General features: G+C 36.6%; 5 protein-coding genes across 6 annotated transcripts in view; 3 read left to right on the top strand and 2 right to left on the bottom strand.

Moving 5' to 3' along the window:
- Positions 1 to 21,608, top strand: part of LOC306849971 (uncharacterized protein) — a 23,661-nt gene extending 2,053 nt beyond the window's left edge. The window contains exons 2-13 of the mRNA XM_079385369.1: positions 9,357 to 9,418; positions 11,077 to 11,172; positions 11,264 to 11,347; positions 11,444 to 11,536; positions 12,362 to 12,555; positions 12,660 to 12,853; positions 13,402 to 13,484; positions 13,579 to 15,534; positions 17,039 to 17,202; positions 17,617 to 17,695; positions 18,656 to 18,714; positions 19,984 to 21,608. Coding sequence (XP_079241495.1) covers positions 9,357 to 9,418; positions 11,077 to 11,172; positions 11,264 to 11,347; positions 11,444 to 11,536; positions 12,362 to 12,555; positions 12,660 to 12,853; positions 13,402 to 13,484; positions 13,579 to 15,534; positions 17,039 to 17,202; positions 17,617 to 17,695; positions 18,656 to 18,714; positions 19,984 to 20,149 — 3,230 coding nt within the window. The 3' untranslated portion in view covers positions 20,150 to 21,608. The remainder of the gene's footprint in view (positions 1 to 9,356; positions 9,419 to 11,076; positions 11,173 to 11,263; positions 11,348 to 11,443; positions 11,537 to 12,361; positions 12,556 to 12,659; positions 12,854 to 13,401; positions 13,485 to 13,578; positions 15,535 to 17,038; positions 17,203 to 17,616; positions 17,696 to 18,655; positions 18,715 to 19,983) is intronic.
- A 6,160-nt stretch (positions 21,609 to 27,768) lies between these two features.
- LOC306849990 (uncharacterized protein) lies at positions 27,769 to 32,694 on the bottom strand. The gene is made up of 9 exons (XM_079385395.1): positions 32,555 to 32,694; positions 32,331 to 32,452; positions 31,770 to 31,954; positions 31,163 to 31,319; positions 30,717 to 30,888; positions 30,259 to 30,360; positions 29,692 to 29,742; positions 29,427 to 29,619; positions 27,769 to 29,196 (listed from the first exon to the last, which is right to left on the bottom strand). Exons 1-9 carry the CDS (start codon positions 32,663 to 32,665, stop codon positions 29,186 to 29,188), a joined length of 1,104 nt encoding a protein of 367 aa, XP_079241521.1. The 5' UTR covers positions 32,666 to 32,694; the 3' UTR covers positions 27,769 to 29,185.
- Positions 32,695 to 41,099: 8,405 nt separating this feature from the next.
- LOC306849991 (uncharacterized protein) lies at positions 41,100 to 47,893 on the top strand. The gene is made up of 8 exons (XM_079385396.1): positions 41,100 to 41,191; positions 41,550 to 41,648; positions 43,242 to 43,380; positions 44,361 to 44,430; positions 45,858 to 45,927; positions 46,040 to 46,093; positions 46,220 to 46,284; positions 46,394 to 47,893. Exons 3-7 carry the CDS (start codon positions 43,253 to 43,255, stop codon positions 46,276 to 46,278), a joined length of 381 nt encoding a protein of 126 aa, XP_079241522.1. The 5' UTR covers positions 41,100 to 41,191; positions 41,550 to 41,648; positions 43,242 to 43,252; the 3' UTR covers positions 46,279 to 46,284; positions 46,394 to 47,893.
- A 3,038-nt stretch (positions 47,894 to 50,931) lies between these two features.
- Positions 50,932 to 58,979, top strand: LOC306850071 (zinc finger protein 395-like). 2 transcript variants are annotated; one of them, XM_079385500.1, is made up of 10 exons: positions 50,932 to 51,241; positions 53,670 to 53,903; positions 54,008 to 54,195; positions 54,282 to 54,388; positions 55,252 to 55,445; positions 55,543 to 55,643; positions 55,749 to 55,980; positions 56,143 to 56,241; positions 56,796 to 56,914; positions 57,561 to 58,979. In XM_079385500.1, exons 2-10 carry the CDS (start codon positions 53,760 to 53,762, stop codon positions 57,670 to 57,672), a joined length of 1,296 nt encoding a protein of 431 aa, XP_079241626.1. In that variant the 5' UTR covers positions 50,932 to 51,241; positions 53,670 to 53,759; the 3' UTR covers positions 57,673 to 58,979. The 2 variants fall into 2 exon arrangements, with proteins under 2 accessions (XP_079241626.1, XP_079241627.1); XM_079385501.1 differs by having other exon boundaries at positions 51,223 to 51,350.
- A 167-nt stretch (positions 58,980 to 59,146) lies between these two features.
- On the bottom strand, positions 59,147 to 71,422 carry LOC306850099 (prepronociceptin-like). Its single transcript, XM_079385540.1, has 3 exons — positions 71,329 to 71,422; positions 65,707 to 65,859; positions 59,147 to 61,227 (listed from the first exon to the last, which is right to left on the bottom strand). The coding sequence occupies exons 2-3, from the start codon at positions 65,827 to 65,829 to the stop codon at positions 60,637 to 60,639; spliced, it is 714 nt and encodes a 237-aa protein (XP_079241666.1). The 5' UTR covers positions 65,830 to 65,859; positions 71,329 to 71,422; the 3' UTR covers positions 59,147 to 60,636.
- Positions 71,423 to 71,647: the final 225 nt, after the last annotated feature.

Below are 71,647 nucleotides of genomic sequence, written 5' to 3'. Positions count from 1 at the left end.
ATTGCTTAAACTAAATCTAAATCGGACACCTAAATATTATGTTTTGACAGTTTTTTTTAATCATGATTATAGTCATCATATTTTGCAAATTATGAAATTCAAAATTTCTAATTTGTCAGCAATTTAAAAAAATAGGTTTTGAGAGTTGGTTAAATAACATATATGCATTATAATGTCCTTAATTTAACATTTTTAATGTTTAAAAAAATTCTAATGAATAAATCAGTTACCAATTAGCAGTTGCTCCATCTTAAAATGTAAAAAGTAAACTTTTTGTTGTCATATTGGCAATAACAAACTTATTATCGGTTGTCATTAGTGGACAATAAATTCCATATCACCATATTCCTCCTAAATAATGCTTGAATATTTTAGACTCTTGTATGCTTTATCTCTTATTTATTTACACTGTAAAAATGAAATATGAATTATTGTAATATGTTTTATAAGAAAATACTATTTCAGTCTTTCTACTACAAAATTTAGCATTTAATGTGTTACTTGCTTTTTCTGTGCGCTTTTCTGTATTTATGAAATTGTGTAACAATTTCTGAGTGTAAGTTCTTTATACACCGTCATTTTAATTTAGTGTAGACCGAATAAAACAGGAAAAACCAAAGTGTATGCTTCTAGAAAAGCATCTGTTTGTATTCAGTGTTCGGATTTGGTCTGTAAGTGCTTTTTATCATAAGGTAAAGTCTATGAATCTTCTAAAACGGTGATAAAACAAAACCACTTGCCACGAAGCAGAGCGCCGCTGATGAAGGCAGTATTTAGTACCTATAAGAGTCCCACATCTGCTGAAGCGTTCTGAAGTGCTGAACCAGAGCCAGTGTGCACTAGAGTAGAAAAAGTGCAATAAAGTAGAGATCAGTGCGACTATATTGGGCTCTCTCTGGATGAAATTGTTTTAGAGTTGTCGAGCAGGACAGATTTCATATGAAGTGTTGAATGAGAAATGGCTGAAGTGCCCCTTCCCTCCCTGCTTCACATGAACACTTGCAGGCACTTTTAGTTTTTTGGAAAGCGCTGTTCTACATTAGAAGGATTTTCAAGAAGAGTTGACTGTAGGGTAGAAGTCTTCGGTATGAGTTTGCAGAAACGTCTGGAAATCAGGACAGTATCCCCTGTCTTTTCCGTTATTCTCCTGTTTTTATCTGTAATTTTCTTCAGGCAGCTGCAGCAGTTCTGATAACTCACTTTAAAGTCCTCCCTTCTGTTCCCTGTTTATATATGAAATGTGATGAAATCTAAGTAGTTTATCCTCGTTGTGTGGCATGTTGTATGGTTCAAGTGATAGTTCACTCCAAAATTAAAATTCAGTCATCATTAACTCAGTATTTGTTGTCCAAATATCTCCTTTTTGTGTCCCACAGAAGAAAGTCATACAGCTTTGGAATGACTTGAGGGTGAGTAAATGATGACAGACGTTTCATTTTTGGATGAACTAAAATACTCTTGTATTTTCTAAAGTGGGAATCCATACAAAGCAATGTAGCATTCACTAAAATGTAATATAGTTTTTGAACGTGCTTTCCCTAATGTTTTGCTTCAAGCATAGTTCAATACTTTCTTGGAATTACCTGAAGAGTCTCAGATAAAGTTATTACAGTGTCTAAAGGACTTCGGAAACCACGGAATATCACTGCCATTTCCCACAATCCTCTTTATGTAGATCTTGGGGATTCTGTTTGGCACTAGACATCTAGAGCTGTGTCATCACTGAAGGAGAGCCATACAGTAGGTGTACCGTTATCTATATTTAGCCGGCACTTTCTCCAGCACGCATGAGCGAATCCCCTGTCTGACATGGGCTACAAGTAAGGAGGATGCAGCTCAGTGCTAGAAACCTCTGCAGCTGAGAAATTATGTAAGGCTTTTTAACTCTATAGTTTCCAAGCCAGTTACTGGCGAATCTGAAAATGGATAGTTGTGGTATTGCTTTAATCATGCTTTGCTTATTGGATGTTATATAGTCTGCTATGCAGCATTAGTTTAGGCTTTCATATTGATTGTGTCATGGAGACAGTGGCCTGGCAAACTGTGTATTTCATTAGTGATGCTTGCCAAGGAAATCTATGAAGCATACTTCAAAATTATGCCGCTTAAATTATTATACTTTGATGATTTTTAGATGATAAGACATTTTAGCAACTGTATAGCATTGTGTAGGTGAGATTTGGATGAGAAAGCAATATATTTTATTAATGTTTATTACATTTATTATTATACTTGGTCAAAAAATAAATAGACTGGAAGTGTATAATGAAATTGTCTCATAAATCCTTCAAGCTGTCAGTATTCCATAACTCACTTGTACTAAACAGGAAGACTTTTTACTATGTACCGTTTTGATTTTTTTTGATAGTTGCCAAACTTTTTTTTTAGCTATATTATTAGTTGCAGGTGTTTCTGATGGCTGGCACAGCCCAGTAGTGATGAATAGTATCAGTGTTGTAAAACCTGTGCTGGCTCTGTCAGTTTGATAAGTAGTCTCATTGTCTAAAAGAGCCTAGTTTTCCCGATTGGCTGGTCGTCATGATAGAAAGATGATAGAAGTCTTATTCAAAAACGAATATATGGTGTAATGTCTTGGACTTAAATGAATAGCATTGTTCATCATGATAACATATCCATGCTTTGTCTCTTAAACAGAATATTGTTGGATAATCAATGCGTTGCATAAAAGCTCAGGGCCTCTGCTTTGGTTTTATTCTCATGATACATAAATCGTCAAGAGTCAAAGGTTTCTTTTCCATGGCAGTTTTGCAAAACTGTCAGTTTTACATTGTTCACTGCAGCTTGCTTAGGGAGAGAAACAGGCTCTAATTGCTCTTGCATAAGAGTCTCTTGGTGTCAAGTAGAGTTTGGCTTTTGTGAAAGGATTAATTAAACTCTTTTGGCTGACAGATAACAGCCATTGTCCAACAATAGCACCTCTTCTGATGATACTCGGAGCTAAATGCTAACATTTTGTGTTATAAACATATATGCTGTCAGACTGATTTTTCAAAATGTTTTGTACATTCATTCACCCACCAATGTTAAATATTTCTTTCTCTTTGTCTGTTTATACATTCTGCACATCTGTGATCGGAGGTAAGCTGTTTTCTCTTGACATTGCACAGCCTGACTAGTTATCTCATTCCCAGTCTAGGGACAGATGTACGATTCGTTTGATGTTTGAAAAGTGCAGTTTACACTGTGAAGTCCTTAAGCCTCTGAAACAAATGTAATTGTGACATTTAATCCCATTTTTAAGCATGTAAATGCTTCAGTATTCACTTCTTTTATCTGGGAGTAAATGCAGAGAAATGCTTCATATTTCATTGGATTTATTTTTATGGGTGAATTTCACAAAACTTAAAAAAAAAAAAAAATTGCGACATTTTCATTGCAATTACAGACGTATTAGTTATCATTATCATAATGCAATAAATAAATAAAACTTCTATTTACATTTATGCATTTGGCAGGCATTGTGATCCAAAGCAACTTGCATTAAATTCATTTTTATTTATTTTGTTTACTGTTTTTATTTTTTAACATTAAAAAATTGCTGCTACAGTGAAGATAATCTAACAAGAATAATGTTTTCTAACGCGAAACGCTTGTTTTATGAGCATTTTAATGAGTATTTGGGAGAAAAATCTGTTTAATTGGCACTAGAAGAATGTTACAATGCAAAAACTCTTCAACCGTTCTGAAAATAATCTTTGTTTTCTTTATGCAAAATATGTCTTATTGGTATGAATGTGACCTGAACACATGGTATGTAGTGCGGCATGTAAAGTACACAAGCAGCAGCTCTCTATGTAGCACTTGTAGCCCAAAGAGGATTGAGACCGAATAACTGAGCGTGTCTAAATGTATTTATTTAGACCAAGGAAAACATTGACATGCTCACAATGGCTGCTTTCAGAGTTTCAGAAAAACTGAAGCATGACTCGGTGACTTTATCCTGTGTGCCATCTTTTAAACGAACACAGAACCATTTAACTTGTATATGGAAAGCCCTAAATACATTTCAAAAGACATTTCTTACGTGTAGTATAATGATATAATGCCCACCCAATTGGCACTCAAGCCCAGCTAATCATAATGCCATCACATTTTTTGTGAAATTAAATATTACGTAGCTGCCAATATGGGGACAATAACGATTTAGCCAGTGAATTTATATTTTGTTTTTGCAAAAAAACTAATTCTTATTGCACTTTTTTTGTAACATGCCTATAGGCTCAGCATTAAATTGGCAGCCTACCCAAATAAGCAAATTCAAGCAAACACTATCTATGTAAGTAGCTGGCAAAATGTGATACAGTAGCATTTATAACCATGCTATTTGGCTTGTTTTTCTGACAGTGTTTCATTGTTACCCAAGATACAGAATTTGTAACTTCTGACTCTTCAACAGCTTTTAAAGAACAGATTTCTGTTGTATACTTCTGGGGATCCTGCACCAGCCAATCAACTTCCATTGAGATGAATGGCAAGGGTAATGGATTATATAGACCTCCTTGCTTACAGCATAAATCAAACTCTTATGTTGTGCTTTTGGGAACCCTTTCATGAGAAGACTACATAATTGACTGGTGGTTTCTATTTTATGCCCCTCTCGTACCATATATGGGAAACTTTCCTGTTTAAAATTCACAATGTCTCCTGATGGCAAGAATGGTTGGTTTCCTTCTGGATGATATCTCACTTGGCAAACCCATTCTTTGCATGTTAAGCAAATAAGAGTCACATGATTCTGAGTCTCTGTGTATTTATCAGGTGAAAGCAGACTCTGGCTGAAAGTAAAGAGTCCTGAACGATAATGAATCTGGTAACTTAGACTTAAGTGATTTTGTTAGTTACTTTATCTGAATTGCATTTGATTCTTATCATATTTGATAAATCTGAGGATTTTGAGAGATGATTATATATCAGAGAGATGGTTCTCAGACAGCATTTGCATTTCACACAAAAAAATGACGTCATCCTGTTTGGACAAAGCATTGTTTTCATGGACACATTCGCTTATTGGAAGGATTTTAGTTTTTAGCTTTGTTGTTTCTTGATTGATTTACTGTGAACTGTTATTTTGAAGAGCATGGACGGTCATTGTAACACAAAGCTACTTATCCTATGAAGTGAACATCTGTGGATCTCACAGGCAAAATAAAAATGTGTCTGCGTCATGTAATATTAAGTGATATGTGGGAACATGTAGGAGCCGTTCACTGGGAACTGAAAATAGAGCAGAGTTTGCTTTGTTAAGCAAAATGATTGCAAATCAGCTAACACTTAGCATATGAAAAAACTCAAAGCATATTTCTAAAGCCATGTTGTGATAAATTCATTCAGCCTTGACATAATTCAATAACATTAATTTGGGTTGCAACAACTAAATGATTAAATAGTTTATAAAATACGATAATGAAAACGACTGTTTCATTATTGATTAGTCAGTTTATTCATTACATTTACATTTATGCATTTAGCAGACGCTTTTATCCAAAGCGACTTACATTGCATTCAAGTTACAGTTTTTACATTTTATCAGCTCTTGCTTTCCCTGGGAATCGAACCCATGACCTTGGCGTTGCTAGCGCCACGCTCTACTATTTGAGCTGTCATTAATGGTTTCATTATTGATTAGATGTAGAGAACCTCCATTAGTGATAAAATGCATTTCTATATATATATATATATAAAAAAGCAAATTTACAGAATTTTTTTCCAGTAACTTTATGCATTTCAGTTGTAATTTTTCACATAATATAAAGAAAGAAATGAAGAGTTTAGATGCAAAAGCCACTAAGTGCCATCTGAAATTTTCATCTAAAATGAGCATTGTTTATCAGGCTGCTATGTTTAGGTTCAGTAATTTTACTCTAATGGCAATGTATAGGTCCTTTTCTAAGCAATTAAAGTGAAATAACTGAACAAATATAGAGGCCTGATAAAAATGCTAATTTTAGAAGAAGTTTTCAGAGTCTTTTGCATCTGAACTCCTCAAATATAGAATAATTTTTGCACAAAGGATAAATAATTTGCATTGTGACATTATTTTATGACACTTAAGAACATATTATTTGTCATTACCTTAATGCAAATATCTCTTATTTTTAGATTTTAACACTAAAACTTGCAGCTACAGTAATGATAATTGCTAAAAATAAATAAATAAAGACAGGCCCATTGTAATCTCTGATGGAATATTCAGTCAAAGAAAAAATCTTCAGATTAATAAGCAGTGTTCATAAATTTGGTATGTGAACAGAGTCACAAACAGAACTGCTGATCACAGCAGAACAATCTTAACTGTCCTAACAAAGACATTTTGATGAAAGGTTCCAGCTTTGCTCATGTTGAACCTTCAGACAGCCAGAGTTCAGGTCCGTCTGTCACACTTGAGAGCTCAAAGCTGTCCTGCGCAGCCAGGCAGTGGCCTTTTGTGTTTATGAGCGCTGGCTCTTTGGAGCTGGAAGACAGCCCCTTCATTAAACAGACATGGTCTGTGCAGAAATATGGAGAGGACTGTTCTTGGCTGGGGCCCCTGGCCTGAAATGCTTTATAGTTCCTTTGGCAGGAAAAAAGAAATGAAGGCTGGTGTGTTAATGTTCTTTGTGATTTCTACAAAGGGATTGCTTTTGTAGTTCTGTAAAACTGATATTGCTTCACTGAACAAAGTTATCATCTAGTTTCAAATCTCTTTTATGATTTAATGTAGTTCACCTTCTAATATCACAAGAAACACTCACACAGTACATCTTTTTGTGTTCAACTTCAAGGAATATTGGTACCATATCAATAATTTGGGATTTATAATTTTTTTTTACATTTATATTCACTTTACAATCATCAAGCACTTAAATTAACCTGTAAAAACACTAATTTAATAACGCTGCTACATTTAATATTTAGCTAATTTCAGAATTAATATCTATTTTTCATACTGTACATTTAGCTTTTAAACTATTGATTTTAGCTTTTGAGTGTTTTTTTTATTTAGTCATAATAGTGCAGCATTTTAATATCTACTATTTAGCAATTAGCAACTCATGATTTGGTACATAAACTCAAATATACATTAAAAGATGTTTGGATGATGCATATGTAGCATATTGTAGTATGAACAGACTTGATTTGTTTTTGTGCTTCAGCTATCTTAACCAGTCGCCGGTATGTCATACTGGGGCTGGTAATGCAAGAGCAGCCATTAGTAACCAGAATCCTTTGCAAGGATTAACTGTTATTAGGGCCGACCAGAAAGAACCAGTTCTTGGAAGCCAGGAAATTGCAGAACACTGTGTTGTTTCAATAAACTTTGCATTATTTAGCACCTATGTTTTTTGTCAATATGGAAGGATATGAAGTAGATAAACGTAAAAAAACAGCGCTGTAGTTGATGTAATTTAGCACTAGTTCAATTCAAGGAGACGTTTAACAGGGGTCACATTATCCAAACACTGGCTTGTATTCTGAATAATGAATTATCTGCAAAAATTACTTCTACTAAGAAAGAGCTCAACTGTGAAGCATTTATGGTGTTATTAAATGTGTTGTCACAAAAAATGGTTTCAACTTGGACAGTCTCTGAATGTGCACTATTGTGCTGTTGAGTTCAGTGTATGTGGCGACATGCCTAGACTTCCTGTTAGACTGTTCGGTCATTATTCCATCATGGCATTTGGACCACAGTTATTGATTCTAGCAAATGGAGCCTTTATGTTTTGGCAGTGAATAATGAATGAGGAAAGCCATGCCTCCAGTGATATCCCCATCAGGATCTTCCCGTTTCTTGTGTGTGTACACCTATAGAATCCAAATGAGCTGCTGGCGGAGGAAGAGAAAACTTGAGAAGAAGCCATTCAGAGAAACAAAAGCCAAAACTTGGACATTTTATGCAATTTAGAAATCCCGGCCAGGATATGTCTGGGAAAAAGACGATGTATGATCACCCTATGCACAGTTAGGTGGTTTATGAGGCTAACTACATTTCCCATCATTCTCTGTGGCAACATGAGAAGGATCAATTATAGATAAATCATCAGTTACAGAACTAATCTGAATCCAATTCTTTCAATATTGTTTTGTATAAGCTTAAGTATGTGTCACAAATTAAGATATAAGCTATTAAGATATAAATATATATTATTTATGTTAACATTGTTTCTTAAGTATTGTGTAATTGACATTGCCTGAATATTTCTAAATGTTAACTTGTGCAAGGTAAATCGATAAGTAAACTATATTTGGGGAATTAATTTGCATGTATTTATATAACATTTGGAGCAAGTCAGACTCAGTGTAAACGTTATATTTGAATTGATTGTCAATTTACAAATCAGTTCTGTTTGTGTTTCACAAATGTGACCCTGGACCACAAAACCAGTCATAAGCTGAGTAAATAAGCTTTCCATTGATGTATGGTTTGTTATGATAGGACAATATTTGGCCGAGATACAACTATTTGAAAATCTGGAATCTAAGGATGCAAAAAATATTGAGAAAATCACCTTTAAAGTTGTCCAAATGAAGTTCTTAGCAATGCATATTACTAATCAAAAATTAAGTTTTAATATATTTGCACTAGGAAATTTACAAAATATCTTCATGGAGCATGATCTTTACTTAATATCCTAATGATTTTTGGCATAAAAGAAAAATCTATAATTTTGACCCATACAATGTATTTTTGGCTATTGCTACAAATATACCCCGGCGACTTAAGACTGCTTTTGTGGTCCAGGGTCACAAATAAGCAGACAGAATAGCAATAAAGCAGTTTACATATAAATCGTAATTGAGGTGAGAGACAAAAATGTAGGTGTTTCAATCTGTGATTTGCATAAACAGTTTCTGATTTTTACCAAAAAAAAAAAAAAAATTAAGGTATTTTCATGATGTTGTGAGCATATTAAGTATAACTGTTGTGTGAAACTGCATATTATAACGCTCTCACTGATTTATTGTATACTTGCTATACATGCTGGGCTAGAGTGCGTTAATGTTTATTCTTCATGTCAGCACTACACTTACAGCACAGTGTAAAGCATTTGGTTTTAATGATGTTTCTACAAGTGTCAGTGAATTCTTAGTGTAATAATGCAAAGACAAGCACAAGTTGCCGTTGGTTGCTCATTAAATAAAACGGCTCAGTGGAGGTTTGCTGTTTATGGGCACTGGTCATTCCACTTTGGCCTTTGTTGCCATGGCGTGCTCACAAGTGAGCGATTGCTTCAGGCCACGTGTGATTAATGACATGGAGCTGCTGTTTTAGATGAAGCAACTTCTTGCCGTTGCATCTCTGTGCATCATTTACCTCCACTGACGTGACGCTGTTGTTTTTGTTTCTGTTCCAGTTGAGAGGGAGGTGGTGCAGAAGAGAACATTCACCAGATGGATGAATCTGCATCTAGAGAAGGTCAGTAAAAATTCATTTGGATCCTATGAACCTAGTAGATGGAGTTTATAGACTTCAGATGTTCAGATTTGCCTCGTTGTGCACAGATCAAGTCATCTTTGTGCTGGTAACACGTAGCTTACTGCAAACAGGAAATGAATACCCTTGTCTCTCTTCTGAATTATTAATGAATGAAATTGAAATTGTAATTTCTTAGTATTAATTATGCATGAGGTAGAAACATTAACCTGAATTGTAGGAAGAATATTAGGCCTGAGGAAATGTTTTTTGGGGAAGTGGTGGTTTAAATGTATTGTACTTTCTTTTTTTTTTTCTTTTTTTATATATATATATATATATATATATATATATATATATATATATATATATATATATATATATATATGTATATGTATGTGTATATGTATGTATATGTATATATAAAATTGGAGCAAAATACAGTTTTATGAACACAAATTTAATTAAAATAAAAGTAAGAATTAATACTAAGTATAATAAAAAATGTACGTACTTAATTGTCACAAAAAATGAAGACAGATTTTGACCAATATATAAACTTTACATTATAAATTACATTTTGTAATATTTAAATTATATACTAAATTATTCATGTATAATATTTTATTTTATATGCGCACACACACACATACACACACACACACACACACACATAGCTTACCTATTGGTTTTTCAAATTAATCCAGAATGCTTCTTAAATTTATTTTCACTTACAATGATAAAAATATTATTTTAAATTTTCCAAAAATATATATATTTTTTTTTTACCCTCTGAGACTCTCTTCTTTTACTTTCACTCTCAGATTTTTCCTCCTCCTTTCATTAGTTACCAGAAATGGCGAGACATACACAAAACACATATATACACACACACACACACACACACATGCATTTGCATGAGGCATTAGTCATTGAACACAACAGTAGGGCGACTCGTTTAAGCCTGCTCTTTTGTTTTCTCTGGCAGCCCTCCACTGGTCGTCTTGTGTTGTAGACAGCTTATAGATTGTAGTGCTGTCATTCTTCAGAGTCTCATAACACTGACTGAAAACACAGCGATGAATCCTTTGTTTTCATACACAATGTCGCTCTATTCTGTGACCCCGAATTTGGCTACTTCTCAAAACTTCCACCCACTATTGGACAATTAAACTTTGTCTGTTCTGTTTTGGTGGAAAATTTCACCCTTAACCCTCCAGTTTCCACTGTTGTCCCATCATATCCTTTTTATTCTTCTAGGAAATATTATTATTAAAGAAGAGTGGGATTTTTCTCAGCACACATACATGTGTCGGCTTGTTTTAAATCACATTCTGTAAATGAAATCACTCAGAATGAAATTTAACTGCTCAGAGTTCTCAGTTTTGTTTTAAGTATCAACTTTTCACTTCTGTGTCTTAAAAATAAAGCAGTTTTGACCTAGTTTAGGAATATATTTGAATATTTTAGTTAATATTGAAATCTCTGACTTTCAGAACAACATTTTTTATATTATTATTTGATATTTAGATTTTAAAAAATATTATTTCATTTTAAAAATGCATAATTAGCATTTTTCTCACCTTTTATATTTATAGATTATGACAGAAATATAATCTTTCTTGATTTTGCACAAATTGCATGTGTTTTTCGGTGTGCAGTGCAACCCTCGTATGGAGGTGCGGGATCTGTTTCGCGATATCCAGGATGGGAAGATTCTGATGGCTCTACTTGAAGAACTCTCGGGATGTAAACTGGTGAGAATCATTTCAGCAGATTTTTTCTGAATCATATTACTTCATCTGTTCCCATGAATGACTAAGCAAATGCTGACCTTTGCCCTTTCAGCTGCATGGATTTAAGCCATCCTCACATCGCATTTTTAGGCTCAATAACATCGCCAAGGTATTGACATTTCTGGAAGAAAGAAACGTAAGTACCGTTTGAGGTCAAACACCCTCACAAAAAGCAAATACAACAGCCTGAATGCTTTTCCTGAAAGTGTGATAAATGTGTTTCTGGTTATAGGTGAAATTAGTCAGCATTGATGCAGCAGATATTGCAGATGGCAATCCATCCATAGTGCTTGGGCTTATCTGGAACATCATACTGTTTTTCCAGGTACCGAAATCATGTTTTCTACTTGTGTGTGTGTTTCTTTATTTCTAAATCTTGATTGCATTTGGATTAGACTACATTTAACTGGATTTAGTGGGGTGAATAGTTAAACAATGGATTAATTGCCACTCAAGAGGCTTTTCTTTGTGGGTTTAAGTGGCTGTGGGAAACTCTAATTCGACCAAAGGCTGCATATACAGCACCTTTTGAATTTCTTGGCAATACATGCGATGCAGTTTATTTTCAGGGTTCTTTGAATAGACGTTTAATTTTAGTATTTCTTTGAAATAAAATTTTTTTGTAACAATGAAAAAAAAAAAAACATTTTACTGTCACTTTTGATAAATTCTATGCATCCTTGGGTAAACAATTATAATAAAAATATTACAAATTTAATGCATTATACATATTTAAATAATAATATATTTGTAATATTTAAAAAACACCTTTACTAAATTGAACTGCACATTTAATTGGATTTAGTGGGATAACTAGTTAAACATTGGATAAATTGCAACTCAAAAAACATTCCTATGTGGTTTTAAGTGCATCGCTGTGGGAAACAATAGGGTTTAATTGGACCATTGATTGAATATGCACATTCTGAATCTCTTGGAAATCGCATAATGTTGTTTTAAGGTCCAAATGTGCAGTAATTTTATCTAGTCTTATCTAGAAGAGACCGAGCAACTCTCTTATCACTTAAGAGATCAGAGTCAGTGTTTAGATGGGACCGGAGAGTTTACTTAGCAGCTAGATAGGAAATGCCACCACGCTGAGTAAATGATTGTCGTCTACTTGTTCAGTAATGGCCTGTTTGTATTACAGATCAAAGAACTCACGGGGAACATTAAGAGTCAGTTCCCTTCTTCCTCCAGCCTGTCATCCATACCCACCAGCTCTGATTCAGACACTTCCCACTCCAGCACGCCCTCAGATGAGCGAAAACCCACCATTGCTCCAAGAGGTCATGGAAGGGTGATCAAGACCCTCCTGCAATGGGTCCAGAGACGTACTAGAAAGTAAGAGATTTTAGTGGCCACTGGGAATTTTTTTAAAATTGGGACTGGCCATATTTAGGGCTGGACATTTATTCAAAGCATTGCTTGATACTGTTGTGTTCTAGATATGGAGTTGCTGTGCAGGACTTTGGAAAGAGCTGGACAAGTGGTCTGGCTTTCCTTGCTGTGATTAAGTCCATTGACCCTAGTTTGGTGGATATGAGAAGGGCTCTGCTCCGAACACCCAGAGAGAATATTGAGGAAGCCTTCAGGACAGCACACTACAGTCTTGGGATCCCAAGACTCCTAGAACCTGAGAGTAAATATCAGTGTTGGTTGCTATATAGTGGCCCCAAAATGTATTTGTACACTGAAGTCACACTTAAAAATGTACGAATGTAATTACATTAGGTATCAAAATCAAGTGGCATCTGCAAAGAAATAATGCTAGAAAGTTTTTCCAAAAAAATGTTTCACTTAAAAAATAATTTAATATAGCTAATTATATATACTGTAGTTAATATAGTTAATAGTCGCATAAAATACATTTAAATAACTCCTGGTTATTCTTAAATAACTCTTCTTGTCTGTTACTTAAACTCTTAAACTCATATATTTGGATGAAAGTGTCTGCTAAATTATTACATTTAAATGTTAAATTAATGGCACTTTTGTTATTTTGTTATTTTATTATGTTATGTAAAGCAAAATGTATTCAAGTGAGGCTGTGTCCAAATACCTTTTGAGGCCATTGTATTACTTATGCAACAAAATGTATCTCCGCTACCTTCCATTTGCTATAGCTGTGATTTGTTTTGAAATACATTTGCACAGTTTAACTAAAATTGATGTGATGTAACTCCTCAGATGTGATGTTGAATCCCCCTGATGAACAGTCCATTATGACTTATGTGTCCCAGTTTTTGGAGCACTTTCCTGGAATCGAGGAGGTAGGAATATTTCATCGAATTACCACATCACATCGATATAGCACAAGTTTTGTACGTCTTAACGAAATGTGCTTTGTTTTATTGTTTTCTCCAGGATGACACATCAGATATTCTGGAGCGAAACAAAGCTGGCACGCGAATGAATGAACCTCCTGTTCGTAATGGAGTACAGAGGAAACGGGAGTCTTATATGGTCAAGAAAGATGTGGTTCAGCCACCACCCAAGATCTTCATCTCCTCAGTGTCTGAAGATCGAGAGCAGATCACCTCCCCGGTCCTTCCACAGACCCCTGAGGACAAACCTTGGATGAGTGAAGGGCCATCGGTGGGTTCAAGTCCCAGTCCTTCAATTGACAAGCCCGTCTTGGACTTGAACACAGACGTGTCCACCACTAGCTCTCCGCAACCTGCGTTCTCAGATTCTGCTGTCAACTCGCCCGACTCGTGGAGCGAGGTACTTAGCGAGACTACTAACTCTCACCAGATCAATGAGGATCCGGTAAGCGAGAGCAGTAATGCTGATACCATTGAAGTGACCTCAGATTTAGGGTCACCATTTTCACCAGAGAGCACGCCGGAGAATAATTTGGACCGTGAGCTTTTCATAGATGAGGGCAACTATTCCCTCGGCTCCATGGATAGTTTACATGCCAAATCCACTGTGCCATCTGAGGAGGACAATGCTTACAAATACATCTTGGATCTGAAAGAAGAACAATCTGCTAATCATTTGCCCAGTGACAACATGAGGAATAAATCAGAATGTTTAGAACAAATCGAAACCAATCCTTTGGAACACCAGGAGCAAGTCAAGCCATCATCTGATGATTCCTCATGTTTGGAAAGTGACTCAGGATACTTTCAGGATAATAAGGAAGCCATGACAGCTCAACCTGAAGATGAGAGTCTACTCACTTCCACTGTTGATGAAGAAGTTAGTGGAATTCTGGAATCCGAAGCTTTTCAGGACAATGTTGAGTCTTCCAATACAGAAGCCATGCGGACGGACCCTCTCGATTTGACGGATGTACCTGAGGAGAAGCCTTTCATATTTGAGGATGACAGTGAGTCTGAATGTCCAGTTCTGCAGTACGAGAGGGTTTCTATATCAGGAAGTGAGGAGGATATTAAACTGTGTGCTGATCTGGCTAAAGAACCGACAGAGGAACCGGGCAAAAACCTTCCAAATGGTCATTCTGAAACCAATGAGAACAGTGACCTCCGCGATGAGGAACTAGAAGTTGTCTTGGAAAGTGAGGTGAAGGATGTGGTATTTGAGGAGCCAGAAGAACCAATCTCAGATAGGAGCCAAACAGAAGTTGAGGTTCCTGATGAAGATCCAGTGTGTTATATGTGTGGAGGTCCCGTGGCAAAAAGCTCCGCTGAATCAAGCGAACAGGGTGACGATTGTCTGTCCCATTTAAACTCAACTGAGAAGAACTGTTATTCAGAGTCGAGACATTTCATTGAATCAGAAGCAGGTGGAAACTTTGAGGACAATCCAAGGGAAAAGAACAATGAATTAAACGGAATTGTAAGTGATCTCAAGAATGAGCCAAGAGAGAGTAAAGGTATTCATGAAGATCTCCTTATTATAGGTAAGAGCGACTTGGAAATTCGGTCAGACGGCATAAGGAGGACAGAGTTTTCCCACAATACAAACGGTGAAAGCCAAGCTCAGGTTTCAGACAATACGGAGCCTGAAGGGGCCAAGGATAACAGACCTGTATCAGTAGTGGACTCCCACTATAGCGTTCTGAATACTGAGACCTTTGTGGAGCCTCTCTCTGACACCAGCATCCATGATGGAGAAAACAACTCTACACCGTCCCAAAGCCCGCACAGACTACGTCCTAAAGTGTCCACCTTTGAGGACTCCAAGTTAATTATTGGTGTCCGTGGGTACCCTGAAAAACACCCTGCAGAGCTACGCCTGTCCCTCAGCATGACTCCGCTTCAGCCGGCACCTCCTAAGCGTTCACTTACTGAATCAGATACGGACACCGAAGACACTTCAGAGGACCACAGCAAGGGATTTAAGTCGAGAAAGGTTATTTTTCATTCTAACTTTCCTTTGGCCTAGAAAACAAGGCACAGTTTAATGCAAGGACTGACCTACAAACAGAAGCAGTGGTATCAGCATATGAGTTCTTTCAGGGTCACAGCCTCCTTTTCCAAATGTAGTTCACTTCAGCACATTACTCAAAGTGATCTTTTCCTTTAATGATCTGTTACAGTTGCTATCAAGTCCTTTGAGTATAGCCCAAATATTCAGAGCCAAAAGTATGAATACTGTATTCATTCTCCTCTCTAGCATGCTTTCTGTTCCTGATTAAAGATTGATAGTTGAAACGAACTATAAAAGACAAGTTCAATTGGTAACACTTTAGTATAGGGACCAATTCTCACTATTAACTAGTTGCTTATTAGCATGCCTATTATTAACATATTGGCTGTCTATTTGTACTAATAAAGCACATATTCTGCATGACCATATTCTACATCCCTAATCCTACCCAATACCTTAACAAAAACCTTACTAACTATTAGTAAGCCGCAAATTAGGAGTTTATTGATGTAAAAGTCGTAGTTAATGGTTTGGTAATGGCAAGAATTGGATCTTAATAATAAAGTGTAACTGTTCAATTCCCTCATAACGAGTATGTGGATCAGCTCTCTGTAGAGTTGGGTTCAGTTGCAGTGTGTGGCTTTCTATGTATATACTTTTACTGTACACATACAGTGGTGCTCATATGGGCAGTGTCAGATTGAGTATGGTTCATGTAATTTGTATATTCTCTCTCCTTTTTCTCTAGTTGACCTTTTAATAAGATTGTAAAATAGCCAAAATAATAAATTATAGTGGTTGAGATTCTGATATAATTCATATTGAAAATGTAAATCCATTTATTGGTATAAATAGTATATATTTTTCATAGTTCATCTAAACTATCACTCGCTATATATATATATATATATATATATATATATATATATATATATATATTACTGTTAAAAAGGAGTTGGTAAGATTTTTAAATGTTTTTGCTTCATTTATTTAATCACAAAATACTGTAAAATAATGTTATATGGTGAAATATTATTACAATTTAAAATAATTCTGTTCTATTTTAATATATTTTAAAATACAACTTTAGTTTTCAGTGTCACATGATCCTTCAAAATCATTTGTATATGCTGATTTGGTGTCAAGGAAACTGCTTGATATTTTTATGGAAAACATGATATTTTCCTTTTGAATTTTCTATTTATCAAAAATCCTGAAAAATGTATTTGTGCAATAGAACTCTGTGACATTATAAATGTCTTAACTGTCATTTTTGATCAAATTAATGTGTCCTTGCTAGATAAAATATAAATGATTTAGCTTTTCAGTACTTGATCAAGTTATTGAAATACTTCAGTACTTGTTGCAGGGACAGTCAGTTGATAATATTACTAAAGTGGAAAGTCATTATCTTAGGCCTGTATTCTGGATATTAAAGTTCAGTCTTGCATTATAGATTCACTCTATTCTACATTTGTCCATCTAGGATAGAGCGGGATCCATGCATATCCAGGAGCAAAGCCCGTTTGACAGGCACCCAGGAGAATGGGGCGTGGTGGAGCCTGATTCACCAGCTGAGCATTGTGAGCTGATTAAGACAGATGACGACCTGACCCGCGCTGCTGCCAGAGAAAACACTGGGGCTCTGAGGTACAGCTCTATTAATAGAGTCTGCTACAGATACTCAGCCCGTGACACAGGGGAGCATTCTGTTTTCTGAAGGATGTGACATCATAAGCCTCTTAGATCCATTGCAAATTGCCTTAAATGTACTTAATGTTTTAGTTTGAAAACTTTGGTGGATGGTGAACAGGTCATATCCATTATAGATGAATGATGCAAACGTTTTAATCTCTCAGCATGTTGTTAATGTAAAAAAACGCGTGTTTTCCATTACAGCCGATTGAAGTCATGAAATTTACTCTCTGCTTTTGGCCGGGATTCAATCTGTCATGAATAAATTAGCTTAATTGTAAATTAGCTCCATATATGGTTTCTTAAAGTTCAGTGAGACATATGAAACGTGTTTTGTCAGCTATAACAAATTTGTCATTCTCTTAAAAGGGAAGGAGCTGTGACGGATGCAAGCCAACCTTTGACTACTATACACTTGAGAAAGGTCTTTGACATCACTGAATCAAAGGTTTGTTAATGCAAAAGGTATTATTAGTGATAATAAAATGCATAGACTTTAAAGGATCCAAGCTGTATCTAGGGACAAGAGAATTGTAGAGACTCCTGGGTGGGCTCTTTTGACTTCTGCCTGTAAATAAGACCCAGAAAACACTAGAAACCACATAGCAATCCGCTAAACAATAGTCAGAACACCTTAGCAACAACATTGGAACAAACTGGCAACCTAAAATCAGTCAAATGTCAAAATCTCAGAATTATTTTAATGCACATCATCAGGGTCATCTCTATAGCCACATGTTTTGTGACAATATTCCTGTTTGTGCCCCTAGTTTTACAGACTTGTTAATGATATCAAAAGTTTTTTTGTTTTGTTTTTTGGATGAAATTATTTTTATTTGGCAAGAATGCATTAAATTGAATAAAAGAGGCAATAAAGAGATATATAATGTTACAAAAAATGTTTTTGTAACATTTTGCTGCTCTTTTCAAGTCATCAAAGTGTCCTGAAAAAATTAATTTCAGTTTCCACAAAACAACATTTCAACATGGATAATAAGAAATGCTTTTGAGCTTCAAATCAGTATATTAGAATGATTTCTGAAGGATCATAAGGACACTAAAAACATCCATTTAAGATCCATTTTGGCTGCTGAAAATTCAGCTTTGGCATTACATAAATTACATTTGAAAAATATTAAAGTTATTTTAAATTGTAATAATATTTCTCTGTATTTTTGAAACTGTATTTTTTCAAATAAATGCTGCCTTGGTGTGCATAAGACACTTTCAAAAAAATAAAAAAATCACTGAATTCAAACTTTTGAACAATATTGTTATATAATGATCTCAGCTTGCAGTGTAGGTTTCACAAAATCTAAAGAAGTTGACAGCCTTTTTTCTGGTACTATATTAATTTACTATGTTAATTTACTTTGATTTCACCAATCTTTTGTTTTCTCTTTACTAGGGACAAAATGGGAAGGCCTTAGACCGCAGCAAAGTGGACAGTACCATCATAAATAAAAGGTAACTAAAACTATATATTTGAACTAAAACTGAATATCTTCAAGACGGATTTAGATAAAGCTAATCTTTTGCTTAGTTATCAAAAAATAAAAGCTGTAATGCAATACAAAGACTTGTATCTATGATTCAGCCTGTGGTGTGGTATTATTGTTATTATCTTGTTTTACAGAAACAGTTAATCCCAAATTTCCACCCTTACCTCATGCAATGTAGCAATTGTAGATTTAAATGACTCAGTGCACTTAAAACCTGTTCGGGCAAACACTTCCATCCCTGTATTATTAGACCTACTATCAATGAATCAGGAGTGTTTGTATTTCTTCAGACTGGGTGTCCTCTTTGGTACCTGTGATAGGAGTGTGTTTGAGGGTGTGGCATGGGTTGTGTTTACGCCCCTAAGGTATTTTTAATCCTCAAATGTACAATGCTTTATGTTGTCAGTGGTATTCCTGCAGTAATGTAATTGAGTAAACTGCTTGCAGCAACAGAAATCTAGGAAAGATGGAAGCACAATGTATTGAGACACACCCATGCTTGCCCGAAACTGTGTTTGCACAGTAATTTTACATGACAAGGTGCTTTCTTGACTTTTACTTAAGTTTCATTCGGACAAGTCACTTGACAAGTGTTTGGCTCCAGTGTTGACATATTTTTATTGAAACCACCATGCAAGATTCATCAATATTTTTGGTTTGTTTTCTTGGAAGAGAAAGACTGTACATTTTAAATGTGTATATCTGCTAAAGATTTAGTCAGCTGTTATGAGGATACAAGCATATAAATTAGGCTCAAAACTAACAGACACAGACTAAATGTAGTTGATTTCATAGGGGATTTAAAGGTATAGTCACCCAGAAATAAAAATGCTTAACATTTACTCATCCTCAGGCCATCTGAAATGTAGATGAGTTTGTTTCTTTATCACAACAGATTTGGAGAAATTTAGCAGTACATTACTTGCTCACCAGTGGACCCTCTGCAGTGAATGGGTGGAAAATTGTGGATTATTGTGATGTTTTTATCAGCTGTTTGGGCTCTCATTCTTGCGGCACCCATTCACTGCAGAGGATACATTGCTGGGCAAGTGATGCTAAATTTCACCAAATCTGTTCTGATAAAGAAACAAACTCGTCAACATCTTGAATTACTTTTTTGGGTGAACTATTCCTATAAATTTATTTAGAGCAGCAGGGTGTTTTTTTAATCTGCTTGGTAAACAAAAAAAATGACTTGATTTATAGTTTGTGCTCTCTTTTTGTTTCATTACAGCTCGGAGAGCAAGACTGCTGCGAGTCCAGAAATCACATATGACACAACCTTGTCTGACCTTGTCTACATCATTTTGGCAGCTTGGCTGTTTGTGTACTGCCTTCTTGTCCTGCCTCAGATTGACTTAAGGACGCTTCCTAAAATTCTCTTTAACACAGATGAATGATTGCAATATTAACATACAAGACAATTAATGCTCACACCTACAACTCTGATCACGTCCTTCTAGTTAAGTTCACCCCAAAATTAAAGTACAGTCATTCTGATAAAGATTTTCTTTTGTGTTCAGTGGAACATGAGGGGGAGTAAATGATGACAGAATTTATTTGTTGAGTGAACTATCCCTTTAACATGAACCAGGACCGCTGACCCAGGTCTTTAAGGAATAAATAAAAAAGAAAATTGGCCATATTGATCAGCTTAGTTGCCTTTCGTATTTCCTTTCACATCTGCACACAAAGAAAAAGTGTTTTTTCTCTATTGGTTGGAGGGTTTTTGTTTTCAGTCAACTTTTAACTGGGTAATGTTTGGATGCATAAAGTGCACATGCATCACAATTACATAAGATTATTTATAATGCTTCTGAAGAACATGCTTTTTGGCCTCTTATGTTGTTTGTGCATACACTATATGAAGAAAAAAACATCTTTAAGACTGTGCAACTGTTTGTATAAAGTAAGTGAAGGTTTTTGGTATGCTTTAAAGCTATTATGCTATGAGGTTTTGAATGTATCTTTTTTTTAAAAAGTGATCACATTAGAAACATCCCTTTTATTTTTTGCATTATATAATAAAAATGAAGGTTTTTCAGCACAAATACATGTTTAGATTATATTCTGCTAACATTTTTTAAATAAGGCCAGGGTATTATGTTATAGATATATATATATTAAGAAATATCATATAGGGCTCTCTAAGCTTAGAGACACTTTTATGGTGTCAACAGCACTTTTTTTTTAAAACTCGAGAAGAACTGCCAAAGATTCAGTTAAAGATACTGAAACCTATCCCCAAAACAATGAACAAATTATGAATTTGCCTATGATTTTAATAATAAATCCTGCACTTACAGTATATATTGTATGCATTTTACAAAATGCAAGAGCACACAAAAATCTAATACATTTATTGGTCATTTTACGCATTTATAAATGCAATCTATTCACTGAATTTGTAATATTTTGGACACTGAAGGTGTTAATGGTGGTTTTTAGGTCTCTGGACTGGTATACATCTCAAAACCGAAGGATTTAATTTGAGCCTGTGGGGCCTGTAATATGTTGTAAAAAGTTTTTCTTATATTTTCCTAAATTGTAAACTGAAATATCCACAGTACAGAACAAGCACACTGGCTGCTGAGTACTAGTCGCATGATCATAGCAAATTAAAGAGAACTCTGGCCAAAACTAGAATGTTAATGCATCCTCATACATTTATAAGCCTACAAAATGTCCAAAATTGCAAACAAGCCAACTGTCTGCATGAGAATGTGTATGGGAAGTAACTTGTGTCTTTAACATTTTTAAAAGTCACTAAGTGAATCCAGGTTCTGCTTTTGTAATGAAAAATGTTACATTTTCATGTTTAAATGCACTGGAGTGCAATAAATGATATATCCTTTGGATGCCGTGTCTGTTGTGTGCTTTATTATTTTAATTGCTAAAAGGCAAGAATGAAATCTTGAATTTAATATTTAGACTACTTTAGGTTAAGTGTCTATTATTTTGCATAAAACCCAAGTCAACAAAGGATTATTTAAAATAATTTTAGTTCTAAAACACGTTTTTTTAAATATGCATTTATTTAATTTACCTAGTATATCCAAAGCATAACTGTTTGTATTAAAATTTTAATGTTTTAGTAAGTTTACCTAAAGTATTGTGAAAGGAAATATCGCATGCAGCGTAAAAATCGTATTAACACAAATAATGCTTTTAATGATTAAATGCTGGAAATTTGATGCAGATAAATTCAGAGCGAATCTCTTTTATTTGCTAGTAGCGCCATCTGCTGGTCGACTCGAACATCTACGCTTGTTAATATCTGTCCAAATCGAGCTAATCAGGCTGTCGACACGCCTCAGTTTATTATATCTGGAAATAAACACATAAAACTGCTGGATAAGCACAGAGAGATTAATTTGCCATACATGTTCATCTTAAACCAATATGAGGTGACGTGTCGCCTCACAGACAGTCAAGCAGCAGCTGTGGACAGGTGATGCAATTAGCCTAAATTTAGTTGAGAATTCCACTGTTGTATTCAAACAGCGATGCTTTTGTGTCATCTGATGAGCTTTTACTGGGATGATCCAACCAAATGTGGTTCAAACTCCTTTTAATCACACAAAATCAGGTAAGTGCTGCAAATTTAATCCCTCGAGGTGCAATGTCTGTTATGGCTGCTTGTGGCACTTTCCATGAATAGGGTACAATTTGTTGTCCTATTTATTTATTTTAAAGCATTATAGGCACAAATCCCATGTTTTTGAACGATTAGATATGTTAGATAAATTATTCCTTTTTATATTTCTTTAATTTACTGCGGTCAGGCCAGCCTCCGCTTTGAAAAACACGGTCATATTCTAGCCGCCACGTTATTTTTGTGGAGCGCGCATATAGGTTTGCGGTAATATCGTGTAAAAACTCAGATCAAAGGAAAAGCTATCTCTGGCATTCATTTATTAAGCCAGTTTCTCTGTCAATAATGAATAAATAAATGAATGAATGAACGAATAAATAAATTCATTTTAAATAATACAAATGTTTAAACGGTCTGATATAATGAAAACGACTTCAAATGTTCAAATTTCCAAATAATATGAAAATAACTGATGAGAAATAACAAAATAAAAGCCTTTAACTTGCATATAACCATATTTATCTCTAAATTCACATAGTTATAAAAAGAAAACTCCCTGTTTCCACAAAAAATGTTTCACTTTTGATTAACCGTACACCACTCCAGAATGTCATTTGCCCAATGTCAGGACTGTCTGATTTTCTATTTTCAGCCCCTCTTATCACCCCGCTTAGCACCGGGTGCGGAGGGAGATGTGTTTGTTTTCAAATATAGGGCCCGTACAAGCGCCCAAGCAACCGCCCGCTGTTATAGTGGGAAAAATAAAACAAACTTTCTCAAAAAGAGAGCAAACTTCCTCTTCCATGTCTCACGAGTACCCTGCCCCCGTGCAGCCGGCCACTCGAATTTATCCAACCGCTCGCCACGCAGGCCGAGGCCTGGCAGGCCATCCCCGAAGTGTCAGAATGGGTTATGGGGATAATAAAACAAGGTTATTCACTCCAATTTGCTCGAAGACCCCCGCGCTTCAGCGGCGTGGTCTCCACCTCAGTGCAACGCGAGAATGCCCTCTACGCTCAGAGGTGATGATTCTGCTGGGAAAAGGAGCAAAAGAAAGATTTCCTCCAGCTCAGAGCAAGTGAGGCTTCTACAGCCGCTACTTCCTCGTCCCCAAGAAGGATGTCGGCCTCCGGCCCATCCTCGATCTTAGACGCCTAAATTGCGCCCTCATGAAGAGGTTGTTCAGGCTGATCACATCGAAACAGATCCTCTCGCAGATTCGGCCAGGGGACTGGTTCTTTTCTCTGGACCTGAAAGACGCATACTTTCACTTCCAGATAGCCCCCCCATCACAGACAATTCTTGAGATTCGCCTTCGAGGGAGTGGCTTATCAGTACATGGTCCTTCCCTTTGGACTGTCTCTGGCCCCCCGCACTTTTACGAAGTGCATGGACGCGGTTCTTTCCCCTCTGAGACAGATGGGAGTCCGCATTCTCTTATTCAAATATTTTATTGATTTTTCATTATTCTACAACCATCTCAGCCACACAAACATATACAACATTCTTCTTAAATCACATATTTCACATCAAAACACACAACTACAAACAACAAACACATACACACCACTTTAATAAAAAAAAAAGAAGAGATGTCAGGGTCAGATATGATCAATTATGAAATGGTGACCCATAAGGATTCAACGTAAGATAAAAAGGGCTGCCAGACCTTGTAAAGCTTTTATTGCACAGAACCTCCTCCTCAGCCACCTAGAGCTGAGGAGGAGGTCGCGCCAGAACGTGCTTTGGCCATGCGAGAACTCGTGACCTCCTTCGAGTTCGGTGCCACTCACCCTCTCAAGACATTTCAAAGGATGCTGGGCCTCATGGCCACAGCCTCGCCAGCACTACAGTTTGGTCTGCTTTGCATGCGACTTCAGCGCTGGCTGAAACCACATGTTCCATCACATGCGTGGCGTCACGGACGCCTGGGTATCAGGGTGAGCCAGGCCTGTGTAACAGCCCTAGGCCCCTGGAAAAACCCTCACTGGATGGAAAAGGGCATGGCCATGGGAATGGTTTGCAGGAGAAAGGTTGTCATGGCAGATGCCTTCAACACAGGTTGGGGGGTGCTGTGTGAAGGCAAACCGACTTTCGGCCATTGGTCGAAAGCGGAGAAAGGCTTTACATCAACTGCTTGGAAATGCTAGCAGTATGTCGAGCCTGCCAGTTCTTCCTGCCAGACCTGAAGGAACAGCACATGCTAATACGCTCGGACAGCATGTCTGTGGTGACCTACATAAATCACCAAGGAGGCCTCTTCTTGAAGTGCCTTTGCCTACTGGCAAAACATCTTCTGGAATGGGCTCAACCCCATCTACGCTCGCTGAGAGCGTCGCACATTCCGGGCAAATTGAACCAAGGAGTGGACAAGTTATCTCGAAGCAATGTTCCCTCAGTGGAGTGGACGCTCCATCCACAGATTTTTGGCGAGGCCGAGGCTAACTCTCACTACCTGACTTATTATTGAAAGATCGAGGATGCGTTGGCCCACGAATGGCCCAAACTCCTCCTTTTACGCGTTCCCCCCGATCAACCTGATTCCACAGGTTATTGGCTGAATCAGGGAGTGGGGACACAAGGTCCTCTTGGTGGTCCCCCTGTGGAAAAATCAACCTTGGTTGTCAAAGCTGACTCAGCTGCTCATAGCAGCCCCGTGGCCCATTCCTCTGAGATGGGACCTCCTGTCTCAAGCAAACAGGACAATTTGGCACCCTCGGCCCAATCTATGGGCCCTGCACATTTGGCCGCTCGACGGGAGCCCGTGAGCTTCTCAGAGAGCGTGCTAAATACCATTTCTGAGGCTAGAGCACCGTCTACGAGATGCCTCTATGCCCTTGAATGGTATGTGTTCTCCACATGGTGCCTAGACCGTGGTGAAAACCCGTCTACCTCTGACTTATCAGTGGTTCTGTCCTTCCTGCAAGAATTGCTGGTTAAAGGATGTTCCCCGTCCACACTCAAGGTCTACGTAGCAGCTTTGGTTGTCCGCTTCTTGAGGGGTGTCAAGAGGCTGAATTCTCCCCTGAAGGGCCCTCCCTTTGAGCCGCTACAGTCCACTACCCTTCGGTCACTGTTGCTAAAGACTGCTCTGCTCTTAGCACTACCGTCGGTCAAGCGAGTAGGAGACTTGCAGGCGCTCTCCATTAACCCTGCCTGCCTGGAATTTGGGCCTTACGACTCCAAGGTCGTCCTGAAACCAACGCAGGGTTATGTGCCCAAAGTGCTTTCCACTCCATTCAGAGCTCAGGTCATCACGCTCTCCGCGCTTCCTCCCTCTGATGAGGACCGAGAGTTATCCTTGCTTAGTTACCTCTTTGAGTTTAGCCTGCTTTAGCCTTGGAGTTATTGTTATGCTTCCCTTAAGCATTGATGCTTGAGGAGGTATAAATTGAGTTTTTCCTCTATCAGCACTGCGTGATTGAACTGTGTTCCCATATCGTCTTTAGACAAGATGCAGTACGAAGTGGAGTATCTCAGGGAACTCAGGTTACAACAGTAACCGAGTACGGTTTCCTTTTTAGAGCTATCCAAAATCAAAGACTCAACAGGTTATATATGAGATTTATTATGGATTTTATTATATAATGAAACATCAGACAGTATCAGCATTGGCTGAGTGATACTCTGGGATGGTGTACTATCAATATAAAGTGAAAATGGTTTGTGTAAACGGGGAGTTTTCCTTTTTGGAGATCCAAAATCACAGGTAGAATATGAGAGTTGGAGGGCTTTTATTATGTAATGCAAAATCAGATCGTCTTGAAACTGGCTGACACCCTGGGGTAGTGGACTATCAATCTGAAATGAAATTGTTCTGTGGAAACAGAGAGTTTCCTTTTTAGAGCTATACAAAATCACAGGCAGAACAGGTAGAATGTGAGATTTGGAGGGCTTTTACTATGTAATACAACATCAGATCGTCTTGAAACTGGCTGAGTGACACCCTGGGGTAGTGGTCTGTCAGTCTGAATTTAAATTGTTCTGTGGAAACAGGGAGTTTCCTTTTTAGAGATACCTAAAATCAAAGACAAAACTGGTCATATATGAGTTTTTGGAGGGCTTTAATTTTGTAATGCAACATCAGATCGTCTTGAAACTCATTGGGAGACACCCTGGGGCAGTGGACTATTACTCTGAATTGGAACTAGTCTGTGGAAACAGGGAGTTTCCTTTTTAGAGCTATACAAATTCACAGGCAGAAGAAGTAGAATATGAGACTTGGAAGGCTTTTATTATGTAATGCAACATCAGATCGTCTTGAAACTGGCTGAGTGACACCCTGGGACAGTGGACTGTCAATCTGAATTGAAATTGTTCTGTGGAAACAGAGAGTTTCCTTTTTAGAGCTATACAAAATCACAGGCAGAACAGGTAGAATGTGAGATTTGGAGGGCTTTTACTATGTAATACAACATCAGATCGTCTTGAAACTGGCTGAGTGACACCCTGGGGTAGTGGTCTGTCAGTCTGAATTGAAACTAGTCTGTGGAAACAGGGAGTTTCCTTTTTAGAGCTATACAAATTCACAGGCAGAAGAAGTAGAATATGAGACTTGGAGGGCTTTTATTATGTAATGCAACATCAGATCGTCTTGAAACTGGCTGAGTGACACCCTGGGACAGTGGACTGTCAATCTGAATTGAAATTGTTCTGTGGAAATCTGATCTGAGTTTTTACAAGCTATTACCGCAACGCCTAGTATATGCGTGCACCACAAAATAACGTGGCGGCTAGAATGACCGTGTTTTTCAAAGTGGAGGCTGGCCTGACCGCAGTTTTAATTTGGGCATTTTGGCCTGTGAGAGACCATAACTAGTACTAACATTATACAACAATGTCACATTTTTAGCAAAATCTGTGTTTTTGTAATTCCTGTACAGTTAATTCTAGTAAAAGATTTGAATATTATTGAAATATTACAAAAAGCTGCTAAAATTAAATGCTTTATTGAAATAACATATTTGACCTTTTTATTCTACAATTAAAGTTTTAGACAAATATAATTTTTATGTTTGTATATTTGTATTGATTTCTAGAGAATTAGTGTCACACCAAAATATTTCAAATCATTTTCTGTCTTTTCTGTACATTTATGATTGTTACATATTTAACAGAAACTTAATTTATTAGAGACTCGTCAATTAACAGTACTGAACTACATGTCCTCTCTGCTAGACTTGCTTCAGTTTTCCAGGATTCTTCTCATCTGAGGTTTGTCACTGTTTGCCAAACTGGCAGCCCATTTACCAGACATGTAACAATGTTCTCAGGGTACAAGAACATTCAGTTCTCGGGTCATTTTAGCCAACTCGAAACTTCAGCGGGAAATGCGATGGTTATTCCTTTTTAAGTGCTTTTCTAGACTGTGGTAAGTAAAAAAATAAATAAATAATAAACACGCCAACAACCAGTCTGTTTTTTGAAGCTTATTTACTTACACCAATAAAAAAATGAATTGAACTGTTTACATCTTTTGCACCATATTTGTATAACCCTCTATCATTGCACAAGGTCAGCAGGTACCGGCACACTATAGTAATGTTTATAAGGCAGACGAGCACATAATAATCATAAATTGTCATTTATTAAAAGGGGGTGGGTAGGGGGTGTTTTTATTTGGAACAGCTAAATAGCAGCAGTGTAAAACCAGCAACTGTGGAAATTCATGAGCTCACCCGTCTGGTGTAATACTGTGACACAAAAGCACTGGTAAGCAATAAGGACAGATGGAAAATGACCTCTGTATACGTGTGTGCCCTCATGAGTCAAAGCAGCAGCATTGCAAAGAGAGATCCTTAAATTACATGAATAGTTTCTAGCACAGATATCTGGATATAAAATACACAGACATTACCATTTAAAAGTTTGGGGTTTGTAAGATTTTTTTTTTCTTATGCTCGCCAAGGCTGCAACTATTTGATAAAAAAAAAACAAGTAATATTGTGAAATTATTACAATTTAAAATACAATTTTTCTTTTTTTATATATAGTTTAAAATTTAATTTATTTCTGTGATTGCAAAGCTGAATTTTCAGCATCATTACTCCTGTCTTCAGTGTTACATAATCGTTCAGATATTATTCTAATATGCTGATTTGGTGCTCAAGAACCTTATTATCAGTGTTGAAAATAGTTCCGGCTGTTTATATTTTTGTGGCAACTTTAATACATTTTTTAGGGTCCTTTGGTTAGAAAATTCAAAAGAACAGCATTTATTTTAAATATATTTTTTTTGTAAAAATCTTAAGTCTCTACTGTCACTTTTGATCATTTTAATGCATTCTTGCTAAAAAAAAAAAAAAATTCTTTATTTAAAAAAAATCGTGCTGACCCCAAACTTTTAAACTGTTGTGTACAGTATGCATTCGTGCAGGTAAATTACCATTTACATGTGTATATTTATAACAAAGATCCATAAGACTACTATATCACTACTCAGACATTTGAGGAGAATGCATTTCTCTTTATAACACCATAAACATACTGGCTAAAATATAAAATATGATGAAATTAAAGCTTAAAAATGAATCATTCAAGTTTTATTTGGTGGGTAGTCTACCTTTTTAAGTCAATAAGTATTATTCAAATCATACCATGTACCCAAAGTTATCTGGCTACTGAGCGATGCATGATGTCACTCTAGCAAATCAAGCAGCAATTTAGGTATTTTAATTGGGCAATAGAGAACTGTAATCTGTAGAAGGAAGTGTGACTATTAAACTACAGGTTTATTAAAGTGCAGGGAAATCAAGTGCATATGTTGTTTTTGTGTTGTTCAGAAAGACAAGCTTGCTGAAGTTGCTCTGATGGTCTTGGCATCGTATGACAGTTCCGTGGGTTAAATAACCTCTGAAGCATGGGAGGCAAACATTAACATTTTGTATACCAGCTGTATAACAAGTTTAAAATTTGAATTTAATAGAATAATATATAAATCTAATAACCATTCTTGCATAATATTTAATTAATCCTTGAATAATCAAATCTAAACTTGAGTTGCATAATATTAACTTCATATATTTAGATATGTTAGATTTTAAAAGCAGATTTACATTGTCAAATAAATTGCATTCACATACCGGTTTGCTGATGGGCTTGTATCTCATCCAGGCCAGAAAGACTGCGGAAGGACCGTCGTTCCTTGAAGGCCACAGTAGGAAGCATATCCTCCTCGTCCCTCAGCTCCAGTTTTGGCATTTTTCCTGGACCTGGTAGCCTGATTACAGACTTCATATTCTCACAAGGCAAGTTGTCCTTCACTGATGCAGTTTTCTAAAGGGGACAAAAAGTGAGCAGGGCCTCTAGATGTGACATGAACAAAGCTCCTTCCAGTGATAGTCTTACCTTGTTATCAGAGTCTGTCTTTCTTGTTCTTTTCATGATTTCCTCCAGACGCTGATTTGGGAAAAATTGAAAGCACAATATACATTAGGGTCGGTAAGATTTTCAATGTTTTTGAAAGAAGCCTCTCATGCTCACCAAGGCTGCATTTGTTTGATCAAAATGCAGTAAAAAGAATAATATTGTGAAATAGTATTGCAATTTAAAATGACTTTTTTCTATTTTCTATTTAATTATTCCTGTGACGGCAAAGCTGATTTTGTCACATGGATCTTCAGATGTCATTTTTATATGTTGATTTGCTGCTCAAATGCTTTTCTTAATATTATCAATGTTGAAAACAGTTGTGCTGCTAAATACCTTTGTATTTCTAACAGCACTTTAATATTTTGTAACATTATAAATTGTCATGTTACTGTCATTATTTTTTTTTATCAATTTAATGCATCTTTGCTGAAGGTATTAATTTATTTCAAAGAAAAAAAACATACTGTCCCCAAAGCTTTGAATTGCAATATTCAAAATGAAATTTCTCAGTTAGTTAAACAGCTGTCTGTTTCTAAGTTGTACCTTTTTCCTTTCTTGGCGTTCGGCCTCCTCTTTCTTGAAACGACTCTCTCTTTCCAGTCTCTGCTGCTCTGCCAGCACCCTCTGACGAGCCTCTTGCTCTCTCTGAGAGTACATTATAGAGATTATAGGTTTTTTTTTTCATTATTTTCAATGACCCGTTTAACATGATATGATCTTAGCTTTATTTTAGGGGAAAAGACAAATGGTCAGAAGCCAAAAAACTTGACCAAAAGACAAGTAAGATGGTATGTCAGTGAAAGGAGCATAGGAATCACTATATAAGCCTGATGTGTGTGTTTTTTATTCAACAAATGGACAATATTGTTTTCCTGAACACTTCCCCACTGGTCAAATCGGCCTCAAATTCAAGCCAGAGCTCAATTTATTCACTTTTCGGTGATTTTAAATGTTTTAACAGGGTTGGAAAAATTTTTTAAACAGCCAAAAGCTTTTAATACCTGCTGTTGAAGCCTGTTTTCCTCCTCTTTCTGTCTGCAAGCGTTTTCCTCTTCAGCCTTGAGTCGCTCTTCTTCCTGTCTCTTCCTCTCCTCCTCCTCCAGTCTCAGGGCCTCTGCTTCCTGTTTGGCTCGTTCTTCAGCTCTTCGACGGACCAGTTCGTCTCTGCTCTTTCTGCAAAGATGAGCCACACAAGTTCAGTTAGGAGCCTAGTGCACTTTACGAATTTCTATCTGTCATCATGAAGTTCAAACTGTCTTTTTTTTAAATACCGAATTGGAACTTTAGCTTATTTAACTGTCCAGTTACTTCAGCAAAGGACAACGTAAATTGTCGACGTTTAATTTTACAAATACAATTTAACACTGATAATCAAAAGCAGTTGTAAAGTTCTAAGACACAAAAGAGGACTTAGACTAATAGAAGAAAGGTAAGAATACAAAAAAACCTTTCCAGCTCCTCCTTCAGTCTGCGCTCCTCTTCCTCCTTCTCTCTTTGGAGTCGGGCTTGTCTCCTTTTCTCAGTCAGCAGGCGAGTGGCCTCTTCAGGGTCTTTAGTCCAAGCAGCAGCTCTGACTTGTGCTGTGTCACCAATCTGACTTGGTCCTGAAACACACACATACACACACACACACACATATATATATATATATATATATATATATATATATATATATATATATATATATATATATATATATAACACATACACACACATATACAGGTGCATCTCAATAAATTAGAATGTCGTGAAAAAGTTCATTTTTTCTTGTAAGTTATTTCAAAAAGTGAAACGTTCATATATTTTAGATTAATTGCATGTAAAGTAAAACATTTCAAAAGTTTTTTTGTTTTAATTTTGATGATTAGAGCTTATAGCTCATGAAAGTCAAAAATCAGTATCTCAGAATATTAGAATATTTACATTTGAGTTTCAATTAATGACCATCCCTACAATATAAATTATGGGTATCTTGTTCTTTGAAACCACAATAATAGAGAAGACTGCTGACTTTGAAATGAAAAATGAAAATGTGTCTTAAGTCTTTCACTAACCATTAGGAATCTGAGAGCCTGCTGCTGGATAGGGAGGCCCATTAGTAACTGGATTCGACTGGAGTTGGTTATCTTGCAGACATTGAGCAAGCGTTTCCTCAGATTCTAGGTCCTCCTCTTCTGGCAGTGGAGGCAAGCAATCTTGTTTAAGTATGGCTTGTCTGATATGTGATCTGTTCTGCAGCCTTGAAATAAGTAAATAAAGACAGAACGAGCCATAATGACCAACAGTATAATTTGGTGATTTTAAGAGTGTGGGGAAACTTAAGTTTAGTTTTATTCATTCCTGTAAGAAAGTAAAATCACAAGTTAGATCTCTTATGAAGTTGTACTACAGAATTGTTGCCTCTCTTTCGCCATCTGTGGTTAAAACATACAATTGCAAGTTACTGCTGGAGATGTTTCTTACATCAGTTTTGCTTTGCAATTGGTCTTCTACATGACATGCAATGATATAAACCTGAAAATTACTGCCATTCATGCAGCTTTGGTATTGTTTCTCCTAGACAGCAGTGATATAATATGCAAAGAGATTGTGCTGTACAAATATATAAAATGTACCATGATGTTGGGAGGACCGTATTCACTGGTGGGTTTGTGTCCTCTTTGGCTTTGATTTCGTTTGTTGTTATTTGTAGCTGTTGCTTTTTCAAGTCCAGCTCCTCAAAGTTGCATTTTGCCACCTGAAATATTTTTTTTGTAAAAATCACATGCAGCTTACATGCTTAATTAATACATATTTTTATATTTAAACAAATGGTCTAAAAATGAATGTGAACTCTCACCAGTTCTCTGTTGGTGGTTCTGTGGATAGTGACGTTTGGACTTGAGCTTGCAGGCCGTTTTGGCACTTTCCCACAATGCACCTGGGGCTTTCGTGTGGTGCTTGAGTTCATGGTATGACATGAGGCTGAACGATGACAAATATGAACTAATACAATATATATATATTTTTTATTAATGAGGATGAATGAGTATGGAGAAATAGGTTTAAGCAATGAGGATGAGAAGAAGAAGAAGAAAACAGGAAGCCAATATTTATTACATCCAGCTCCAAACTTTCCTTGTGATTTGTGAATTCCTCAGTCTAAAGTGATACCTGTGTCTCGTGACAGACACACAGCACTTCTGCTTCTGGCTAGATAAGAGACGGTAGGAGTCTGAAGACGACGCACAAGGTCAATCTCCCATTGACTAAGAGAGCGGCGTTTAGCTAGGGGAGAGCAGAAAGTAGAGCGACTAACAGAAAGTTGTCAGAAAGGGAGTTGGGAAAGTAGATGCAAGGCTAGAAGAGAGTTTTGGTGCCAGTTATTGCATTTTGAATCATGCATTGAATATTCACCATTGTTTTCGTTCTTGGTGACCCTTCTTGAGCAGTGGCCAGGTTTCTGTTTGGCCTTCTGACTTTTCTCTATCGTCTTCTGCACCACAGACTCATAACGCTCCTAAAACACAGGATGAAAACACTCCCATCATCCCATGCTCCGTATGTTTTTAATCATGGTTGCAAAATCTCCACAGCAATTTTTCATCATAGTTGCTGCAGACAGAGCTATAGTGCTTATGAAACCCACACAAACAGATGGTATACACAGTTTAAAATCTGGACACATTTGACTGAATTTGTTTCTCATGATTCTGATTTTTGATCTCAAGGTTTTAGATTTTAAATTAGTTATATTAGAGTGTGTGTATACATACAGATATACATATACATATGTATATGTGTGTGTGTGTGTGTTTTATTATAGGTTTTATTATATTACAGTACCAGTATTTGAAGGTGAATCATTTTGTAATTAACTAATTAATGAATAAAAATTCAACAATTAAAAATTAAATCAATTAATTTGAATTTGTAATAAACAAAATTGTGTGTGTGTGTGTGTGTGTGTGTGTGTGTGTGTGACACGCGCATGACACCTGTCGTAACTGCCGCCGTAAATGTAGAGAATCTTCGGACATGATTTTACGCACAGCACTCCTTGTTATGTGTTTGATAACATCTATCAAAGTAGCCTTTAAGCAGGCGATACAAAGCTGTAAAATGTATAAACACCGCCAGCAAGTCCTGGACTCTACCCCAGAGCATATTACTGTCGGCCTGCAACACTCCATCTACAGAGTTCACGGATTATGAACGAGTGCTGACAGAAAATGAATGGATCAATTTCCAGTATCATGAAAGACAATTTAGGAAAGGTCTGGATACAAAACGATTACAAGAAAAACAAAACATTGTACTCACCGGAGATTTCAGGAAGTGGTCAAAGTTGTTTACAGTTCTCAATGGGGCCTTCTTCAAAACCGGGATATTTTCCATAAAACGCACAGATGGAAGACAACTTGGACTACCGTTACTCAAGTATGTAGTGCGGATTTTAAGGACTTTGCCACTGGATGATAATGCTCGATCCAAATCAAACCCTGTTGCAAACCCGGCCGTTTGGATTGAAAAGTAACTGCGGTATCTGCGGGAGGGGATACAACCAGCGGTTGCCTCTGCCACAAGAAAGTATCAGAGAAACCCTCAAGAGGTTCGTAGAGCATCGTAGAGCAAAGGTGATTGATATTATTCTAAATGACTGCATGTTTCTCACGCCACCGCTTGATCCTGGTAACATTGAGCAAGTGTACAATTATTATTGGAAAAAATGCCAGTCCGATACAACTAATATCACGCTTGAATTACCCCCGTGGAATGATGACTTAGACAACATAATGACTGAGTCGCCGCCACCTACATCGGCGTTTACAATAGAAGAGACTGAGAAAGTAATTGTAAATCTGCCCAATAAGAAAGCCAGCAGCTCAGATGGTGTTACTTACGAGAATCTGAAAGCCTAGGCAAACGTCCTGCTACATATTGAAAAGCATATTTAACACCTGTTTGATTAATGGTAAAGTCCCTGGTTCATGGAAGGGAGTACTCATTCATAGAATACCGAAGAAAGACAGTGTACCAGAAGACCCCTCAACATGGAGGGATATCTCTCTATTGCTATCTGTATACATAATATGAAGTGCCTGCTTTCAAGAATACTACCTTGGCTGGTTGATGCTGGTATTTCATCCAACAAACAAAAAACTTATATTGAGCGACAAGGCATGAATGAGCATGTTTTTTGCTTAAAAACTGCCATTGACGATTTCAAGCACGAATCTGCTAAGCTATATATTGTCTTCCTTGACTTCAGAGATGCCTTTGGCACATTGCCTCATAGAGTCATGGTTGATGCATTGGAAGAGATACAGCTCCCTAAGATCTATGTGGACATGATAAAAGATGTATATTGTGACTCCTACCTACAAGTGATCTGTGGAAAATACCTCACCAGACCGATACCACTTGAGGTAGGAATCAAAACTGGTTGTCCATGGAGTGCTGTAAACTTTATCATTGCAATAAATCAATGGCTAAAATGGCTTTGCGCATATCCTTTGAAATACTTTTCCCAGCCTTTAATGCAGCCAATTCCAATTGTTGCTTGTTTTGGGGAGTTTTTGCCTTTACTCTCCTCTCCAGCTGGTGAAATTCATGTTCAATCGGATTTAAATCTGGAGATTGACTTGGGCAATCTAAGACTTTCCATTTCTTTGCCCTTATAAATTCCTTGACTGAACTGGCAGGGTGTTTTGGGTCATTGTCCTGATGCAATATGAAGCACTTCCCAATGAATCTGCTGGCATTTTCTTGAATATTGGTAGGCAAGATGGTTCTGTACCCTTCCAAATTTATTCTACTACTGTCATCATACATTAAGTCTTCAGTAAAGATGAGAGGGCCTGTTCCAGAGACAGTCATGCATGCCCATGCCATGACACCACCTCCGCCATGCTTTACAGATGAGGCTGTCTGCTTGGGATCATTTGCAGTTCCCTTTTTTCTCCACATTTTTGCTTTCCCATCACTTAGATAAAAGGTTCATCTTTGTCTCATCGGTCCATAAACACAGTTCTAAAACTCTTCTGGCTCACCTTTGTGCTTTTTTGCAAACTCTAATCTTGCCTTTCTATTTTTGGTGCTGGTCAGAGGTTTGCATCTTGCTGTGTAGTATCTGTAATTCTGTGTCAAAGTCTCCTGAGGACAGTAGATTGTCAGAGCATCACCCCAGCTTTCTGGAAGTTGTTGGTGATTTTACAGACACATCTTTTAGGGCTCATTTTCACAGCTTTTATGATTTGTCTGTCATCAACTACTGTGGTTTTCTCAGCTGATCAGGTCGTTGTTGGTTGCTGGTGTCGCTGGTGGTTTCCAAACTCTTGATTTCTCCATGCCCTTTGTTTTTGCTAGAGCTCTAATTGACTTCCTCTTTTCTTTTAGCATCCAAATTGCTTGCTTTTCTCTCAAAGTAATCTCCCTCAGCTTCATCCTGGTTTGCGTGTGTCATCATCGAATGCAAGATTCAGAATGCAGAAGTAATGGATATAACTGATACGACACATTCCCTGCTTTTAATATCTGAAGAATTAATGCAACAGGACACAGCTGATCACTTAGAAAGACCTGTGAGGCAACTGTTCCAATACTTATGCTCACATCAGATAGAGGGATGAAACTCTAAAAGTGCTGAACTTCTTAGCTGGTAAAACATCTATGTGTTGAATCACACAATAATAAAATGGGACATTCTGTAGTTTAGTTCCATCTTTTAATCATATTTGTAAATGTCTTGACTCCACTTAATGTCTTGACTCCACTATATATATATATATATATATATATATATATATATATATATATATATATATATATATATATATATATATATATATATATATATATATAATAAAATTTAAATATAAGTTTGTTTTTAGTTAATTTTGTGCACAGAGTATACCTGAATTCATGTATAAAAATTCCATCCGATTTGTTTTTTCCTTTTTTTTTTTTCTTTTTTCTATAATGTCCCAACTGTTCACTGGAAGCATATATAAGCTTTGCGAACAAAATCTCTCCCACCAAACAATGGTCACCATTTTTCTCAGGCATAAACTCACTTTTTCTTCTTTGAGCCTCTGTTTGCGCTTCTCCTCGACCGCCATCCTCCTCCTTTCCTCTCTTTGTCTCTGCTCCTCCAACTTCTTCTTTCGCTCCTCAAGGTGTTTCTCATAGAACTGCTTGGCCCGCTCTTCTCTCGCCAGCCAACCATGCTCGCGCAGGGCTACAGTTCAGGTGCACAAAGAAAAACTTAAAGCTTTCTGTTTCATTTTCAATTGACCATGATGTTACATATTCAGAGTAAGAAAATACCCAGCTCTTTTTGGTACGCCTCTCTGCGTTCCCGGGCCAATCGCAGTCTCTCGTCCACTTTCAGCGCATTTGATTCTAAATTACAAAATAATCATTCTGAAATTTTACATGCATAATATAATAAATCCATGCTGGAATGAATGACAAAAATGAGCAACTGGGAAGATTCAGCTCTAAAGAGTGAATCATTATTGACATTGTATCCATGGCACCAGTATCAGGCACTTGAAGGCTTTGAGAACGGAAAATGCAAATTAAATTGATGGAAAAATATTAGCTATTTTAGACCTGTATTATTTCCATTTCGTTTGCTGATATTAATCTGTGCTGATTTAATGTTCAGTGGAGCACATGCTTTTCTTTTTTGCTCCAGGGCTGTGGGTTTCACGTCAGATCTGGAATCTGGAAAAAAAAGAGAGGCTGTTTACTTAGTGCTCAGACAAAATAGATAAATTAACACCAAACGTGAAAGTCTTTTAGTTTTTTGGTCTTTAAACTTTCTGCTGAAGTTTACCAAACTCTTCAACTCAGTTTGAAAAGCAGACAGGCAGGTTAGAATGTCAGGGGTGTGACGATTTACAACATTATGACAATGAGGAATGCATACCATAGTGGAAGCCTTCATGATTGATCTTTGCCTGTAAAAATTCTTGAAATAAGCACACAAGGGTGTTACTTCAAACCTTTGAGTGACGCATACATCAGTTTCATCAGTACCAATCCCATTGTCTCATAGGAGTTTCCTCCTTGAAATTAATACAAATTCAGCAAAGCATTGAATTGTCAGTATCTTCATTGTCACTTTTGATCAATGTTGTAAAAGATTTCAAAATAAATGCTGTTCTTTTGAACTGTCTATTCATCAAAGGATCCTGAAAGAAATGTATCATGGTTTCCACAAAAATATTAAGCAGCACAACTGTTTTCAACATTGATAATAAGAAATGTTTCTTGCCATCACAGAAATAAATGAACAATTAAAAATTAATTAAAAATCTTAACATTTTTTTAAATTTTAATATAGTTATTTTAATTTGTAATACTATCTTTAAAATATTGCTGTTTTTACAGTGTTTTTTAATTAAATAATTTCAACTTTGGAATTAATAAATCTATCTAGTGAATATATTTTTAACCATTTTAGCCACAAAACAGGCTTTTTAACCCTAGGTTACACTGACACTTCATACTGTATACGTTTGGCATCTCAGTTTCATAGTGAGATTCAAGCATTTCAAGTGCTTTACAAGCATGCAACGTTACTTAACCCAGAATTAATACCCTTGGGTTAAAAAAGATTATAATTTATAGTGTACTCTGATAAACCTATTAACTAAGTAGTGTATTTCAACAAATCCAGGCTTGGCCTCGCATACTATGCAAACCTCAGTGTCTTTAAAAACCCCTCTATAAACAAAAGTTGAGTGCCAATAGGCAGATATAAAGATGAACATGAGGCCTGTCTCATGCCAGTTTTGACTTTGTCCTCTGAATCAAGACAGCCCAAGGCTTGTACACCATTACAAAGGCAACATTTGTTTTACTCTTGCTCTGTAGAACAACAAATTCACCGCCTGACTGAAGAGTACGTGACGATGGTGAACTCTTAAGGTTTACACTACAGATCACCACAACAATGCTATCGAGGGGTGAAGTGTGGAGCACGACAGATGCAGAACCTATCAGAACTGTTGAATTTGCATGCATATTTTAGTCACTTGGTCTAAGAAAATTAAAGCAGATGAGCTTGACATCGGGGGCGTTACATAACAGACGTCTGTCATGTGATGTGAGACCCTTATAAACATGTTTAGCACAGCTAGCATCATCACACACATACATAACCCATTCCTAATACGTCACTATCTGAACTATTTAGTATATAGAGTCAAATGGGTATATCTAACAGCTTTATGCCAACTAAAAAGATCAGTATATGTTTGTATCCAGTATTTTAGGATGCATATGAATGTATTAGCAGATGATATAGCGGTTATAATAAATGTCATATTTAACGTCTGCATCTCACCAACCTCTCTGTTTCCTCGCAGTGTCGCACATCTTCATCCGACCCTTCTCCGAGATCGCAGCAAGACCCAGCTCTGTCTTCCTACACTCCCGTTCCTGCTCTGCCAGGCTCAGATGAGCTGGCATCTTACAGTGAGTGAGTGTGTGTCCGTCTAATACATGTAGAGCATCAGTGTTCTCTGTGCACAAGACTTCCACTCCAGCCAGCGGCTTATCAGTGCATCTCTAGCAGGGAATAGACTGGTTAAGAGAGAGAGGCAGAGTGTGAGACAGAAATTCTTCCTGGGGGAGATTTTGTGAGCAGCTGATTTGCTCCTGTCTGGGCTGCGTCCAGCACACGTGCATGGCAAGCAAAGTCAGTAAGCATCCGTAAGTGCAGAGTGCACATGTGCCATGCTCTCAGAAAAGAAACCCACCCAGCTGGAAGCAGCTGTGGTTATTGGAGGTGTGTTTCCCTTTAAAAATCCATAGAGCCCTTTGCATTGCATTGGCCGGTCACATTGACGGCATGCGAGCAGCTGCGGCAAGGATGAAGTATTCACAGTACAACAAAAGAGACAGAGTTGGATGCAAGTGCTTTTTTTCTAAATGGTTGCCTGGGTGATATGCAAAATTGTGGGAGGCATGACACTGCATGCCACGGTGTCCAGAAATAGCAGCAGAGAAAACCCGCTTTCATTCTGCATATCGATTTGTGACATGCAACATAAAATATACAGCCAATTGGAGACCAGATTAAAGGTTCTAGTCCCATATCTTGGATATGTTTTTCACATCTCATAATGCTTTTTTTCTGATTGGCTTGAGGATCTGCTCTACGACAGAGAGATGACGTTATGCCTCCGCTATTAGTAACAACTGTGGATCCATGTTGGTGGCTTTATGTCATAGCTCACAAGTATTAAATTGCATTTGTCTTCTTTAAGCAAATATTTTGTCTAAAACAACTGGCAGTACATGTTTAGGGACAATCACGCTGGAGGGATGGGTTGTGTGAACTCATAAATCACCCTTTCAACACTCAATTTTGAACCTATACAAGCTGTAATCTGTAAACTACTAAGCCACACCACTCATGCTTCTAGAGGAGACAGAGGCTAGAGTATTTTCACTCTTTTCCACACTATTTACCCCATGTAAATTCAGTTTCTGAATGAACCCCTTTGTTTGACTAGAATAAGGCTCTTGAAAATTCCTTCCATTTTTGCATATAAAAACATATACAGTCCATTGAACACAAATTGGTTTTTATGGGGCAGGGCATGCTGTGAGAATGGGAATTATTCAGCAGAAAGGTTAAAGATGTATATCAAGAATGTTTTTAGTTTTATTTTAGTCTTATTGATATACTATGGTATGTGTGTGTCTGTGTATATATATTTAATTATAAATTAATTTTTTTGCTTGCTGTCATTTTTTTTCAGTTTATGTTTGAGCAATTTTAGTACTTTAACTTAAACCTATTGTTTTATTTCAGTAAGTTGCCAAGGCAATATTTCTTTTTTTTTTAAACACTATTTTTTTTAAGTTTATATTTTTCATCTAATATTTATATTTTATTTTAGCTTTATATCAATGACCAAAAACTAATTTTAAGTAATTTCAGTTAACGATAACAACAATAGATATAAAATCAAATATCAAAATATATATGTCATTGACAAGTCTGTAATTATTAAATTTAACATTTTTGTACTTGTTTTACAAATAAATATATATGTAGTCATTTTATCTTATACAGTTGAATTACAATTACAGTTGGAATTTAGTTTGAAGAATGGGATTAAAAAAAAAAAAAACTTGTTTGACTTTTTTTTATAACTTAAAACCTTTGGATTAAAATATTTTGGACTCGCTAGCCTTAGTCTCATCAATATTGTAACATTACACCATTTATCATATGCAAATTAGATTTATCTGGAAACACGCTTCAAAGGCAAGAAAATAGTTTAAAAAATTCCCAGGGTTCAAAGTACATCTCTTTAATTTGTGTAAATGCAAATTTCCTGTTAGTTACACTAAAAACATCCCACAAAGAGACTAGTTAGCAGGTTAGGTGAGCCCTTCCAGGGTGGCGGCGCTTCCAGGTTTGTCAGATTCTTTCTCGGGACGTCTGAACGAGGAGTAGCTATCTGGAATGGTAAGTCCCTACAGATGATTACAGTAATGTTCTGTTCAGATCATATTTGTGATTTTAATAAACTATTTTTTTGGGGTGTTTATGATATAAAGTCATCTGTGAAATGTATTTATTTTTTTGGTTTGATCTGCTTCTATAACTGGATATCAGCATGTACATCTGAAAATGGGTGTGAGAGGGAGAAATCTACGTGAGGAGTGAATGAGTGATTGGCAGTCTGTCTGATGTGAAGGCGAATTAAAGAATGAGGAAATGGAGCTTGTCAAAGCTTTTTTCCCCTTCCTGTCAGAAAGGTAGAGTCAGTGTTATGCTGACAGGAGCTGGTTGACGGATGTCTGTTGTCTGCACTGATATGTAGGATACAAGAGCAGAGGAAAGACTACCCAGGGACTGCATCTGAACGCTTCAAACAAGAGTTCACTGACAGAAGGAGGTCATTGGATTATTATCTGTACAGGTACTTTATTTTTTTTAACAAGTCCTGACTTGTTCATTACCACTTAATTTAGAGTTTGTTTAAATAATTATATAGTTAATTATTTAGTTTCTGTCTCTTTAAAAAAGTTTCCTTGGTGTTACATTCTTATTGCTCAATGAGTGTAATAATTGAACAGTGAAACTGGGAGAGGTGCGTTTCTCACTCTTCGCAAATGACTAAGAGCAGGTGGATCTCAAATTTTTGTTCTGGAACCGGTTCCATTTGTCATTTTGGTTTTGGGGTGAGGTTTACCTACCGTGCCTGTAGTACCTTAGGAATTATATTTATATGTTAAAGACTGTCATTACAGAATAACCACCAAGAAAAATAGTTTACCATTTCATTAAAAAGCGGTTATTCTAGTTTGATTTGTTGTCGTGGTAAAATGACAAAAACAATCCCAGCTAAAGTTTTATATGAATAGTAAACAAGCGATATTAAATCCATAGAATGTGCATGCTATATAAGTTCACCCAAAAATTACAGTACTGACCATCATGTTGTTCCAAACCTGTGACATTTACATTCTTCTGTGTAACAAAACAAAACCTTTTGGTTCTGGTTATTCCAGGCAATGCACTGATTACAAGAATATGGAAAATTCAAGCTTCAACAAGCAAATAAAACATCATAATGATATCATAAATATAGTCCATACCACTCTTGCGTTATGTTCCAAGTCTTCTGAAGCTGATAGATTTGTGTGAGAAACAGACTGAAACGTACACGTTTGTCAATAAAAATATTCCTCCCTAGTGAGCTATTAACCACTGCGTGCTGGTAATTTAGTCAACTCTAGAACTGGCTCAGTCACATCCCGTTTCAGACTGTTTTTGCTGAACTGGACTAACCAATTCATTTAAAAGGTCTGACTCAAATGAATATTTAATTCACCAGTCAGTCTTGGTCTGTTTATCATGCGGCGCCGCCTTATGGCCTGAGAATACTCAGGTAGATCAATTTTATGATATTTTTATGGTATTTTTGGGAGCTTGAAAACTTCAGTGCCCGACTTTGGGTGAATGATCGCTGAACTGGTGTTCAATGTTTGAGTCCTTAAGAGAAGAGCAAGAGGCCTCATCTGGTTTATCAAGAGCGAGCTGTGCCTTCTTGAGTACAGTTTTTTTTTTTTTTTTTCTTCCCATTCTGTTGCCTTAAAACTGCTTCATTGCAACACTTGCCAACATGAAAACCGACTTCTGGTAATAGCAGTGGAAACATTATAAGAAAGCATCTTTCTGTGCTAACCAATGTGCTTCATGAGAAACAGTCCATATAAAAGGGAGCTTTTGAATTTCATACGTGACAAACTTTTGTGACAGGACTCTGAATGCATTTTTAACTAGCTGGCTTCTTTTTTGTGTAAAGCACTAAGAATCTGGTGCAATTAAAAACTGTATGAAATTCTACTTCAGAATTTCATGTTTAATTTAGTGTTACTTGCTGCTTCTTTGCAACTCTTTATGAAATTTACTGTCAAGTTTTGAGTGGAAATTGTTTTTACACCATTGTTTTTCTCAGTGTATATGTACATGAATTAATGCATTCAACATTTGATCTGTCTTTCTGTAGGTACCGCAATCATGACACCAATCAGCACAGATTTAGTAGGCTGGGCGGTCACAGAGCAACCAGAGGCTGCATTCCTCTCCATAGTCGTCCTCTTCATCGTTAGCATCGCACTCCTCGTTCTCTGTGCAAGCTGTAAAAAGTAAGTGGTTTCTAAGAGATTTTGGGGATTTCGGCTAAAAAAAAAAGCCATGCTTCAAAAGATCAACTGAAACAGACAACAATGCATGTCCTATAGGTATGTAGCAGCAAGTCACCCACGCTGTTGCTGTAAGCTACATACCTAGACATCACGGTCAAGTTTTTCTACTTTGGAAATTTGTAAGGAATGAGGCAGGAATGTGGCTCTGTCACAAAACACAGAGAGCAGCATCTTACTCATACTAGCTCATGCTTGACGTATGAATACATGAAACCGAGACCAAGTAAATAAGCAGTATATTGTGAGATTGTAGTTTATGAAGACTGTCTGCATGATGATGATATATATAAGCCCAGTAGGTCAAATAGCAGTCAGCATTTCAGTCTCATTCACATTGTTTAAACTGATTAGAGTAAATGCCCAAAACTAAAACTAACTAAATAAATAATCTTTTTGTAATAAAAAGAAAGGATTTGGTGATTAATTCACGTTCATTTGGAAATTTAACATTTAGTTGCAGTATTAATCTCAACCACTGGAGGCCAGCCAAGAACTCCAGTGAGAGATAAATGTTGAAGAAATCATTTTTTTTGTGCACTTTTTTTTTTTTTTAATATAAGCAATACAATTATTTATGTGTATCCAAGAAGCTAACTGTTAATCCAATAGAATTTTAAGATAAAATTTTGGTTTTGAGATTAATTTACATTAATTTGGCCTTGTACCCTCAGCTGCGGTTTAAATGTCGGCCATCAGAGGCCGGTCAAGAAGTCCAGTGCATGTGGGATGGGATAAACTTTAAGATTTAAACTTTGTTGCTCCGGCGATAATTCTTGTTTAGTGACACAAATTGGGTTTGTTACTGGTGTGTTTTAAACAAAAAGACTAAACTCATTCAGTGCGCAAAAAAAAAACAAATCCGCAGAAGCATGACCACAGACTTCAAATCATTCAAATCATTTTGATTTATTACTTTGCAGACATTCATTTGAGTTAGAAAACCACCACAGCGCACCCGAGCAGCAGAAAGCATCCACACTTGTGAGCGTGGTGAGTGATATACACTTTGTAAAACCTAAATGGGAATATATACACTGCCATTCAGAGGTTTAGGATCAGCAAGATGTTTAATGTTTTTTAATTGAGTCTCTTATGCTCATCAAGGCTGTATTTATTTGATCAAAAATGCAGAAGAAAACAGTAATATTGTGAAATATTTTTAGCAATTCCTAATATTGGTTTCCTATTTTAATTTACTTCAGAATAGAACTTCACTGAATTTTCATCAGCCATTTCTCCAGTCTTCAGTGTCACATGAGGACACTGGTTTCCCCCTCTGTAAAAAAAATAAACGTGTCCCGGGCCCCCTCTCCCTCACCAGGCCCTTGGAATCGTCCTAACTTTCCCACCGTTACAGCACCCCTGCCTGTAATGCTTTTTTCTTTGATGAATAGAAAGTTATTAAGAACAGCATTTATTGAAAAAAGAAATATATTCTAACAATATAATCCTCAACTATCACTTTTCATGCATTTAACACATTTGCTGAATAAAAGTATTCATTTCTTTAAAAAAAGAAATTTAAAAAGAGGAAATTTACTGTATATTGTAATACACAATTTCTATTTTGAATAAACACTGTTTATTACATTCTTATTTATCAAAGAAAACTGAAACGGGTCCCAAAAAATATTAAGCAGTTTTCAACTCTGATAATAAATCAGCATATTAGAATGATTTCTGAAGGATCATGTGACACTGAAGACTGGAGTAATAATGCTGAATTTATTATTATTATTATTATTATTTATATATCTAAAAACAAAATAATAATAAATTCCACAAATACACACACTGGCAGCCAAAGATTTGGAATAATTTTGATATAATTGAGATTTTTTTTAATTTTATGATCACCAAGACTGCTATTATTTAATCAAAATTAAAATTTTGTATGTAAGGAAAATGACTTTCCTTTCTGAATGTAATGGCAAATCTGAATTCTGTGATGGCAAAGCTGATTTCAGCAGCCATTTTTTCAGACTTCAGAGTCACATGATCCTCCAGAAATCATTCTAATATGTGGATTTGGTGCTCAATTATTAATGATTCTTATTATTGTTGATGTTCAAAACACTTTTTGGTGTTTTAATATTTTTTTTTGTGGAAACTGTGATAATTTTTTTTCAGAATTCTTTGACTAGAAGTTCCATGAACAGCATTTATTTTATTTTGGTAACATTTAGAAATGGCTTTTCTGTCACTTTTGATCAATTTAATGCATCACTGCTGAAAAGTATTAATTAATAAAAAAAAAAAAAATTGTTTCATTTTAAAATATATTCAAATATAAGTTATTTGAAATTGCAAAAATATTTTAAAATGACTGTTTTGTATTTAGTACATTAGTGTTACTATAAACTATCATATGAATGTGATGCAAATCTTGTGCTCAATTGTAAATCTCAATTAAACAGGCAAAAATGGAGGATTCGAGAGGTTCCAGACAAAACCCTGCTGCTAATGACATCACAGAAGATGAAATCGGTAAGCTGAGTTGTCAATGACGATGAATTTCTTTTGAATCTGTATATCTGTTTATCTCCGAGCAATGCTATCATCCCCACTCAGCGGATGCACCTTAATCTTGTCTTTGAAGGTTTAGAGGCTGTGGAGGGTGGCGTTGCCTGGAGAAGTCACACTCTCACGCAAGGTATGTCTCTCGGGGACAAAAAAGATGATTGCGAGGAATTCAAACCACAAGAGTAATTTAATTCCAGTGAAATTGCTTCACTTCTCACCACACAGGATGATGACTATATATCTGTGCTTTCTGCAGGTTCAAGCCTACAAACTCAAATAAATGGCGGGGTTGGGACAACACTTCAAGCTATCTGAGAAAGTGTAAGCACTTTGGATGACCCTCTTCTACTTTTAAAATATTCTTTGAGTGAAATTTCACATGACAATACAAACATATAAGTACCTTTCTTCTTATTTTTTTTTAATTCAGTTGACAAAAGTGAAGTCACTGCCGTAGGCGGAACACCACCAACTTTGAATAGTGGAAAAAAGCCTGCAGAGAGCTCCACCATCTTTATTATGCAACCTGAAATGCTCAAACCCCTTCACTATCTGGAGATAAATGGTTTTCTTTCTGAAACCAGACTGAGGTCCTGCCTTGTGGCATCGACTCCCATAAGTGCCCATCAAACAGAAACTATAGGAGCCCCCGATCGGTCCCTCAGCATTGACTGGACTGATTCAAAGTTGAATCTTTATGCAATGGTTCAGACCGTTTCAGACAAGAATTGTCAGTGTCCTTTAGGGGAGGGAGCCTGATCTTCTGGCCACACGTTTTGACAAATAGGGATCTCTATTCAGGGGGTCACAGATTAAATGCAACATAAACCAAGAAAACGTTACATTTATTAATGTTTTATGCCTGGGGTTTCTGTCTCACCAAGCATTATTGAAAGTGTGTTCATTCATGTTCAAGTGGGCATTTTGTTTTTAACCAGTTCTTCGTGAAATCTCATGAATCAGCCTGATACTAAATGTTAAGCATGGTTTGGATTTATCTTAAATTTGCATGTCTTATCTAATAAATTCTTAATGTGTGTAATTAAATATTTTTGTTTTGCTTATACGTATACACACAAATACTAATACACTGTGAAAATATACAAATCATGTGGCATCATACATTTATCTTATACATATACAGGCAATCCATCTCATGAACACTCAACAATAAACATGGAACACACAACTATAATACATTATCCATTCACCAGACTTATTTTAATTTTCTCATTTCTAATTTGCACGTACTTGACCTGTACATACATAGTTGTCTATATTATATATTGTGTTTTTGCTGCTTCGTGCATTGCCTATTTGTATATTATTATTTTATTATCTGTGTCCTGTGCTGTTACTGTCTTTCTGTTGTGCTGTGGAGCTTCTGTCACTACAACAAATTCCTTGTATGTGTAAACATACTTGGCCAATAAAGCTCATTCTGATTCTGATATATACATTTAAACATTTCTTTGACCTATTTTCTGTAACGCTTAATACTCACGTTCGATGGTGAGTAAATAAAATAATAAATATAGCTGCAAGCAGCAATTACTGGGGTTCAAGCACTTAAGGTGGTCTTGGCCAACCTGGATGTATGGCTGACAGTTAAACGCATCCAAAATGGAGAATAGGCTCACAGACACACAATGCACATACAGACACACTGAAATTAAATGATTAAACTAGTATAGTAATACTCTATAAGCATATTTACACAGACACACACATACATGCATACATATTTTGTTGCGGATATAGATATTTGAAACCAGTGATAGGTGACAAAACATATTGCAAGTCTTCTGATTTTAAGAGTTTATATGTCATTTTCAGGTTTCTCTGTGATCGTAATATGGCAAAATTGCAAAAACTGACATGTCTGTATGAACAAAATGTTAAACTTTAATTAAAAGTGATTTTAAATGTTATAACAGTGATTTTATAATATCTGCATAAGAAAACCTATTAACAGTACTGTTTTAGTGTTTAATAAGCCTATTAGTGGTCTTCCGCTGCCATCTAGTGGTTATAAATTGGAATTGATCACAACACTGTGTTTTAATCTTTATAACTATTAAAGTGTTATTTTTTTGCCCAATCTCTCTTAAATGTTGCATGCTTGTTTAGAATGAAATTATGCATCATTGAGAGAAGTTGAGGGCTTTCTTTTAGGATTTTTGTTCTCTGGGTACACTATGTAAATTACCGTTTTATGGTTGTCCAAATGCAAATGTTCAACCTTTTTTTGATAATTATTGACCTAGAGAGTCTAGAGAATAGCACTGCACTGATTTGAATGATTTTGGGTTAAAAAACTAAGATTTGTTAACAAAAGTATGTTTTTAAAATAATCTCAAATATTTAAAGAACAGTTGGATTGACAGCAGTGATCCTAGAGGCAATGTTGTTCAGAATGAGGAGAACTATCATATTATATGAAGATATAGTGTATAAATTAATATATGAACATTTTATTGCAATTGGAGTTAATTTACTACAGAAATTCTGTGTTTTTGAAATTCTTTTGAACTTTTAGGGCCACCTATGGTCCGATCTCCATGAAACTTTTCATGCTTGTTAACAGTCATCTGACACATTTTCACCAACCTTCGTAAAGTTTAAAGTTTTTGTTTAGGTTTTATGGGCTTATGGTTATATGTGGCGCCCCCTTGATCTAGAGAGTCCAGAGATTATCACTGCAGTGGTTTGATCGAAAAACCAGGGACTAGTTCGTAAAAGTAGGTTTTAAACCTATTTATGAATAATTAATGAACGATTTGATTGACAGCAATAGTTCTTGAGGCAGAGTTGCTCATTATGAGGAGATCTATCAAATGATATGCATATTGTGTGGATATGTTAAACACCACGTGATTACAGAGCCAAAAACCTCGTTAGCGCCAACTAGCGCCGATTTCTTTCAAAATTCTTACAGACCTTTAGGGCCATGAGTCGAACATGCCCACCTAGTTTCGTTCCGATCTACCTCCGTTAACCTTGTCTAATAGGTGCTCAAATTCATTGGCCGATGGCAGCCATGTTTTTTGAGATACGCCAATGTCCTCATACAGCCTTATGGCACATTGGATAAAGACACTGCATACCAATTTTCAAGTCGATCGGACCAACGGTCGCGTAGCTATAGCTGCTTTTATGTTTTTTCCCTCGAACAGCGCCACCAAGTGGCAGAGCTGCACAATTGTTTTTGCTTTTTTATTTGACCAAAGATTTTGCTCACAAACATGTGTACTGAGTTTGGTGAAGATATCTAATTTAGTTTAGGAGTTATAACCTTTTTCGTAAAATTGGCCCTCGACTTTCGAACGTTTAGGGGCCCCATTACAACGAGTCGAAATTTCGACTTTTTTTGTTAATTATTGATATTCACTGTCCAGAGCATATTTCTGCAGTGGTTTGGTTCCGATCAGGTGAAAACCTAGGACTAGTTTGCAAAAGTATGTTTCGGATATCACTCAATTTTGCGAAAAAAACGGGACCTCCTAGACCCCAAATCACACTGACTGACCATTTTTAATTTGCCTTTACCCAAGGATTCCAAAATGTTAAAATTTTGAGTCTACGACAAGCAGTTTAGGAGTTATGAGCACTTTCGCGTTTTTGATCGCTGTAGCGCCCCCTATTGGCCGATTGGGCTGAGACTTTGATAGGTTCTCCCCAAATTGAGCTCTATCTTTTGACTACGTTTGAAGTCTCTATAGGCCTTACGGTTTGGTTTGCACGTTCAGTTTTATGGCGGAAAAATAATAATAATAAAAATCCTTACAATTACAATAGGGTTTCAGCACTGCGTGCTTGAACCCCTAATAAAAAAACACTGTCAGGTTTAAAGCCTCTTCACGTGATGTCTGTTCTTGCGGTCTTTGGGAAACGCACCAGCATATGTGGCCGACGTGCAGAACGCGGGATCTGTGTGTTCTAGCACGTGTATGTGCTTTCGCGCACGTACGCATTCATTGGCCTCAACTGATGCACGAGCTCAGCGCGTGGGGAGCTGCGTCACAGCAATCGACCAATAGCGTGCAGCGGCGATGCCACAGGACTGGGAAAACTCGTATTATGTAACCCTTTCATACCCTCTCCCTTCAGAAAGCCAGCTACTGAAAAAATGAAAGGAAAAAGGAAAGAAAGAAAACACTGCTACTAATTTTAAGATGCTTTCTATTTTACATTTAAAGACAACATACCTGTTGTTAGGTAAACATATAGATTAACCCTCTCATAACAAACCATTACAATACATTGACTCTCGTTTATGTTAGTAGACATTTTTTATGTTAGTAGCATAAAATGCACATTATGATAGAAACAAAAAGTAATCATTTTTTAAAACAAAACCATTTGTTTGAGTTATTCAAACACGTGAAATCAACTCTGGCCAAAACTTTACATTTTAATTTTTATAACAGCATATATTTATAGCATATTCTATACTGAAAACAAATCAAACATGACCCCAAGGTCAATCCTATAAAGGAAATGCATTCAGTGCAACATCAGCCAGCCACGAGTTACAAGGAACACGATGTACACATATGCACAGAAACAAATCCTGCACTTTGCAGGCACATATGCGATTGTTAAATGATTGCAGTTTTAATGCACGAAATAAAAAGCATAGAAATATAACAAACATGCAGGAGTTCACGTTTTAAATCATTATTTGCACAGTATGCAACAATGCAGCCATTGCACGTTGTTTCTCTGCATTCCTGTTTAAATGTATTTTACAGTAGCAATGAGTTTAAATGAAAGTAGTGTGGGGGTACGTGAAATACAGTGCGCTATGTGTGTCCATTGTGTTTCTTGACCCTTCCTCAACTTCTGCGTAAACAAGTTGGAATTGTAGGGCGTGTGTCTTGGAACGCGGTGTTTAGCCAATGAGCGTCGACATCTCTACCACGTGGTCAGGTTGTTTACTACAAGAGCAGAAGCTCACTAGAAGGCGCTGAGTGGGAAACACGGCACCGGATCACTCTGGAGTGGCTCATCTCTGGAAAGACAGAAGCAATGCGGATTAAAACAGAAGCTCGCCTCAGCTATGGCATGTAAAGTGAACACCATAGATTAGAATAGACAGCTTTAATAGTGGTGTTGGTGCGTTATCAAACATGTACAGTTAAGTGTAAGTTAACCGTATAAATCCAGGCCGGGATTTTGAACGCAAGCCGTTCTGGGCTCTGAAAAAAGACATTTTCAAGTTACAGCCGGTCAGAGCGAGCCTTGTGGAAAGGGGGTGTGTTGAAATTTGGCAAAGGTACGTGCACAGCGTTCATTGAAAGTTTTTTCTGTGTTTAAATGCATTCGTGTCTTATCGTTGCTGTGCGTGCTTCTCAATTCAGACTGCATTGTTTGGTGCCATTGAGGTTAGTGCGTTATTACACTGAATTAATATCAAAAGGCTTTTGGATGTTTGATACTTGTGGCTTGTTTATGCGATGTTGTGCTTCAATATAAAACTGTGTTAATAGAAAGACTGTTAGTTGTTTTGTACTGATTCAATGTCAACACCCCTGTGAACTTTTGCATTTGTTGTGAAAAACAGTTCCCGTTGGTAAATAAATTGGTTCATGCCTTAAAATCTGCAAAACTAACTCTTTCGCATTGGGAGAGTTTAACCGTCCAGCTGCTAAATGCTGGTCAGTTTTGCAAAGACAGCAAATATAACGCTTTGAAAGAATATTAGATGGATAATCTGCTGCGCGTTCTAATCGAACGCTGTTATTAATGTTCCGAATCAGCGAATCCTGAACGAACGGTTCTTTTGAGTTACACGTGTCTTCAATGAATTGATTGAGCCGGTTCATATGAACGTGAATGAATCGGACTGCTTAGTTGTTTTAATAGTCAAACGGCAGAAATGTTACAAATAAAACGTTTATGATTGTATGTAAGATTATATTTATTGTATTAAAACGTGCCAAAACCTATCAGCCCTTAGCTTGTTCAGTGCAAAGTTATAAGTTCTAACATATTTTGTTCTTTAATCATGACTCTAACAGAATGAATGGGAAGCAGTAATCACCTTTATATATGTAAAACTGTAATAAACAGTGCTACGTGCCTGCATGGCGTCTTGGGAATGTTTTAGAAACATGTAATATGCCACGCCGGTGCCAAGACGTGACTACGTTATGACGCAATTGCGAATCTTTTTTTGTTGAACCGGTTCTTTTCAAAGAGTCGATTCACGGAAACCAATGGAACATTCTATCGCTTGTTCTGAATACGCATTCGTGTACCAAAACCATTAAATCAAGCACATTTAATTTTCTTCAACTTTTATAATCACGCATGTAATTAGACTGCTATTGTGTAACAGATTTACGAAAGGAAAACGGATTTTTTTTTAATGCAGGATGGATGTAAATAAAGTGCATTTGCATAAAACCCCTTATTGTTGTTTCACAATCGAGGGAAAAAAATTAGTTATATTAGACTCAAAAAAACAAGCAGTAAAGTCGTAATCATTCACATCTGCTTTGGTTACTGTATATTCTAACTACTGAATATTGTGCAACATTGGCCTGTCCAGAAGAAAATCACAATATAAAGTAAATCATATAACAATATCAAGTGATTTTTAAATGTTATTAATTTGTCTAATAGCCTACCATACATAATACTAATACACTTCCTTCAGAAATATTCTGATTTGGTTTTCAAGAAATGTTTTTAATACCAAATGTTGAAAACACAGAAACTGTGGAATTTTTTCAGGATTCTTTGATGAATAGAAAGTTGAAAAGAACATTATTTATTTGAAACAGAAATCTTTAGTGCCAATTAGGCTATAAATGTCTTTTTAATGTCTAGCTCTTATTAACATTTTGGATGAAGCACATTGATCATTATTATTACGACTTTATGCATAATACAAATATAAAATACTAGAAGTAATCTCTCTTTCATGTTGTCAAATGTGTAGTATTTGACAACCAAGGACATTTTTTCACTTCAATCGGTTACAATTACTCTGAATCACCCTTTACTGGAATAGAGGAAACTTAATACCTGACAGCAGCTGGTAATAATGCTCAATTTCTCTGCTAAACTCTTGGGTGAACATTCTGAGGTAAGAGGGCCCAGTATGACCATAGCAGTTTTATGACTTGCGTCAGTTTAAAGTAGTTTGTGCATGGTTCATTCTGTGCTGACACTGACTCATAGTCATTATGCACAGTTGCACGTAAACTTCAAATTTTGCATCATTCGTCCTGTGATGTCTTAACCATTTGACACTTAGTTGCCGGATGTTTCACATTAGGATGGTTGGTGACTGATTTCACTGATCAGATTGAACAGGTGACGACAATGTTGTGACTAATACTAATATTTTCTTCATACATACACCAGTCTTTTCATTTGTTCCTGAATTTGTAAATGAAAATGTAATACATTTGTAATGGTGCACATTTAGATATATTATAAATCATATGTATTAAATATGATTTTTTTTGTTTGGTTAGAACTTTTGGTCGACCATTTGGTTTTTCAATTTCCAGTGCTGATACTGATATCTAGAGAGCAGGGTGTCCAAATGGACAGAATTTTAGGGGGGATAATAAAACCACCAAATGAGACGTACACAAAATTGCTATCTACAGAAAATCAGGTTCTCTTTATGCCAATAAAATGTGCTGAGTGGCCTAAAAGGTAATCATTTTTTGGTTTCCTCTTCTCAGCTTCCGGTTCGTCGTTTGAATAGCGCTGCTGAATCTCCATCAGGAGTTCTTCAAAGCAGTCGAGAAGATACAAGGTGATAGGAACCGAAAATGGTACCGAAGACCAGACTTGGGAAACGGTCCCCACTGGGCACCCTGGTGTGTGGTTCCTCAGCGGACGGCCTGACAGAAATGGGACCCCATGGATGCCCGGACAGTGGACTTCACAGAAGCAAGCTTTACCCGGGACAGAAGGTAGGTTTTATCCTTGTAGATTAAATGTTATTCTCATTTAGGTGTAGTACACAACACATAACGGTGTGCTCAGCCTCTTCATGGTGTTTTACCTGATGTTTCAGGTGTATGTGCACTGCGGCGGCCAAGAATGTGGAGGTGTGGTTGAACAGCATAACCATGTGGACAATGAGGTGTCTATCTTCCTGCCGCAGCTCAACCAGCATGTTCATCGCAAGCTGGAAGACGTCTGGATGAGCCCCACGTCCAGCTCTACCTCCGCAGTCTCCTCATCCATTGATGTGCCCAGAAGGTACATCTTGTTATAGTTGTCTAAATGATGAATGCTGACCTTTTGAATGAAAAACACTGCTTTATAACTCTACTTCGACACTGCAGGAGTCCAGATGCGGTGGACATGGATGAGATTATGGCTGCAATGGTGCTTACAAGTCTGTCGTGCAGTCCAGTCATCCAACACTCGGCTCTGGGGAGCGCAACTCAAAGTTAGTAGAACATTTCATTAATGTTTGTTTTTCGAAAAGTTGCAAGCAGCAATGCAAAGCACAAATCCGGCGTAAACCAGCTGAGATTACTCAACGTAGGTGTTAGTCACCAAGAAGAAATCCCTAACAACAGTTTTCATTACTAAAACTTAGTCTAAACAAAGGAGCTAGTACAGGATTGCTTATCATAATTTTTAATCACTCCTGAAAGATCCTAACCAGACTAAACTGAAATTTTGAATAAAATTTAACTATATAAATTAGATTTGTACAGTTTTTATTTTTATAAAGAAGTCTTGTATGCTCATGAAGACTGCATTTATTTGATAAAAAATACAGTAAAAACTAACTTTGTGAAATTGTATCGATTTGAGAATTTTTCTGTTTTAATATATTTTCAAATGTAATTTATTCCTGATGGCGATGCTGAATTTTCAGCAGCCTTTACTCCAGTCTTCAGCGTGAAATTTCCTTCAAAAATCAAAAAAATATTGTTGAAAATGGTTGTGCTGTTTGTTTGTTTTCAAGAATCTAAATAAAAAGAAAATTCAAAAGAACAGCATTTAATTGAAACCGAAATCTTTTATAACATTATACATGTCTTTACTGTCTCCTTTTGATAAATTTAAGGCAGCATTAATTAGTGTAGTGTGTTTATACATTATAATTTATTGTGCATTACATTTATATAGTATAAATTATTTAATTTATATTATACGATACTTAAATACATTATATATTTATATAATTAAGGTTTTTTTTGTATAATTAACATGTTGAACACTTGTTCACTGGTTTAAAGGACATTTACATTTTTTATGAAGCACATCTTTTCATTTACCTGTTATTTTTGTTTGTATTAGCTTTGTGTGGAATGGAAAATGGTGGCGGTGAACTGTCTGATGGTGGATATTGGAGCTGTGACCATGGAAACGGAAGCCCTGCCCCATCCCCACCCATCGCAGAGATGGACAAGAGCACCCCTCTCGTCGATGAAGGCCTGGACATGGAGCTGGACCAAATGTTGTTCAATGAGCCAACGCCAAGGAAACGCAAGGTACATTGTAAAACCTAATAAAATAATATATTAGGGTTTAGCTTACAGAGAATGTAGCTTATCTTTTTTTTTTTTACGTTGTTTTTTTGCCCTCTAGAACTCAGTAAAAGTTGCATATCGGTGCTTGTGGCCAAATTGTGGAAAAATGCTGACCACAGTAGTTGGCATCAAGCGTCACATTCGAAATTCTCATCTTGGGTAAGCATCACAAGCCTTCTGTATCACAAGCATACGTTCTTACCAGTGAATGCTGCAATCTGGGACGTTTTATCCTAATCATACTGTGTATTATGCTTTCTGCAGACAAAGTGATGAGCACTCCCAAAGGGAAGAAGACTTCTACTACACTGAAGTCTATCAGGACTTGGAACACAGCACTCCCTCTGGTGGCCACCAGCCTTCCTGCACTTCTCCATCCAGTCCCAGCCGGCTCACTCCCCCACCTCCCTCCACCCCGGACATGCTCCAGCCCGGCCTGCTCAGCCAATCCGCCCCAGGCAGCTTCTGGCAGGTTCATTCTGAGCACTCTTATCAGGTAAGATGTTTGACATTGTTGTGGTGCAATTAAACAATGTGTTTCTCTTGAGGGCCTTTAGTGCCTTCAAAGATATGATCAGTGTTATGTCACTTGCATGTAAATTGGCCATAAATGAACAATCATGGATGAATGTTTAATATGTTGATGTCCATTCCTCAGGCTTCTCCACCCGTACAAGTTGTGACTCAGAGCAAACCAGTGTCTGTTCCTGTATCCTGTCATTGGACTCCATCTCTCACAGTTCACCAGAGCAAACAGGTGAGAGTCTACAAGGCTGGAGAAATCTTAGCACAGGTGTCTTAAAAGAGGGCTTTTTGCTGGCAGTATTTATAGTTAATGGATTGGTTTTGAAACGTTTTCTCTGAGGATTTCAGAACATACATAGCACCACATGGTCTCAAAGGCCTTCTGTGTTTTCACACTGGAAATGGGAGTGACATGCACATGTTGTTTTTGTGTCCTTTGTTCCACCCACAAGAAATGTGGATGGTATTGCAGTGCCATCTAGTGGAGTTAAGGACACGGTCTTCTCTTTGTCTGAACACATGCTTGGCACTAGGATGAAAAATCATGCAAAAAAATATTGTGATCTGCATATTTTGAGCTTGCTGGCCTAGTTTTAAACATCTTTCTTGTTGATTAATATCTCCTGAGATAAGGTGTCATGTATTAGCCTTAATGCATATCTTATAACAGTTCACAGGTTTGCTGCACTGATGCATTGTTTATACTGTAGTGTTTGAAGCTGTAATATAACCTGCAGTGCGTCATTCTGTGACTAATGGTGGTCTCTCTCTCTTTCTGCTCCCCAGGGCTCACCATTCCGCCGTCGTTCTGTTAGTGTGGGTGAACAGTGGCTCCAAAATAACAATACCACCTTCAGGCCACATCCTGCCAGTGTTTCACCTCCAAGAAACCATTGCACGTCAAGGTGGGATTTGTTTGTGTTTTTAATCATTATGCAATCTGTTACTGTTGATGTCAATCATTTATTAACTTTAGGTTGGATTGAAAAAACTTGAGCTTGAAATCAGAAAATTATTGGCATTATTATGCAAAACTGATGACTGCCAAATATTCTGAAGAAAAAAATAGTTTTCATAATTTTTCCATTAAAATGTAGTACATTTCTCCACCTGTAATGACTTTTATTGACGTAACCAAGATTGGTTGGGCAGGGGAAAAAAGTAATAACATTGTAGTAATAAATATAAAACTACAAAACATGTACACAGTACATTTCAATTCTGATGGATTAATTCTAGTCCAGTTCAGACAGGTGCGTCTGAATGGGGCTAATGTTGAAAACAGTTGTGCTGCTTAATATTTCTGTGGGAACTGATACTTTTGTTTTCAGGAATATTGTTCAAAAGAAGAAATTGTCTTCACTGACAATTTTGATGTAATATAATACATCCTTGCTCAGTAAAAGTGATGATTTCTTTTTTTTTTTAAATCATACTGGTGCCAAACTTATGAACAGAAGTGTAAATTACATAGTTCACCTTTAAAATGTTGTCAATTGCTATTTTTGTTTTGTATTGAAATTATATATCAAATTTAACTCCTATTAATAGGAGGATTCGGGGCGAAGCCAAGAAATGCCGAAAGGTATACGGCATTGAACACCGAGACCAGTGGTGCACCGCCTGCCGCTGGAAAAAGGCCTGTCAGAGATTCCTCGACTGAATCCTTCTTTAGATTGATTGAAACAGAACACTAACCTTACAGACACCCACAAGAGGGCATCTTACCTGGAACTATGGTTGTAAGAAACCAAAAGAGCACCTTTTGTGACTTAAAACGTTTTCTACTTTTTATCGCGATTTATGTGTTTTTTTTCAAATGTGCTAAGGAACCATGTTGGTGCTGGAAAAATGATAAAGCAAAAAGGACAGCCTCTGCCCCACAAACTGCTGCAGTCTTCCAACATCTTATATCAAGAACTGATGAAGTCTGACGTTCTCTTGCAAGCAGCCTTATACAACAGCAGCAGCCATATGCTTTTTGTTTAATGTGGTGTAAACATTGTCGTCATCGGACATGGATGGAAAGTTTACTTATCATTCCAACTTAATTGCTGATATGAGACAGGAGATCTTTACCGTGGTCCATTGCTTTCAGGGGCATAATTGGCAGCTTATGGTTAATTGTAGATCAACAAGAAAGCGGAATGTTTTAATAGCATATAACTTTTATGTTCATGTATGCCATGTTTACCTGTTGAGATGCAGTTTTTTTCTTCGATTTCCAGAGCAACATTTTGTAAAACAAACTTTTGAAAAGCAAAAAGGAAGAAAAAAGGATTTTGTATTATGATTTTGATATCTGCGATGTTAAATCGTATGTCATTATCAGTGTATTTCCGTGTCACAGGTTATACTTCTGTGGAATGAGATGTCACATCTATATTAAGGAATTATCTGTGTAAACATGCATGATCTGATGCAGATATTTGTTTACTTTTTGCGCTTTTACCCCAGTCTGCTCACTGTCTGTTTGGATTGTGTTATTGCCAAAGAGAATCTCAGCAAGATAGTACATCATAAACATCTCTGCAAAATAATGTGAAATGAATCTGTTGAGCATTTGAGAAACTTGTAACCGTTTGATTGGTTCATGCTCTTAATACTGGGTCCAAATACTTTCTTACTTTGTATAACACTTCTATACGTCATAGTGTGTAGCTCAACATCTTTTGCAAAGCTTGATGCTTTGACAACGTAAAACTGAATGTACCGTACCCTGAAGATCTCTGTAAATCTTTACGCATTTCCGACAGTCATGGTCATAGCTCTTTAAGGACATCCTAGTCTGAGAGACATTCGATGAGCCTCATGGAAAACAATCTTTTTGTACATTTTTGTAGAGTACTTCCAAAGTATTTTCTTTCATGAAAAGATCTGGTCAAGATAAAAGTATAATTTCTTTTTGTGAAACTTATGTTGCTTCAAACATTTTTTTTTTAAATAAACTTTTGTGCAAACAAGTACGACAGCAAGTGTTTCATTTTAATATTTGTCCTTTTGAGGATGACAAGGTGGTGTGCTTTCACTGTGCAGTAAGAGGAACTGGTGGCAAATATTACAAGTTTGAAATCCAAATGAATGATGAACAAAATACTTCAGGACACGCAATCATTTGCTGCATGACAAGCCACAGAAAATAGTAAACTATTTTATTGACATAGTTCAGTTACTATGTACAGTTCATTTAGTCAACATCGTGATTTTTATCATTAGAATAAAGGGAAAAGCATGACTCGGCAATGTTTGCATAAATACATAATTTCATCTGCACAAATACAAATTAATTTTTGTCAAAAAAAAATCAAATTAAAGCTTCCCACTGTTAGATGAGGATGCAAACTCTGTGTGCATGTGCGTGACAGAATTTATGTTTGTATAGGCATATTACAGTGATGAGTCTTTGCTGGAATGGTTTATGCAAAATCTGGCTTTATTTATTTTTTGGGAGAGACGGTAAACACAGATTATCTTTCCTTAATCCCCTTAAAGGAATAGGTCACCCAAAAATGCAAATTCTCTCAGTTACTCATGCTCATATCATTCTGACCCCATTTTATTTTATTTCATCCTTAAACCAAAAAAGAGATATTAAGAAGATTAAAGCTGCTCTTTTCCCAACAATCTCATGACAATTAATAAGTTTTGGTGAATTGGTGGCTAATTTGTATGATTTCGCTCCAGTGATGGTTATGTTTAGAGGTGGATCTTTATGCTTATTTTTTCTTAAGAAATGTACATTTACTATGTACAAATTCATATGAAATTTCCACTTGATAAAATTAGGTTTTCTTGTGAGATCGGGTTGTATTTTCCATTCAGCGTTAGAAGAGGTCCAAAAAGTGGCATAAAGAAAAGACCATGACTTGAGCACTATATTCAAAGTCTTCTAAACCCATAGATTTGAACTAAGAACAGACTGAAATTAATGTGTTACTACTTCCAAAACTTAATTGGTTAGCGCATGTCACATGACAGAATTGCAATGTAGCAGGTTTTAATGCGTGCGTAAGAAATTTGAAAGCAAAAATTAGGTTTGATGGCCCAGGTTAAGATTAAAAACCTAAATTTTAGTCTGATTCTCATGCTTTCATTAGACTGTAATGCTTATTTATGTTCCATTTGGAGCTGAAAATGACATAAGGATGTGTGAGTCATGACAAATCTTTCATTTTTGGTGAACTATTCCTTTAATAATTCTACTTTGCCTCGTAATTACCTCTCTATATGACATTTCACCTCAATTTCAAGTATTTTCATGGAGATTTCATTATGGGAACTCTCGTTGGCCAATAGGTCAAAAAGGAGATGAATTTGGAACCTGCAAAGTTTTCAAAATGGTCTTTGCACAATGTATAATTGAACTACAGGGGCAATCATATACAATATCAATCATCTAATGCAATCTATAGGTGTCTCAAATTGAATCTGAAGAATTTTCTTCAAACTTCAAGCTAATATATAAGCTTTGTTTGACACAGATTAGATGCTTCAGAGAGTAAATCCACATCTAAACCTGTGGCACTATGAGAGCTTTTTGTGTTTGAGGAGAACAGTGCATGATATCTTTCGAATGAGCATAACGAATGGTTTGCTGGGTAAGTTTATTCACTTCAAAGGTCAAAGCTTACTCATTCTGTTGGGTGACATCAGCAGACATACTATTAAACTCGCTAGCTCGAGTACTCATGCCCAAATACTGCTTGAGGAACTCGCTAAAGCGCTTCTGGTTGTTCCACTTACGGGCAGATTTGCGGACGCCTATGAAACCCCCATATCTCTTTTGCAAAGACCTTCCAGGATCTATGAACTTCCTGTAGCCATACTTGTTTTTGAGGAAGCCTCCAAAGCGTTTGATTAGGTGGATGGCAGCCTCTTCATCATTGCCTTCCACCTCGCTATCTCCATCTCGCTCTTCCTCAGATTCCTGTGCTGACTGTACTTGCAGGAACTTGTATTTTTTACTGAGCTGCATATCTTGGTCCTGATCATCCGTTCCCAAGGCCCGTGCTATGTGGTCGAACCTCTGGAGGGTTTCAGAATACTGGCCATCATCCTGGTCCATAGGCAGAGAGGTGTCCGCTTCCTCTTCTGCTCTTTTCAGCATGCTATTGCCAACCGATAGCAAGGCTTTTGGGTTTTGCTCCACGATGGTCCTGCGACACATCTCCCAGGTGCCGCCTGGAGAAAGTTTACCATGACACTCCACCAGACACACCTGAACAAAGATACACACAAACACATTACACTGTCAACATCATTATGCTTTAATACAGCCACACTTATAGAAACATAAAGGTGCATCTGTCTTGTAAGCAACTTATGTTCAACAATCATTTATAACTCATCTGGTCCTAGCTGCTTTAAGCTGCTTTCTCTGACAAGACAAATGGGTGTTCGGATAGTTTTAGCTGGTCAGGCAGCTGTTTTCCCAATCTAACTTGTTGAAAAGTTCCCCAAACCCCTGTAAAACCAGTCAACAGCTTAGGCTGGTTTTAGCAGTGTATAGCAAAGTAAGCTATATGTGACCCTGGGCCACAAAACCAGTCATAAGTGTCAATTTTTCTAAATTGAGATGTATACGTCATCTGAAAGCTGAATAAATAAGCTTTCCATTGATGTATGGTTTGTTAGGATAGGACAATATTTGTCCGAGATACAACTATTTGAAAATCTGCAATCTGGGGGTGCAAAAAAATCTAAATATTGAGAAAATCGCCTTTAAAGTTGTCCAAATGAAGTTCTTAGCAATGCATATTACTAATCAAAAATTTAATTTTGATATATTTGTGTTAGGAAATTTACAAAATATCTTCATGGAACATGATCTTTACTTAATGCCCTAATGATTTTTGGCATAAAAGAAAAATCAATCATTTTGACCCATATGTATTTTTGGCTATTGCTACAAATATACCCCAGCGACTTAAGACTGCTTTTGTGCTCCAGGGTCACATATGACATCAGAATTGTCCCTATTTATTTTCTTACAACAAATTCTTGTCTAAATCTCTTAAAAAATATTATTCACAAATTTTGTCAATAAAATAATTTTCTACATCTCCCTCCAACCACTTATTTTGTTTTTTAAAACACTTTTGTTTTTTAAAAAAATTTTAAGCTACTGATTGATTAAATTAAGTCTCAATAAGAAATATGGTACATTACTGAGGTAAAATGGGATTTAATAAGTAATTATACAGCAGCCTAACATTAATTTTAATAATACGACAGTTTCTTGAATTTAATTGGCCAAGCAAGGACTCGTTTTGCACGTTACAAGTGAATCGTCGTCTCGAATCGTTCATACAACGACACAGGTAATCGTTCAAGGAAACACAGGTAATGGCAACGGACTATCTTGTTTGGCTTTGTGTGGAATTATTTTCTTTGGAGGAAGAAAACTAGACAACTGTAACTGGAAATAATGTATGTGACATGTAAGTTACCCAATAGTACATTATTTGTAACGGTTTATTGAACTTTATGAAAGCAATAGCCTATCACACACTGTTTGGAACAGCAGCTCTCTTGCTTGAGGATATTGCTTGATTAGACAGTTTTATCAGTAGGCCTAAATATGCTTGACCAGAGATTGTTTTTTCAAAAGTGTTTCTGAAAAGTGAATTTCATGAGACCGTATCCACCTTATTCACGTAAAAATGGGTGCGGGAATTACCCGGGTCTTGCTTCCAGTCTAATTTTTCCAGCAATTCTGTACGTATACTGCAAAGTGCCCCTATTATGGATTAGGGGCACAGCTCTAAGTGAATGAAAACATCCTACAAAGTTTTAAATCTGAAAGTGCACCGTGTATAAAGTTATTGTCTCTCAAACGAAAGAGTCGACTCTGAATCATTTAAACGAGTCGTTTTTAGAACGAATCCCAAGCCGTTTCATGTTGACTTTAACATGAAACATTAGCATATTGCCCGTGCACTTGTTGGTCTTTTCGCGTTGGTCTGAATGAAAATACAAATTCATTCTTTGCCACTAGGTGCCGCTTTTGGAGCGGTAAAAGAGCTGTTTCTCAGGTAAAGCTGTACACAAAGCAGCGCTGTGCTCACAAACGCTGCTTCATCAGGCATTTAGGTAGGGCCTAAAACTAACTTTTTGCCACATCTGCCAATGGGTGGTGACCTGATAAAATTCACCGGCCAAAAATTTTTTTTACCGGCCATGAAACTCTTTTTGCAAAATCAGGCATTTATTACAACTACAATGACTAAACAGATTTACAATGTTTTTAATTTGTCCTTTACTTTATTTACAAGAAAAAACAACAGACATATTTATTGATTTATCTTTTTTTGTCCTAAAAACGTTGAGATTCTTGTCCTTTGTATGTTTTCGGCAAACGGACCGGTCCATCGTGTTACACCTGTTTCACACATACTCCGTTTGCAGTGTGTATGTAGTGCGTATTTTTTTCCGCACCCATGTTAACGGATTAGAGCAGGGCTATTCAATTAGTTTCATTTGAGGGACGGATTATCGAACTGAAAATTTGAAGGGGCGCCAAGGGGGTCGGGGCCGTCCTGATCTCTTGCTGGGGGACCTATAAAATTAGAAATTAAATTTAAAATCTATAAAAGGTTAACATTAGTGCTGTCTGTCAATCAATTAAAAAAAGTAATCCCATGTTTCTCTGTAATTAATCATGATTAATCGCATATTTATATTGTCATAATTTCACATTGAACCTCCAAATTAATGGAGAAACAACATAAAGATAGTATATTTTAAATATGTTTTTAATGGCATCTTTTTTTACAAAGTAGCCTATTATTAATGAAGCATTAATACCAATACTTCTACTGGTGTCTCTATCAAATGCATTTTCCATCAGTTTTACCTATTAATAGCCATTCAACATTACAGTATAATTGAAAGCCATTATTTTTAACATTTAATAGGCTCTGAAATATGAAGTGATTTTAAAACAATAAGCTATAAATTGTATATGCATAAACTATACAGATTAATCTTTATTCAGCTACAAAAGTTAATCAGCGACTAGAGCAGTCTAGTGATTTCTCTTTTTGTTTTGTTCTTTAATTTACATCAATGACAGACTTCAGCAGGTTTCACTTTAAAACCTGACGCACATGACACGGATCTGACACATTTCCTATTTTCTCCAAACTCTTTACGGTCATTTAAGACTTTATAACTCATTTAAGACTACGTTTACGAGGTAACTCGCGTATTTTGAAACAATTGTGTGTGTCTTCGTCTGTTGAAGCGCTACTAGTGAGCTAAAGCGGCTGCATCTGTGTACAGCCCAATGAGGCGAGCAACCTTTCAAACTATAGCCTACTTCACTTTTTTAAAAACTGGCTGTTGTTCTCACTCCATTGCATTGTTATATTTCGTAAAAGTTTTAGCCGCCAACTGGCGACTGACACTGTTACATCTACTCGCCAACGCCGATTTTTACTCGCATTTGGCGCTTGGCGAGTGTTAATTTTAGGCCCTGATTACAGGTATGATGAAATGAAAATGAGACCAATCGGACCAATCACTGCAGGTTAGCGTCACGCAAAGGAGGGATTTGGAAAAGTGAATAGTTTGGGAGTCGTTGAAAGACAATGAAAGTGTTTTTTTGACCTTGCATGCATGTCAACCTGTTGTTGGGTACTCCCAAAATCAACCGGATGTTTTGCCCATAGGCTTACTTCCGCATTTAAGAATAAGATGGATAGCATCTAGGAACTTCATTACCATCGCACGTTAAAATGGAAGGAGCGCGAGTAGTTATCTGGTGGAATGAATTAACCCTTTTAAATTAAAAGTTTAGTTTCAAGGGAGTTGGTTAGTTATCAGAAGAGGATATATCTGTTCATTCATGCTGAAAAATGATAAGAACACCTCAGGGAGAGTCTGCACAATGGAGGGCTACTCAGGCCCATCAGTTTCCGTAAGCAGCCTTGCCGAATTATGTTATTGTGTTTCTACTTAATTACACAACAAGATAACTGAATCACCCCAGCTGTTTTGAGTCAAAGGGCCATCTTTAACCAAATTAGCACTTCTTCCCCCTTAAATGCGTGTTATTGACATGAATCAGAGAGTATGTCCTCCTCCTCGGAGCTATAATCAGCAGCAGAGCACAACCACATTCCACTGTTATGATCATTATAATTATGTCAACTAATGGCGTGTCTCAGGGAAATTCGATACAGTTGAGGCCATAGGTCTTGGACAGTACAGAAAATGAAATAAAATTCTGGAAGCTGTAGAAGATCTGTGCAGAGTAACATATAAAACTAGACTTGTAGATTTTCTGAAGAAAATGAAAGTGCTGCTTGCCTGTGACTTTATCAACTTTGTACGTTTCTCCTTTGAAAGAAAAAACTGAAATGATTTAGTTATTGATGTATATAAGGACATAAAGCTATACAATTAATATGGTGGGCATAACCAGTATATTCTGTTTGAGAATTTAATATAAATATTTGAGCTCATATTAAATCTCTGATTGTTGGCACAATCTGAGCACAGTCTGTGATGTTGTTGGGATCTCTTCAGAAACTCTAGAGAGATTATTGGGGTATTTTTTTTTTCAGGGGAAAATTGTATTTTTTTCTTTCCAGTTGCACTCCGTTTAATCTCCCTGCTGTATAGAAGAGATAGTAAGAGATCTTATTTGTGATATTCTTTCCTACGTGGAGTGATTGAGACTGTAGGGAATTACCAAGTTGTTGAAGGCATATTCATTAGGCAGTTTTTGGCTGCAGAAGAGGCAATCCTTCTGGCAGTCACACCATGCTGGGTTACACAGTCCAAGCAACAGTAGCGTCCACAGTGGAGTCTTCATCACGCAGTGTGTTAACAGCTAAAGTGCAGTCTGTAGAGACAGAGATGATGGTGTGAGAGAGAAAATAGGTTATAAATCCTGGAAGTAAATCTTACCACAACAGTATGTGTATATGTTAGTTCAGCATATTATTAATAACAAAGTATTTCTGTCATTTTTCTGATTAATCAATTGCAACATCAGTAGCCCGTCTTTGTGACTCAAATCTAATAAATTTAAAAATAACCACCTGTAAATGACCTTGATTACTTCAATGTTATGTGTACACACTACGATTCAAAAGTTTGTAGTCTGAAAGGGAAGGGGTAGGTTTAGGGGTTTCTGTGAGGGGTAGGTTTAGGGGCTGGGTTAGGGGTGGCCATTCATATGAATTCCTACGAATTAGCCACCTTGTAGAATACATACGATTTTTCACAAATTCGTACAATCTTGCTCGTATGAATTCGCAACTTTGTAAAACATATGTACGAATTCCCATGAGATCGGGTTGCTTATACTCTCCAAGGCGTAATTTATTTGATCAAAATTCAAGTAAAAGCAGTAATATTGTGAAATGTTATTGCAATTTAAAAATATTTTTTTTATTTTAATATGTTTCATAATGTCATTTATTCCTGTGATGGTAAAGCTGAATTTCCAGCATCATTACTCAAGTCTTCAGTGTCACATTATCCTTCAGAAATCGGTCTAATATGTCGATTTGGTGCATTTCTCATTATTTTCAATGTTGAAAACAGTTGTGCTGTCTAAAATTTGTATGGAAACTATGAAAAAGTCTTTACTCTCGTGCTAAATAAAAGTATTAATTTCTTGCAAAATAAGTAAATAAATGTGTAAAGGACTTTTACTTCGATTTTCTTTTTTAAGATTTTATTTTTGGCGTTTTATGCCTTTATCCATGAAGCCGGGGGGATGGGGGGGCTGTCTATGAGGCTGTCTATATTATTAAAAAATAAACTCCTTCAGGGTGAGATTATTTTGCAATAATGACTGTCTGAATGCAAAAATGCATCTAACTAACCATATTTAAAGGTACTTTTTGAATGTATTTGAGACAGACTTAGCATTTGCCAGTACTTCATTAGCAAAACTCATCATCTGTAGTAATTGAAGCTAGAATTAGTGCTTGTGGCATAATGGGAGCAGAATGGAGAAGAGGAGGAGGATTTGAGCCGCTGTGATGCACACTGGTTAAGCAGTCTTAGTCACCACATTAGTCCAAACAATAGAAAGGACTATAAAGCGCTTCAATCCTTTCTATGCCAAAGCTTTAAGAAAAATAACCTTATTCCGCAGCTGCCTTGTCAAGCAAATAAAGCACCAATGAATGTACGTTTCAGCATTGATGGGTGGCCAGTGACTGCTGCCCACCAAACCATCAGTTGTTTAGTTGCTTCAAAAGCAACTCCAAGATAAATCAATTTGACCTGCATTACACTTGTACTGAAGGTGTCACCAGGAACAAAAGCAAAGGTGTAAGTCACGGAGAATCGATAGGCACCCCTTGAGTGGGTTTTATTGAATTCAGTCACTGTACGAGTAACAGAAAAGGAAAGACACATAATTATAAGTGTGAGAGTGAATTACGAACAACTTTATGCAGGGAGAGAGAACTGGATATTGATTTTTGTCACTCCCTTTAGTTAATTTATTTCTTTATCTGTTTTTTTCTTGGGAACTACAAGATGACGTACCTAAATGGATTCGGGCTGGGGTGCAGTGTTGTTTAGAGGTGATATTTCAAGTGGGGATTGTTTGTTACAACTACAGTTTTTTTCCTTTCAGCAGCTATTTTTTCTGGTTGAAGTTTCTCATTTAAATTTAGATTACCAGTATGATTTCTGTGCACCTCAGGTGCCCCAGAAGTTCTTAATCTCACTGTGGTTTGTACAGAAGCATACATACATTTGGGATGCAGAGCTTGGCAGGCCTTCAAGATTTAATTAACTAACTCAATTATGTAATAAAAAAGATTTAACCAAGATAGACATAGTGATTTAACTTGTGACCTTTGGAATTATCTCATATACTCAAAGGAAAGAACAATCTCTCTGACTAAGTGAAAGGAAATTGGTGCACTTTGAGAAACTGTACGTTTTATATCATAAGAAAGCTTTTCTGTTTTGAAAAGGAAAGACTAAGTGCTCTATTTACAGTATGTCAATGCTTCATATTTTTCCTACAGTACACTTTTGCATATTCCAATTAGATAAAAGGAGATAAGACCCTGTGAACTGGTTTCTAATAAGTACAATGAAGCATTTCTGTCATTGCTCATCATGATGAGAAATAATAGACATTGTCCAGTAAACAAAGCAAGTGGAAAGAATCCCATGTTCTGCTTCATTTTCCGTCTCCATCATCAGTCGCCGTTGTGTAGATATTGTCCATCATTTCAAATGTGTTATCTCATGAGATTTTCAATGTATGCCAAACACGGTTGGCTAAAAACACTCAATGGCTCAATTAAACTCCAGAGGTAAATGGGGCTGATTTGCACAGCTCATTTCTCAATCAAACGCGTCATAATCAAAGTTAAATACCACAGGGGTTCTCAGTGGTGCAGACGGGCAGACCACTGAAGTATCTAATTAGACCAGAATTGTGCAACTGTAGATGGAAAGCTTTGAGAAACTGCTGGAAATACATAATTCTGATGATATATAGAGGAATATGACACTACCACCATAAAGTAAAGAAATAGTGGAATATGATCATAATGGGCTGGCCGTTAGGGAGGAGACTATATGACGCTAACTGCTGTACCTGGTTTGGATTAATGACGTCAATGTCCTTCAAGCATGACACGTTAGATAAGTTGGAAAAGAAGAAATCAATGACCATTATTACTAGTTCACTATTAACCCTTAGAGCCTTTAGTATCCAATATTTGATGAGTAAAAGTGTCATTATTATTGGCTATAAACATGTCAATAAAGCGACCAGTAATAGAACAACACCCCTGAGGAACATTTTATTGCTCATATGTTACTCTTACATAGTAATGGTGAGTCTCAGTTAGGCTTCACTTAAGTATAATTTATGTTTCTCCTTAGATTCCTTAGGAGAAATAAAAATGAAACACATGTTGGTGTACAGTGAGAGTCTAGAGTTACAAAATGAAGGTGGCTAACTGTGCAGCTATAATTTGGCTTTAGAAGAATCTGATGAGAAATTTCATTTTGTGATCTCTAATGTTAGATCCATGTGGTTTCCTGGCCAATCTGAGCAACGCTGTTGAGCTCTATCCTGAAACAATTAAAACCTTGCGTCAGTGGAAAACAAACAGATTGAAAGCTTCAACTGTGTGTCTCAGTAGGACAAGTGAAGGTCAAAGACAAATTTGTGCACATACACCTGCAAACTCAATAGTAGATAAACGCATCCACAAATTGAATGCAAATTTGGCCCAATAACCACAACTGTTTCTTTGATACTAAATAATCAATGGCTGGGATGGGTGGCTTCACCACACTTAAACACAGCCGTCAGGTTAAGCTTTGCATTGACGTGCATGACATAAAGATAGATTATCTAATCAAAAAGCTTAAAGCTGTTTTCATGCTTGTGATGCGAAAGTAATTGTTTCATCTCCCATACTGAATGCAGACTTTAAGGGCAGAGAAACTGCTTGATGAAATATCATTAAGGACTTAACTCCTCCTAAAGTGCAGTCCTTCACACCAATAACATTGCTTTTTGTTTTCCAGTATCAAACAGTCATTTTAGTCTGGATACATTGAAAACTTTGGTAGATGGTAGATAAACTAATTAGAATTTGAAAAAAACTGCTGCATGTTAAGCATAAATCACATCACACTGCTGCACTGCACATCTTCAAACAAGGCTTTTTCAGGATTCACTGCCTAATGTCCTTCATATCTACTGTACTGTTCATATCTATATATAACAAAACAAAAATGTTTATGCTATTTTAAAATACTGCCTCGGTATTAGATCACTTAATCTTTTATTATAAAGCTGGATTCTAATTTTTTTTTTTTTATATATCCAGTCATTAATTGTGATTATGCTGATATATTTTGCTTTTATGCTTATGGTTATGATTTTTGTGCATCTAGTCAGGAGTCAGTTTCACAGTGGCTAAAATTGTGCCATGAGTTTTGGACGAGCCGATACATTTGCCTCAGGGCCTTCAAATAAATAATCTGACTATTCTTAGATTCAGAAATCCTAGCTGCACCTCTCCTTAATGATTTTTGTATCATACTTGTGAAAATTTTCTATTAATCATTATGTGGATTTGTCTTTACAAAAGTTTTTAAAAAGAGTAACTGAGGTAATTGCCATCAATATTACATAATCATCTAAATGTAATTTTCTTATACAACATACAAAAATTAAGAATTTGCATAGAAGGAACCAATAGAAATTTGCATAGATGGAATTTTTAAAACACTTTTTTTTTTAAAAGTCAGCCAGGGTTCCTTTCTTTCTTTTAAAAGATAGTATTACCACTTTTTTATTTATGATCATAGCCACAATTCTTGCGATCTCAGCTCCAACCAAGCTTTTAGTGACTCTCTGTGATATAGACCAAGTATAAAATTATCTAGCAAAGTGCAACATCTGAAAGTTACTTTCTGAATTACCCAAGGCAGAATGATATTTAAAGGCTAATACATTATGACCTCTTGTGAAATCAACGAACAATTATGTGTCTCTCTTTGATTTTGAAACCTGAGCACTAAATCCAAACTAACTCTAGCAGATAAGACATTTATAGGCACTGGCCAAAGATAGTAGAAAATTAAATGGTAATGGTCCATGAATGGAGCAGGTACCAGGCATTTTGTGCAACAAAAGTCATCTCCTTTTCAAAAATATTTTACAATACTGCCAATACTCCTCTCAGCTGAATTAAACACCCCAGTGTACAGTAAATTCTCCCTAAAATTAAATGGGGTCTATAGTAGCCTGGATTATGCCCTGTAAAGAAATGCATTGATTTCACTGTGTATCAATCGATGACACAATTATGAGAGCAAAGTGAAAAATACATCCCTGTCATTCACATAAATAGGTTTCATAAGATGTATAACAGCCATACACCATCATTTTTATACATCATTTGATGCTTTATGTCAGTTAATTATGTGAAAAAATGTAACATTTATTGCATGTGGTCAAATAATAATTGCTGAAAAAAGTGGACAAAATAGTTACTGATAAAATAAACTCCTGATCGAACAAGAAAGTTCATCTAGAAAGTGAAAATATTCCTAGTTACACCCTCATGTCATTCAAAACTTGAATGACTTGCTTTCAAAAGAAGATATAACACAGAAGAAAGTATTTTATTTGCAGGTTTGGAAGGACATGAGGGTGAGTAAATGAGTGAACTATCTGTTTAAGTTTAATGGAAAAATACATTGTATTGCACATGCTAAATTACAAATAATCAGCAAACAGATTCATGCAAAGTGGCCTGAGTAAATTGATGTGAATCTAAAGTTCTTCTCCCTCCAGTCAGCCTACCTGAGCTGTGTGCGGTTCAGGCACCTGTCCTGAGCAGATCTGCTGAAACTGAAGGTGGTTATATTCTCCTATCGTCTGCTTCTGTTTGTTTCCTAAGAGGATGCTGTTGCTCGGTCGTCTTATAGAGACACACCCCTCCCTGTGGTCCAACCCCTAACCCCCTGTTTTACAAGTGTGTGTGTGTGTGTGTGTGCGCGAGAGTGGGATGAGAGAGAGAGAGAGAGAGAGAGAGAGAGGACACAGGAGAAGACTGTCTTACGTATTGGGATGGGTGGACGTCAAGACTTATCTTCTACGTCAAGGATTGCAGTCTCTGAAA

The sequence above is a fragment of the Barbus barbus genome (genome assembly GCF_936440315.1).
Source record: "Barbus barbus genome assembly, chromosome: 30".
Classification (NCBI taxonomy): Eukaryota; Metazoa; Chordata; class Actinopteri; order Cypriniformes; family Cyprinidae; genus Barbus; species Barbus barbus.
The sequence above is the reverse complement of the archived record's forward strand: the minus strand, read 5'-3'. Positions and strand labels throughout refer to the sequence as shown.

Excerpts from the sequence above, each read along its gene's own strand:
- LOC306849990 (XM_079385395.1), bottom strand. The coding sequence starts at position 32,665 with ATGAACTCAAGCACCACACGAAAGCCCCAGGTGCATTGTGGGAAAGTG. Across the intron at positions 31,955-32,330 it reads ACGGTCCTCCCAACATCATG|GCTGCAGAACAGATCACATA; the intron begins GTACATTTTATA and ends ACTTATTTCAAG. Across the intron at positions 30,361-30,716 it reads AAAACAGGCTTCAACAGCAG|AGAGAGCAAGAGGCTCGTCA; the intron begins GTATTAAAAGCT and ends ATGTACTCTCAG.
- LOC306849991 (XM_079385396.1), top strand. The coding sequence starts at position 43,253 with ATGACACCAATCAGCACAGATTTAGTAGGCTGGGCGGTCACAGAGCAA. Across the intron at positions 43,381-44,360 it reads CTCTGTGCAAGCTGTAAAAA|ACATTCATTTGAGTTAGAAA; the intron begins GTAAGTGGTTTC and ends ATTACTTTGCAG. Across the intron at positions 44,431-45,857 it reads CATCCACACTTGTGAGCGTG|GCAAAAATGGAGGATTCGAG; the intron begins GTGAGTGATATA and ends TCAATTAAACAG.
- LOC306850071 (XM_079385500.1), top strand. The coding sequence starts at position 53,760 with ATGGTACCGAAGACCAGACTTGGGAAACGGTCCCCACTGGGCACCCTG. Across the intron at positions 54,196-54,281 it reads TCCATTGATGTGCCCAGAAG|GAGTCCAGATGCGGTGGACA; the intron begins GTACATCTTGTT and ends TCGACACTGCAG. Across the intron at positions 56,915-57,560 it reads AGAAACCATTGCACGTCAAG|GAGGATTCGGGGCGAAGCCA; the intron begins GTGGGATTTGTT and ends TCCTATTAATAG.
- LOC306850099 (XM_079385540.1), bottom strand. The coding sequence starts at position 65,829 with ATGAAGACTCCACTGTGGACGCTACTGTTGCTTGGACTGTGTAACCCA. Across the intron at positions 61,228-65,706 it reads AATATGCCTTCAACAACTTG|GTGTGTCTGGTGGAGTGTCA; the intron begins GTAATTCCCTAC and ends ATCTTTGTTCAG.